The 72089-nt window shown below is 39.8% G+C and overlaps 2 protein-coding genes across 3 annotated transcripts in view; one reads left to right on the top strand and one right to left on the bottom strand.

Moving 5' to 3' along the window:
* Window positions 1–12320: 12320 nt before the first annotated feature.
* Window positions 12321–55159, bottom strand: NET1 (neuroepithelial cell transforming 1). Of its 2 annotated transcripts, XM_005564552.3 has the most exons (12): window positions 54896–55159; window positions 44398–44464; window positions 41924–41983; window positions 18396–18503; window positions 17823–17990; window positions 17379–17441; window positions 16954–17050; window positions 16740–16816; window positions 15776–16033; window positions 15180–15350; window positions 14011–14197; window positions 12321–13705 (listed from the first exon to the last, which is right to left on the bottom strand). In XM_005564552.3, the coding sequence occupies exons 1-12, from the start codon at window positions 55021–55023 to the stop codon at window positions 13299–13301; spliced, it is 1791 nt and encodes a 596-aa protein (XP_005564609.3). In that variant the 5' UTR covers window positions 55024–55159; the 3' UTR covers window positions 12321–13298. The 2 variants fall into 2 exon arrangements, with proteins under 2 accessions (XP_005564609.3, XP_005564610.3); XM_005564553.4 differs by lacking the exons at window positions 41924–41983; window positions 44398–44464; window positions 54896–55159 and adding an exon at window positions 23511–23761.
* A 7892-nt stretch (window positions 55160–63051) lies between these two features.
* The window catches only part of TUBAL3 (tubulin alpha like 3), an 11666-nt gene continuing 2628 nt past the window's right edge, over window positions 63052–72089 (top strand). Inside the window, exons 1-2 of the mRNA XM_045399494.3 lie at window positions 63052–63090; window positions 66786–67029. Of these exons, the coding sequence (XP_045255429.2) occupies window positions 63088–63090; window positions 66786–67029 (247 nt within the window). The 5' untranslated portion in view covers window positions 63052–63087. The remainder of the gene's footprint in view (window positions 63091–66785; window positions 67030–72089) is intronic.

Genomic DNA, 72089 nt, shown 5'->3' with positions numbered 1-72089 from the left:
AGAGCCCAAGAGGGCCTCCGTGAGGGGGACCCTGACTGTCTGCGCGCGGCCCCATGGCTGCTCACACACGCTGGGACCTGAAGCAGAATGGATCAGCAGCAGGATGGGCCAGGGGTGCCAGGCCTGGGCTATCCCCGCAGTCCTGTGGCTGCCTGCGTTCCTGGCTGAGAGCCCTGTCTCTGGCCCCTCTGTCCTGATCCGTCCCAGGACTCTGGGCTTGAGTGGCATGGTAGGGCCCGGCAGTGACTCCACCTTAAGCCTCTTTCTTCTCCTCCTCTCCTCCCCTGTGGGCATGGGCTGGGCCGCCTGCCCCACTCCATTGGCCTCAGCACCTGGAAGGCTCAGCACCCGGACTGCCTGTGGGACCAGGTGGAGCTGCGTGTGGCCCCTGGCTCTGCCGCCCACTGGGCAACCTTAAGCACATCCCTGAAGCCTCAAACCTTCAATCATCATGAGGATTAAATAAAATAGTGGGTCGTGTTTAAAGTACCTGGAAAAGTCCTCTCCTGAGACCTGGACATCAGACCTCTGCTCCCAGTGGCCCTCACTGTGGAGGCTGTAGGGGCCTTTCCAGCCCTTCCACATCCCCTGAGGCCAGGGCCTGCTGGGGCACGAGGTCATGCCAGTCAGAGCATCCACCCCACTTTTAGAATGTGTTTCTGGCGGGGGTTAAGGGGAGCTGGAATTTCCTTCCTGTGTTTGCTTCTGACTGTGGGACTGGCTGTGTGGGGTGTAGGGCACGTGGACAGACATGGGGTTGAGGGCAGGGCACACGCAAGGCCTCTCTGTGCAGGACAGAGCTGGGCTGGGAGGAAGGGACAGGCTGTGGTCTGCTGGCCTCCACTTACGGTTCTTTTCCTGCACCTTGCGGAGAGCAGAAGGGCTGTGTGAGACAGTGGGTGTGAATCGGCGGTGGCTCTCACTGTGTTTCTATTGAACCATGACCCTCATGCATCTGGCAAAGCCTACACTGTTGTTATGCATGGGGATTAGGATGATCAGAAGCATTCTAGTGTAAGAGAGATGAGGGGGAAGGAAGAAGAGACAGAGGAAGGAGGAGGGAGGGAGTGGGAGGGAGAAAGGAGGAAAAGTGACCGAGTTCCACACTGCCCGTTGTGTGGCCAGGGCAGCAGTGTGGCCCACACTGAGCTGGAGGCGGGAACTGTGCTTGTCCCTACGTCCGCGGCCGCCCAGGAGCTGTTGCTAGACATGCACTGATTCCCTCCCGGATCTGTTTCCCCTGCTGTGAAATGAACCGAGGTTGAGTAAGATGGGGACATTCAAGGTCAGCTTATTTGCTGGTGTCCCCTGGGACATGGGATCCAAGAACAGAGGGCAGTCGGCCTCAGGCCTCAGACTGCAAGCCACGACTGATGAGTGTTTATGTGGCCTGCTTGGCCTGCTCCTTTGTTTTGGGCCTCAGGGAATGAGGTCTTGGTGCCTCTTCTTGAGATTTGCTTCTTCTTTATTCTCTCTGGTTTGGGCCAAATTCGAGAGGTCTAATGAGCTCCTTCTGGCCTGGTTTTCCCAGTGGCGCACACCAGAGTGACAACCCAGCCAACTTTCAGGACTTAGAGCCCTTACCCATTGCTGCACAACAGACTACATGAAAATTGAGGCTTCAAAGCACAATAAACAGGCATTCCTCCCCATTTCTCTGGGGGTGCTCAGCTGGATGGCTGTCTCAGCATCTCCTATGAGGTTGCAGCCAGAGAGCAGCAGGTGGGGCTGCATCATCTGAAGGCTCGACCGGGGCTCCCTCCTGTAGCAGTACTGACTGTCTGTGGGAGGCCTCAGTTTCTCTTGTCTTGGACCTCTCTGCAGGGCAGCTCAAGGATCCTTGTGAACACTGGCTTTCTCCAGAGCAGGAGGTCCTGGACAGGGTAAGCAGAGGCAGAAATGTCTCTTATGGTATAACCTCCGAAGTCACATTCTGTCACTTTTTTCTTACTCTGTTGGCCTTGCTCTAAGGTACCAGCCCTGACACCTTGTGGGAAGTGTGTGAATCCTGGGAAGTGAGGTCCTCTGAGGCCTCCTAGAAGGCTGGCTCCCAGAATGCTGGGTCTGAGAGGCTCTGAGTCCCTGAGCAGCTTGTTCACTGAGCCATGGACTCTGGCTCATGCAGAGCTGAAATCAGTCAGTCTTTACAGCTCACTCAGCAAACAAGTTTGAACACATTCTGTGTCACACAAAGTGGTAGTTTAGGGGGACACACAGACCAATAGACTTGGAGACTTGTAGAGAGGGTGACAACCAACCTGGGAAGTGTTCAATGTTGGGGGGCAGGAACCAAGACCAGAGCATGGGGTGGGGCCCAGCCAGCAAAGAATGGGCTTCCCAGGGACTCAGGGAAGGTTGCCTGGGAAAGGGAAGGCTGCCTGGGAAAGGGAAGGCTGCCTGGGGAAGGGAAGGCTCAGTTGCATGTGGAAGGGTACAGGGGATCCTGGCAGAGGGTGTTGGGGTGGGGAGGCACAGCCCTCCAGGCAGGGGGACCACAGTGAGCAAAGGCATAGCTTGGCCTGGCTGGTCAGAAAACTCAAGATGCTGGGCACTGCTGGAGTTAGGGTGTCATTTCTCCAGTATGCCCGCATTCCAGAACCTTCCAAAACAACAAAAAATTTCTCCTGCTTTGTAAAATTCCTGTTAAGTCAATGGTTAACTTGTTTGTTACTGCAACCAAGAAGTTCATTACAAAGTTCTGGAGAAACTCAGCCCTGGAGGACCCGGGTGTAATGTTGGGCCAGCCAGAATGAAAGAAATAGTTTCCATCATGGAAAAGATTGTCTCATGCTCCTTCGCTGCAGGCGAACATAGCTTCGTGGCTTTCGGGTCCCCTCCCCACTTGCTCTCAGCTAGGGTGTGCACGCATGTGTATTTATATGCCCATGTGTCATTTTCCTTTGTTTTGGAAGAGTGTACTACCCGCCGGGATCGGCGGAGGCTGCAAAGGACCCGAGGGACTCACGGGCCTGCCGGAGCTGGAAAGTTTAAAGACTGCTTTGAGCTTTCGGCTCCATCTGCCACCACATTTATGTGCATTTGATGGGATGGAAAATAACACGCCATCTATTCATTTGTACGCATGGTGTGTGAGCTGCTGAGGCCACTCTCTGTGGTCTGTCTGTTTCAGAGCTGCCTGTCTTGGATTATATAGTCCTGGGGGGCAGAGACATTCTGCTAATCCTACCCCTCCTGCCCGGTGTACAGAGAGGCACGTGTGAGGTTTTGCAATGTGATAGAGAACAGGAGAGGCATGCAGCCTACGTCAGCCCCATTGATGTCTTGTTCCCCTTTATCAGAGTTGCCCTGGGGGTCCTTGGCCCTCCTGACCTCCCTCTCCCCTCCTTGACAGTCCCTCCTGGCTTCTTTCCTTCCCTTCCCTTCCCCCACCTTGGGTAGGGAGCAGAGGGCTGAGCTCACACCTGGAAATCGCCCAAGACAAAGAGAACCTGCCTAAGAGTCTGCCTAAGGGGTGGGGACAGCGAGGCCCCGTGATGGTAGTTGGCAAAGGTAAGTGATGTCAGACAGTAGACGTTTCTCCAGCCCTGCAGCAGTTTCCAGGCGTGGAGGGAGGCCTGGCGCCAACTTCTCAAGTCACGTTCAATGATCAGTTGTGGTTTGAACTGTGGAGAGTGGGGCCTGCAGGGGAGAGAGAAATGCACCAGCCAAAGGCTGCAGCCCGACCCTCCTGATCTCATCGCTCAGCCGTGCTGGGGAGGAGTCTGGGGCTGCAGCTCTGGGCAACTTCATAGTGGCTGGAGAGAGGAGATGGCTGTGTTTCTGACTGCAGCAGGCGACCTGCTTCCTCTCTGCCATGAGGCCGGGAAGAGGAGATACAAAGACAACCTGGGAATCTGTCCCCAGGTTGGTCAACTCCAGGTTACCTGGAGCAGATCCCAGGGATACCCCCAGACTTGCCTGGGGGAGGATGGAGAGGCTGTAAGTTCCCTCATCGCCTAGATCAGGGTGCTGCTGCTGAGTCTGTGATTTAAGAAAATACCAGTCCTTGCCTTTTACCTGGTTCTTTTGCAACTCCGCTCCCCGCCCACCCCAGTGAAAGGTTCACCTGCACAGGTTAGGGTGGCTTGGGGTTGGGCCCTGAGGCTCCTGGGCCTTTGGATGTAGAATTTTCCTAAGTAGTTGTTATCTGAGAGTGAGAGGTTGCAGCCCAGACCTCCAGATGAAACAGCCTGGGCCGCTTTGCTAAGCATTTACATTCAGCATTTGTAGAATTTGTATGGTATCATTCCAGTTTTGATCTCCATAGATAGGACTTGAAGGAAGTGTACTAATGCCATCTATTTTTCTGGGTCTGGATATTTTTTTTTTTTATCGACTTTACGTTTTAAAGAAGTTTTATGTTCATAGTTAAATTGAGTGCTAAGTACAGAGTTCTCAAGCCTCCGCCACCATCAACATCCCCACCAGATGGTGCATTTGTTGTAATTGATGAACCCACATGGACGCATCACTGTCACCCAGAGTCCACAGTTTACCTGAAGGCTTGTTCTTGGTATTGTACATCGTGTGGGTTTGGACACGTGTGTAATGATGTTGATCCACCATGAGAGCATCATACTGATCATACTGAATTGTTTCACTGCCCTAAAAATCCTCTGTGCTCTGCCTACTCATCCCTTTCTTTCCCCAACCCCTGGCGACCACTGATCTTTGCGCTGTCCCCATAGTTTTACCTTTATCAGAATGTCCCATAGTTGGAGTCTTATAGGAAGTGGGCTTTTCAGGTGGGCTTCTTTCGCTTAGCAATGTGCATTCAGTGTTCTGTGTCTTTGCACAGCTTGATAGCTCATTTCTTTTCAGTGCTGAATTGTATTCCATTGTCTGCATGTTCCACAGTTCTTTCATCCATTCACTACTGTCTTAGTCTGTTCGTGCTGCTATAACAAAATATTGGAGACTGGGTAATTTATAGAGAAAAAAAATTCATGCATCATAGTTTCTGGGTCAGGAAAGTCCAAAATGAAGTCGTTGGCAGATTTGGTGTCTGGGAGGGCTGCTCTCTTTCCTTCCAAGATGGTGCCTTGTTGCTGTATCCTTTGGAGGAGGTGGACACTTTGTCCTCACATGGCAGAAGAAATGAAAGGGAAAGAATCTTCTCTCTCTCTCCAGCCCTTTTCTAAGGGCTCTAATCCCATCCGTGAGGGCTCTGCCCTCATCACTTAATCACCTCTTAAAGGCCCCACTTCTTACTACTATCACATTGACCATTAAGTTTCAATACATAAATTTTCATGGACCCATTCAGACCATACATAGCACCTATTGAAGAACATTTTGGTTCCTTCCAAGTTTTGGCAATTATGAATACAGCTGCTATAAATGTCTGTGTGCAGGGTTTTGTGTGGATATAAGTTTTCAACTAATTTGGGCAAATACTGAGGAGCAAGATTGCTGGATTGTAGGGTAAGAGCATGTTTAGTTTTTTAAAGAAGCTGCCAAACTGGCTTCCATTTTGCATTCCTACCAGCAGTGAATGAGCATTCCTGTTGCTCCACATCCTTGCCAGCATTTGATGTTGTCAGTGTTTTGGAACTTGACATTCTAATTGGTGTGTAGTGCTATCTCATTGTTGTTTTAATTTGCAATTCCCTAATGACATATCATGTAGAACATCTTTTCATTTGCCTATTTGCCATCCGTATTTCTTCTTCTTCTTCTTTCTTTCTTTCTTTTTTTTTTGTTTTGAGACAGAGTTTCACTTTGTCACCCAGGCAAAGTGCAATAGTGCAGTAGTGCAAGAGTGCAGTAGTGTAATCTCAGCTCACTGCAACTTCCACCTCCTGGGCTGGAGCAATTCTTGTGCCTCAGCCTTCCAAGTAGCTGGGATTAGAGGCCTGTGCCACCACACCTGGCTAATTTTTGTATTTTTAGTAAGGACGGGGTTTCACCATGTTGGCCAGGCTGGTTTCAAACTCCTGGCCTCAAGTGATCCACTGCCTTGGCCTCCTAAAGTATTGGGATTACAGGCGTGAGCCACTGTGCCAAGCCTGTATATCTTCTTTAGTGAGATGTCTGTTCAGGTCTTTTGTTCATATTTTAATTAGGTCATTTTCTTATTGTTGAGTTTTAAGAGTTCTTTGTATATTGTGGATAACAGCCCTTTGTCAGGCTGTCTTTTGCAAATATTTTCTCATAATCCGTGGCTTGTGTTCTCATTCTATTGAGGTAACTTCTTTTTTATACTTTCCTGATTTTCCTAATTTTCCATGATAAAAATGCGTACCTTTTAGCATCAGAAAAAATATTTTGAAAGCTCTAATATTTTACTAAATTGATATTTTATCATTATCTAATTTTTGCTTTAGAAAGATCATTTGGCTGCTATATGGAGGATGGATTAAAGAATGGTGAGAGTTTGGGGACCAGTTAAAGGCTGTCGCTATTCTTCAGGCAGAGCTTTCTGCAGCTAATACTGTTTGGAACAATGAAGGCGTTGGGAAGTGGTAGCATTCAGAATGCATCACGGAGGTGACACAGCCTATTGATGGAGTGGTCAGGAAGCATGAGTAAAGTAGTGGAATCAAGAGTGGGTGGAGAGTGGCACCGTTTACTAAGATGTGGAAGACCAGGGGTGGAGAGGATTCAGGATGGAAAAGCTAGAGTCCTCTCAGGTCCTGTTAAGCATGAAGCACATTAGACTTGCAAGACGACGTGTCAAGTGGGATCTGGGTAGCAAGTCAGGAGCTCAGAGGAGCGGTCAGAACCGGGGAGATGTAAATTTGGAAGTTGTCAGGTGTTGGTAGTGTTAAAACCATGGGATGGATCAAACTCCCCAGTAGATAAAGCAAGATGTCTGGGAACTGAGCCATGGCTTTCCAACATTTAGAGGTCTGGAAGAGCAAGGTCCAAAGGGAGAAGAGGCGAGGGCGGTAGGAGATGAGAGTGTGCTGGCGCCCGAGAGTGGAGGAGAAGGTGTTCTAGGTGCTGCCGAGGTTGCATCTGATGACTTATCCTTGGTAATAAATTACCCCTGGCAATTCATCAAGCTGCAGTCTGCTGAAAATGGGAGCTGGGGTTGGGGGTGACTTAGAGGAAGGTGGGGGTGGGGGTGGCCTAGAGGAAGCTGGGGAGTCAGCGTGCAAAGGCAGCAGGGTCATCTGGGCAGGAGTGCAGTCATGTGAGCTGATGATGGAGGGGGAAGGGGGTGCAGGTTTAGGAGGCCGACCCTGGATAGCGGTACTTGGGGGAGAATCGGGGGTGGGGAGCATGCATGCTGAAGAGCTGATTTGCCCTGGGAGGGGGTCACTGAGCCAAGCATTTAGAGCATGGCCTGGGAGTTTGGGGTAGGGTAGAGTGGGGCAGGGGGGACACATCTCAGGCTGGAGGGAGGGCAGGTTGGACGGGAGCGGAAAAGCCAGTGCCTGGTGGCACAAGGTGGAAGAGGGAAGGAAGAACAAATACAGGGGCACTCAGATACATTTAATCTCAACTTTGCCACAAGCCAGCTGCCTGATCTTGAGCAATTCACTTGATGTCTGTAGATTTCAGGTTCCTCAGCTGGCAAAGGGGATCAGACTAAGTGATCCATGTGGGTTTCCAGGTCTAACTTGATAGATCTGTCCCTGTTTGTCCTGCCCAGTGAAAGAGGAAAACAAAAGCCCATCCACCAGCAGCAGCTGTTGAGGAATCTTGATTCTATGGGAGATTATCAGATTTCTCTGAATCTAGCTAATTTTGCCTTACTTTCTGGTCTACTTAACAGCAAACATTTCCAGGTATTGCAAAGCTATCTCCTTTCTTAGAAGACAGTAATGCAGCTAGCGCACTGACCCTTGGTGAAATTCTCAGGGCCGGGCTGGGTGGATTGCTTCCTTGGGGGACTGAGGAGCTTCCTCGGTGTCTTCTCATTGCCTCAGCTCACATGGAGTGTGGCAGCCACGTTTGTGTGGCAGAGAAAAAGGAGTTGGCAAAGGAAACAAATCATGGTAGAGAGAGATACAGGGCGAAGGAGAGGAGAGGGAGGAAGGGGGCTGTATTAATTAAGCCAGAATCCAGATTAGCCTAATACAACTGCCAAGTTGTAATGGAGAGGGCAGCAAGTGTGAAATTCAGGCAGAAGGTCTGAGTTTCTGTGAGATGGTAGATAGCAAATGCAGTATTTTGAAAAGCAAAGGCTGAGGGTTTTGCGGGGAGTCTGAGGAACTGGAAGCATTTTAGATACCTGGAATTCCACAAGTTCTTTCTTTCCTTTTCATTTTTTAAAGTGGTGGTTTCTCGGTGTGTTGCCCAGGCTTTGTGTAGTGCTATTCACAGGCAGGGTCATGGCTCCAACTCCGGGGCTCAAGCGATCCTCCCACCTCAGTCTCCTGAGTAGCTGGGGCTACAGGTGTGTGCCACCACACTGTTTTTACTTCCGTTTTTTAGTAAAGAATTTCCAATATACACACAAATGTGTGTAAAGAGTATAATGAATTCTGTGTGTGTCTGATCCAGCTTCAGTGATTCCCAACTTACGGCCAATCTTATTTCATTTCTGTCCCAACCATTCTCCTCCCTCGTAATTTCAAAGAGAATCCCAATTGTCATTCAATTTTACCTGTAAACATTTCAGTAAATGCCTCTATGACTCTAATCACAGTGCCGTTGTTAAACACAAAAATCTAACAGTAACTACTTGACTTTAAACATACACTCAGTGCTGGATATTTTCTTATTTAAAAAGTTTGATTTAGCTCTAAATGAGGGCCATGCATTGCAATGGTCTCTTAGAGAGATAGAGGGGAATCTATGACTTTTTTTCCAGTTTCTATTTCATTGAAGAAATTCTGCTTGTTTTAGTTTCCTGGAGATCAGATTCAGGTGTGACCTTGGCAGGACTTAGCTGAGATGCAGGTCGCTTGGGAGGTAGTGGTCTGTGTGTTCTGTGCCCTTACTGATGACCCTTCAATGTGTCAGGGTTATGAGATGGTGATACTCTGCCATTCCTTCGTTTATTAGCGGGGATATTGCTATGCAGAGGATCTCCCCTATGTTAGCTATTTGGTTGCTTGCTCTGAGGGATAACGCATAGATGAAACGGTAGGATAAATGCCTGATTTTCCTTTATTAACCAGTTTTCAAAGCCCTACATTGGTTCCCTGAGATACTCCAAAGGAAATCAAAATTTTTATTTTGTAAAGAAACATTATGTAGCTATAGGCTTAAATGTGTCTGATGTTTCAATCCATGGTAGTCATTATCCTAATGAGCTCTAATTGTCTCAAGCACTTTTAAATTAACGCCCCACTTGTCGCGAGACAGCTGTGCGTCTCCGTGCAGGACGGTGTCATTCCAGGCTTCGGAAAGGCACCCGGTTTCACTCAGGTCTGCATTCATCCGTCTCACGAGCAGCCCAGCTTCTAAGAAAACAGGCACGTTTCTTGCGTGAACAGGTCTTAGAAGAGGGAAGTATTCTGAAGCTAAGGCTATGTGGTATCAAATTGAAACTACTTTACAAAAGCATACTTGATATTTTTATATTATCCCAAAGAAACATATTCAGCACAGCCGAACGTGTCACAAGTGTGACTTAGCAGACCAGTGAGAAATGTGAAAGATTAATGTTTTTGACTCTTTATGTAACAAATGTGATGTCAGTGCATGGAGAACCCATAGGAACAAAGTGAATCCGTGCTCCCCAGCAGGTTCCCTGGAGTCCTGGTCAGGACAGACAACAGGATCTCAACTTTGCATTCACAGGGAGGTCTGGGGAATACCCCCGAAGCTCCGAAGTCATGTGGTAGATGTACACACATTTTCCTGGGGAGAGGGTCCAGAGCTTTTATTAGAATCTCAAATACGCATGCTCTAAGTGTAAGTACAAGTGGACTCGAGTAACCGTCCATCTGGGAGAAGTTTTCAGTCTTGCTGTTGGTCCTGGGGTTTGCCGAGTGCAGAAAAAATGAAAACTTCTCTGGGTCTAGGGAGATTTATTTTTGAGGACATTCCTCCCACCCGAGTTAGACTGCGTGGACAAAGGGCTATTACTCTTTCATCAGTGTTGTCTCATGCCAATTTTAAAAAGCCCATTTGGGCCAGGCACAATAACTCACGCCTGTAATCCCAGCACTTTGGGAGGCCAAGGTGGGCTTATCACCTAAGGTCAGGAGTTCAAGACCAGACTGGTCAACATGGTGAAACCCTGTCTCTATTGAAAATACAAAATGAGCCAGGTGTGGTGGCACGCACCAGTAATTTCAGCTGCTTGGGAGGCTGAGGCAGGAGCATCACTTGAACCCAGGAGGTGGGGCTGCAGTGAGCTGAGTTTGCGCCATTGCACTCCAGCTTGGGAAACAAGAGCAAAACTCTGTCTCCAAAAAAAAAAAAAAATTAAAGTCCGTTTGAAGGCTGAGATATCATCTACTTTGAACCCCCACGACTCCTAAGTGTATACTTCTACTTCTTAGCCAGTTTCAGCTCTAGGGATAGGCAGGAATTTAAAGTGGGGAGTATGATGAAGACAAACTGTAACATTGCCACTTTAGGTCTTTCTGCCTCCGTCATCAACATTTACAGATGGGGGCCTTAACTAGGCATTTTCTGATGCTTGTACAATTAATTACTAGCATTATAGCCATATATATTTGAAACAAATATCGTGCTGTCTCCATACTGAGAGAAGCATTAAATACAAAGTAGACCCAGCTACCACAAGTCGCTGAACACATCTGATGGGTCAGTTGTGTCCTGACAGATCCCAGGGTGATTTACCCGTGATCCACGGACAGCTAACAGGATGACCCGTTTCCCTTACCACTGTGCGTGCACACATCCTGAGAAGGACCATGAAGTTTAAGAAGATTTGCAGGGCAGAGACTATTCTTTGCTGAAAATATATAAGCACACCCACTGGAGAAAGGTAAAAAGGCAGGGAAATTAGACTCTCTTCAGCTCTGACTCGGAACAGGTTAAGGCAAAAACTAGGAATATGGTGGCTGTATGTTGACTATCTATCAGTTACCCAAAGCGGGCTGGCTAGATGAGTGAATACTCAGTGCTGATACGAGGAATTCACAGCACCGGAATTGCTAGGAGGGATGCTTGCACACAGCCAGTCAGCCCTCTACCCGACGCCCCACAATCTGGACTCAGTAACATGGTGTGTCTGGGGCTGCAGGGGGGATGTCAGGGGTGAGGCCCAGTTACTTTTTTTTTTTTCTTTAAGCACCTCTGGGGATTGTGATGCCCGAAGAGGTTTGAGAACTAATGGGCTAAATCACTGACTGCTCTCAAACACAGGCGCTATTTCTGAAGAATATTCATTTAAATATATTGACTTAGATACTGGATCTTATTTTGACCCTTGAGGGAACCAAAGGAAGATACAGTTTTAAATAAAACATCATTCCATTAACAACAATTGAACTACTACTTGCTTCTTAAATGCCAGGAGCTGATCAAGGTTAACTCTGGAGTAACTATTCTACACAACACCTCTAGAAATGATTAGAAATCTTGCTTTCTGGTGTTGCAGATCACAATCATTGGTGTAATATACACTTTTTAATGTGAATTTCCAAAGACAAGAACCTGAGGTACTTAAATTAAAATCTGAAATTAATCAGGATGCTTTGCCACTACCCTTACTATCCTATCCAGAAAGTAACAGGTGTTCAGTTATCTTCAATACAATTGCTGTGTCTGATTACACCATGTTCTTAAAAGATTTCCTAACACAAGACTTACCTACCTTTCACTGATTCATCAATGAATTTCAAAGGTTTAACTACAATTTCTACTAACTTTTGTGAGGCTTACCATTACCTCCTTTGCCACACCAGCATATTTTGCCAAATGCCCCCAATATAGCCACCAGGCAAGAAACCTTCAGGGTGATTATGTGTGTGCTTTTTTTTTTTTTTAATAGTATCATTCATTTGTACAGAGAAATCATTTGGATGGCTCTATTTACAGTCTTTTCTGATTATCATTTCCACTGGCCAAATATATTTCACAGAATAGTCAACACTGACTTGAATTGATCACCATTATAATCGGGTTTTTACTCCTCCTCCCCCCTTTCAAAGATGATATCCCATTTTAACAGAAACATTTTGTAATAAAAGATTCACCAGTCTTTTTCCATCTTATGAATAAATCCATCAAAATTTATCTAATATGGTCAAATTTTTAACACATTTCACTGTTTCTTTTCAAACTCATTATTTGCAGGTATTGCAAACCAAGGCAAATAAGTCCACGTCCCCTCGAGCCTTCTACAACTTACTACATGCCCTCAAGTTGAGCTTCTCCTATCTCCTTTCACACTTGTGAAACGTCTGGCACAACCAGACATTTTACCTGAAGACAAAACTACTCTCTTTTTCTCTCTTTTTCTTTTAGCTCACTACCAATCACCTTCCCTCTTGCTTTTCAGACAACACTAAAACTTTCAACAAAATCTTTGAAGTGGTTTTCTTTCAGTAGTCTAGAATACATCAAGTCATTTTATGGATCTTTACCCTGAAATGCTACACTTTAAAAATGGCAATTTTCTTAATTGGCTCAAACACAGTATGGCTTGGTTTCACTTGGTAAAGTTAATGTGATTAAAAAAATATATACATATACACACACACATACACACACATTTTTAATCAGGAAGAAAAATACTTTAGAGACATGCCAATCTGAAAAGGCATCAAAGTAAAAAAATAAAAGCAAATGCTAAAAACTACTTTACAATAAAAAAAATTAAATAATCGGCAGGTTAAATGAATGTAAAATGAGGAATGTACAGTGAAAAACAAACTAATATAAAGCATTCCAGTTGATAAAATTAAAAACCTCCTCAGGCTTATGGTTTGTTTTCCAAGGAAATTATGTTTCAACGTAAAGTTTGAAATACTCCAGACATACATTCCATGTAGGTTCTGGGTGCCAATGTTAAAATTTCAAATTTTGCATGCAAGGCTTATCAAAGAAACACTGGCAGAATTCCAGTATTTGCAAAATTCTAAGTTCTGGTGAATATTGTAAATATTACAATTGGTATCAGAAAGCCATGATGAATCCAGAATTAAGAGAAAACCCATTTCATAAATATTTTGTTTGATTAAAAATACCAGACTTACATGTTCTAAATAATTCAAGAAAATATCTTTTTTTAAAAAAAGGCAATTTAACAGTAATCTGTATATCTTTAGCTGCCATTAAAAAAAGAAAAAGGAACAACCAAAAACAATGAAAATGTTACAACTGGTATAAGGTAATCCTATAATGCTCCCCTTACAAGAAAACAAAACTGTACACATTTATAAACAAACAGTCTCTCCACCAGTTAACACACAGAGCCTTCTCTACACCAAAGTCTCTTTCCGTTTGCCACCAGACCGGGCTTTGTCCCTCGCTCTTCGGATGCCGGGCTGTGTCTGGTGTGTCTTTAAGCTCTTGCTGTCCTCTGCCATCTCCATGCCAGAGCCACATTTGTAAGTGTTTTCGTCAACTTCTACCTGAGTAACACTGGAAACTGTAGATGCCCTCCTCTGGGCTGGGAGCTTCCTCGCAGAGGGGTGGTTCCCCTCACACTCTTCGTGCAGCTCTGGCAGGCCCTGCAGCTCAGGCGGACTGCCTGCCGACCGGAAGGGGGCAATGGCCGCCCGAATACAGTTGAACCACTGCTGCTTGTGGAATACGTCATTGGCTTGCAGAGTGTGAGACTGGCCTGGAGATGGGTCGTGGAAGCGAATTCTAAAGATATTTTTAGCTGAAAACAAAAAAAAAGAAATCAGGCTAAAAAAAGGTTTATTCCAGACAAAGTGGTCATACAATCTTAACATGACTGTGAATTTATGGCAATTTATTTATGTCAATGTGAATACATAAGCCTATGCATTATTTCTTAGATACACCTGTAAGTGTTTGAGCTGGGAAGGCCTGGACAACTCAATGGGTGTGACAAGTATAGGACAATGGAGCCATTTCATCTCTAGAATTCTTAAAGGCAAAAACTAAATTCACTTCAGTTCTGAGTTTCTATTTCTTTACATTATTTTAAGGCCTGCATTTTACCTTTCTCTGAGTTGCTGAAAGCCCCTCGAAAAGAGCCTCCCATTCTCACATCTCCATCCTGCAGGTCTTCTAGGACCAGCTCCTGGACTGGGATTGGCTGCCGGTAAACCTGGTAAGAGTGCCGTTCGTTCCGTGTGACGGGCCGAGTCAGAACCAAGATGTCTTGAAACAGGAAAATGTAAAGTTTCTGGAGAAATGGGAAACAAACTCTTTCTAAATATGAAACTTGTGTTTTTAAGTGACTGAAATATATTGCTAAAATAACTTGATATTATTAATTTCATCAGATTTATTTTTTGAAGATCTCTCTTACTAAGTGACAAATCTAGTAATCATAAAGATGGTGATTTCAAGGCTATGCATGTTCTATTTGGAAAGTTTTTCCAATCTCAGAATAAAAAAAACATTTCTTACTGGTATGGAATATCAGATTAAGCAGCAGCTAAGTGAATGCTCTGCATCACAAAGACCTATTAGTAGTAGCATTGACTTGAAACACTAGTGTTGTATACCACAGTTTTCTAACACAAAGTAGGGATTACAAATGCAAGCTGGTAAAATATTAATGGTTCTATTTTGTCCCACACAAATTTATAACTATAAATTTTTCCCTCATGAGGGAAAAATCAGAGATGTCAGATTTCAAATTTTTTAAACAAAACTCCAACTTACAAATTGGGTTTTTGAAAATGCATGATGAAACAAAAATACCATTCCATGACTGTACTTAGTTCTAGCAGGTACTTTTATAATTAGCATTTTAAAAATAAATTTGCATTCATTCAATCTGCTTCAGAAATTTGTTATGTAATGCTAAAAACCACTTCCATAAGCATAAGATAAACTCTTAAAAGTTTTTCGAAGGATTTTTTTTATTAAACATTTTGGAACTAATATCGTATTTAGAAAGAAACCCCTGGCCAAACAAGTTGATTTATGCTTCAAAACTAAAAAATAAAGTATTACTGATTCTCCACGGAGACATTTAAGGCATCTTATTTATTCTGTAGTCAAAGAAACCAAATGTTGGCTTTATCAAGCTGGTAATATAAAATTAAAATCGGCAACCTTCTTTTACCATGTCATGACTTTACCCTTACCAGCTTGCTTCATAATGAACGTGTGAAAGTTAAAGGGGCAGAGGGAAGGCCGCTCATGAAGTCACCTACATGTCCACTCTTGCTCCGCAGCTCCCCGTGGCACAGCAGCACTTTGCTCGCTTCGATTCTGGGGTCCCTCTGCTTTTCATCCAGGTACTCCAGCTTGTCAATGTAATATTGGCACTCGGATTCACCTTTCTTCAAGTTGATATCAGAGAGGACTCCCTGTATTATCGATATCTGAAAATGATAAATAAAATTGACAGAGCAGCTTCAGTTTATTAACTCATCCTGCTTCCCGCAGGGCAAAAATGTCATATGGAATGGAAGAACTTTAAAGCTTGAAGGGACTCCGGAAATCAGTTAATTCTGTCAGTCTGTTCATTTTATAGATCAAGAAACAGTCCTAGCCAAATTGAGTGATTTGTTCAAAGGTGAAAAGGTGAGATCAGATGAGAATCCTGTCCCTTAAGATATAAAATGTGCGAAGTCCAGCACTCACATCTCCTTATTGCTTAGTGCACAGTGTACTAATGCACTGGGTACTTAAAACAACAAAACAATTCACTGTGCTGATGTGAAGCAGCATCTTCAGAAGACAACGTTCTACAGCAGCCTAATGCATAAACTTAGAAAGGAAAACAATCACTTAAGGGACTACTTACAGCATCCTCCAGGAGCTGAACATCAGGGTGCTCTTTTGGAGTGTGTTTAAGAATTTCTTTCAACAGTAAAGGGTATTTGACTAGGCGACTTCGAGGGATATCTAGGAAACTCCAAAGATCTAGTTTTCGACTGAAGGGAGACTCAAGACATCGCTGGAGGAAGTCTTGGACTCTTGGATCCTGTTTCTTTTGATCAAGAAGAGCTTTGGCTGCCAGCTGGTTACTACAGTAGCCTCTGTAGGCATTCAAGCGCGGCAACTGAAGAGTAACAAAAGAAAAGGTATGATGTGTTCCTGTTACAACTGAGCGCATTAACAAGCCTGCAAACATGAAACACAAAATGTACAGCTATTCTTGAGAGTTTTAACAAGCTGTGGACATTTTCTGGCAGATAATAATGGAAGTTGAATACTATTTTAGCAATCATCAAAATGCTCTTCAAAGTTTTGTAATTTGGCTAAATCCAAGTGAAGACTCATGACTTCTACTCCCCTCCAACCTCAGACGCCGGCAGTCTGTGCTCTCAGGACACTTGAGTGTCCTCCATTTGCCACCAGCCCTGAGACTGTTTATGTGCTTGGCTATCCCTTCACTAGGCTATAAAGGCAGAGACTGCCTTTCATCATTGACTCCCAGCGACTCCTCCTCGAACAGTGCCCAGCATCTGGCACGCACTGAAACATACATGAAAGAATGCAACGGATAATCACACATAATGTGGCAATTCTATCCAAGCAGGAACATATTTGCAACACAAATCAACCTATAGCATTAATGAAGTTTTTTGTTTTTTTTTTTTTAGACAGACTGTAATTTCTTATGTCACTGTAAACTTGTTTAGTTTTAATGCCTTATGTGTTTGTAGAACAGAGTTATGGGATCAAATCAATCTCATATTTATCAGAAACTGCAACATGGCACATCTGTAAGAAACTGTATCTGGGGTCAATAACTCACTACATACCCAGTTCACGAGAATGTGACCAATCTGCTCCACTGTTCCATCGGGCTTGGTTGCTTCTCCTATTCTTGTCAACAAATCTGAAGTGATAAAAAAGCATAAACACCATTAACAGGTTTATTTAAAAAATACGTCAGCATTACATTAGAAGTTTAGACCGAAAATTACGTGCGTTATTGCTCTTTAGATTTAATGACAATTAAGTTGCACATCTAACCTTCATGCAGAGGTATGTAAGAGTCCAGATCACCAAATATATGCGTGAGTTCCTCTTCTGACATGATGGACAACTTTAACATGGGGTCATGATAGGCCTGTCAGAGGGGAGAAATGTGTCACAGAGAGATCATGTGAGGAAAACATGAGGGATCTATACTTGGAAACAAAGAGACTTAATTATATAAAAGCTAGCGTGGATTCTGTTTGCTATACATAAAACAAATTAGTATGTATTAATCCCCAAATAAACTCTCTTACTAATACTTGTATTTGAGGCTATGTCTAGACCCCATCTAAAAAAATGTATTCACCAGTAGATATTTTCTATTTTTCTACTTCTAAAGGTTAAGAAAACTATCCTTTAGATTTTGTGAAATTTAATTTTTAAAAACTAGGGCATCTGATAAAAAGTTATTTACTGACCTTTCTTGCAAGTTTGAGATCCTCAATTAAATCCTGTTCACCTCGGGACATTTCATATATTGCCTAAAAACATCCAGCAAACATCAGAGGTCATTCCTTCGAGAAAGGAAAATTATATACAACTGATAATCACATTATTTGATGTTTTGAACGGCACTTAAAAACCAAACTCAGTCTGAAAATTGTAATTCAGAATGGAATCTCAAATAAAAGGTTGCCATATGTTTGGTAATTTTACCCTATTAGAGTTGTTTAATTTGACCATCATCCATCATTAGGTTTTGTTCACCATGTATTAGGAATTGTTGCTCAAACACAAAAATCCAAGTTAATTTTGCCATCGGTATCAATTTGCTGTTCTTTTGGGAAAACACGTATTTAAAAAACAGGTCTTTTTAAAGTGCAGGCCAATAAATACAGTCTTGGTGCTGAGTGCCAGCATACCTCCTGCCGTTTGATTTCTCTGGTGGTGAGCGACTCCTTCGTGGTGATGTCTAGCATCTCTGACCACAATGCACTGCTCCTTCTCTTGGCGGGGGTTGGGACTGTTGACCTGCTAGAAAACTTCTGGGCAGAGGCTGGGGATCTGTGGTCACCACGAAGGGTAAATGACTTAAAAAAGAAAAGGTGAACAAAAGAGAAAATAAGATTAGGAAGAACAGAATTATTCCCATTTTCTTTTTTTTTAAAGTGAAGAAAGACAAAGTTCTGAGAATTTCTCAATGCAGAAAACAGTAATTTATCCAAGTTTCCACCTACCAATCTTAAATATTTATCAGCTAAAATTACGTTTTTGGGAATAAAAACTAGCCAAGACTATGCATTGATATAAGATGCAAATTAATATAACGAGGTTACACATTGTTCTGCAACAATATTCCTTAGTAGTATATTCCAAAAAGAAAACTATGTTTAAGTATAATAATGCAAACCTGTTTGTACAGCTCAAGGAAAACTACAAATTCCAGGCTTCTATAAAGTCCCCTGACTACATGACTCTTCCTTCTCTCTTTTTACCTGTATTGTTTGACCGAAACGTCTGACAGCTCCATTTCTTACAGGAGAGATTAAACTTGCCAGGGAGGTGACACGAGCCAGAGGTCGAACTCTTTTATTGCTTGGCTCCTATAAAAACAAACCAGATGACACTAAATGTATGTTTAGGGGCAATGATTTCATAGAAACTTGGACAAAGTAAAGCCCTCTCACAAAACAATTTTTATACATTATAAAATACAGAAACATGAAAATAAGAGTTGTTCTTCATTGTCAAAACAATAAGAACGCTATTGAGTAGCAGTAACTTTTCAAAAAATAATAAGTGCATAAGAAAGGCCAAATATTTCCATTGGGGAAAAATTAAAATTCAAACAAGGAAATTACATCCTAAAATCCAATAGAACTTTTTAATGTGGAGAATAACTTTTTTTTTTTTAAAAAGTCTTATTGTTATGAAAATTTTCGAACATACATGAAAGTGGAGAATGGCATAATGGATCCCATGTGTCTATCAAGCGCCCTCCACAGTGTCTGGTATAACAATTTGTTTCATTTTTGTCCCTACTTAAATATTTTAAAGCAAATCTCAGACATTATACCATTTCATTCTTAACCACTTAACCACTTTCGTTAGAAAATATGACCTTTCAATAAACATGTCTGACACTGGAATGGGCTGAAAAAGAGTGAAGCCAAGGCAGGGAGGAGTTAAAAGAGCACCCAGGCTCTGAAATCTGACTGGGCACAAATCCCGGCTCTACCACTTGCTAGGGCATACTCGGCATCAGTTTTCTCATCTGTAAAATGGGGCTAATACCAGCACTTCTCTTATGAAGTTGTTGTGAAGATTAAATGAATAATAGGGCTTGAAACAGTGCGGCACATATTAAGTTTGAGCCATTACTAACATATTTTAGGAATATTTCCATTTACTACATAAACACTGAGATTCGTAAATAATTAGATCCACTTACTACATAAACACTGGGATTCATAAATAATTAGATCCTCTCTCAGTAATTTATTAACTTAAAGGAAAGGTATACACAAATTGAGAAGAAATAGTTATGATTCTACATGTTATTGCTTTTAAATAATAATATAGCAAACACATCACTTATTCAAAGATTTTGAAACTTAATAAAAATTGCATTATTCTGATTTTATCGCTAGAAAAATGGAGGCATACCAGTAGGTAACTCACACGGTTACTGAAATGAAGAATGCCAGATCATAAAACTAGCAGGTCTATTCTTTATAATGTCTATGGAGCACAACTATTTGTATTTTGTGCCTCTGACAATTGTGGCATACTTGACAAAATAATTTTGATGAGAATCCAGGAGGATATATAATTTTAAATTATATTAAAATTATCACTGAAAAGTAAGACATCATTTAAAAATAACAGAAGAAGCAACTTTTTCTAAAAATTCTTTGACATGACTAAAGTAATATAAAAAGGAAGGGGTATAGAAAATGAGTAAAAATAATGCCTTTAAATAACTGAAGACTATATTGACCATTTTTGGTTTGGGTAAAAAAAATTTTTTTTTTAAATTAATAATTTAAGAATAAACTGACAGGAAAAGTTAACATTATTTGGAAAGAAATGTAAAAAATTTGAATATCCAAAGAAAGAATTAGACTCATTAAAGCTCCTAAATGTATCAGAAAGGAATGTGAACTACCAAGGAAACTTGGTAATCAAAGAGAATTTAGAAATTTGAAGGCTTTAAGAGGCAGAGTTGTAGATCAACCCCTCATATCAAATAATCAACTCCAAAGTAAAACTTTGAATATAAATGAACTGCAAAAGAAACCTTCGCGATATGTAGTAAGATGGCACACGCCGTGCTTCTGAGGACATGTGTGGATGCCTCCCCCACGTACATCTGTGCTGACTGACTGACACACGCGTGTGCAGGGGCCAGCACAGGCATTCCTTTCCATTTAGTAAAGACAGCACAAAGAGTCTCCTGTTGGACTGAAGATAGAATTACCTCACAGAGTCAGAAATGCCGACATTTCACTGGAACAAAGCAGTTGTCAGAAAGTTCTGTTCTGCTTTTTGGGAACAGAGGTTAACTCTTCTTCCTTGTTTCATGCATAACAAATTTGACTTCCCAGAAAATACAATATTTAATTTCAACTTAAAAGTCTTTGCAAAGGTGCTTTTCCCAATGAATATGAATGGAAAATTTAGTTAGCAGGAAATACATTTTTGATATCTATTTTATCACATAAAATCAAATTAACGATAAAAATTTCTTATCTTTATAGGATCAGTTACTGTACAACTACTAACTTCCTGGTAACTCAAAATTATGTGATATTTTAAAACTACAGAATTTAGATTTAGATAAGTGAATGTAAATATATCTAAAGCATACTTCTGAAACGAACATGGGTTTTGTTGATGTGGTCTCTTTAGGGTGGCAGCATACACCAAATACCAAGTGGTACTTGGTGGTTACATATGTTCCACAGTCCTTTAAAAATCCAACTATAATCTCAGTTCTCCACAAAGGAAATGCTACTCTTCAGAGTTTATCAAATCTAAGATGTCTTGGGAAGTATGATGCTTACTCAGGAAATACAGGATGGGAGAGGGAGAGAAAGGAGGAGGGCACTTTGCAAATACTTTTGGGGACTGAATGGTGGTAACTTTCCTGCCTCACTCAAAGGACATATGTGAAGAATGTTTGGCAAATACAAAACAAACTTTTAGTATACATACTTTAAAAGTATGAGCAATTTTAATGACTAAAATAACAAAAAGTGTGACTATGAAATGTAAAGGTGTAATGCTGCTACTAATTTCAGGATACATATACAATTTGAAAACAGACTCATACATGCAACTTCCGTAGAAAAGTGACATGGATTAGGCATTCACAGGCCACCTACAAGATTGGGACAAAAATCTGTGTCTCTCAGAATACAGGTTAGGAATTGGCCCATGTGAGCCGAAACCAAAAGTAGTTTTCTTTAGAGGTCCACATGAACTATCTTAATAATCTTGGTATGACTATTAAAATCTAAATATTTGCAGTCACAAAACAGATTCCTAATACAGTATTTAGATAGGTCAGATGCAGCATCTGGAGGCGATGAAGGGTGAGTGGAATAGGCGCATACTGTCTCACCACCACCAAATGGAAGGTACCCATAGTTCCGCTGCTAGTATTGTTTATTTTTACCTTGGAGTCCTGGAAACATGTTACGGCAAATTCAAGAAGCTTAAAGAACAGATATGGATACTGGAACCACACTTTCCTCAAAAATAAATAAATAAATAAATACATAAAATTTAAAAAAAATCCAAAAATTCATAGGAATAAACAAAGAGTGCCAACAAGCTTTACATGCTCAATGATTTTTCTGTTGCAGGGAACCTTTCACCAGGGCTAAAGTTCACTTGGAGGGAAAAAAAAGTCCAACACCCTCTAACATAAGTTTATGTTGTTAATTTAGGTTAATTTTTAATTAGACTATCTAGGTTAGCTAGGCAGTCACATGCATTATTATAAGCAATCTGCCCACAGATCAGGGTATTAACTAATGTTAGTAATCCACTCGTAGTTAGATTTTATGCCTTAAAAATTTCTGGACATCTATAAACAAAATTGTTGAGAATAATTTAAAGTATTTTTCAGGTTATCCCGCAATAACATGGAAAAATCCTGTTGAGAATTCAGTGTTTTGTAGAAAGGCTTTTTCGTCTAATGATGCCAGTTACAGAACATATTTTAGGAGGGTCTCTTCTATAACCAATCACATCAAGACACTGAATAAAAAAACCAGTATGCGCCTGGGTCTATTCCTCTGAGTTATAATAGATAAATAATCTTCTCTCCTACTTAGCAAAAACTTTAAAATCAAAAGAAAATAAAAGTTATTTTTAAAAAGATAAAAATAAGTTATGATCACATGGGATGTATTCCTTTTCTAGAAATACTCAAATTATTTAGAGCTGTGTCACTAGATCTAAAACCCTGACAACATTCCTAGTTTTCTTAACTTAGAAATAAAGGTAAGGCAGAAACACAGCTCATGCTTGATACTAAACAAAGGCCAGTTTCTATGGGCCCAACAGATGATAAGCTGCAGGATTCACACTAGTGACTGTGGATTACTGCTCTACTCAAAGCAAATGCTTATACATTTTGAGAAAACCGAGACACACAGGCAAAGACCAAAACCAAGAAACAAAAACGAAAGCCAAACCACACCAAATAAAAGTGTACCTCCTGAAGACAGCAGCTATTTTAACTACCAAAAGGTGTGTTTATGTGTACACATGACAAGCAACTTTGCTGGGGTATACAATAAGCTTTACATATTTAAAATGCACAGTTAGGTAAGTTTTGACATGTGTACAGAGACGGAAACCACTACCACAATCAAGAGATACACAGTTAACTGAATGCAGGAACACTATTCCTAGCATATAAGTGACAATGTAGTATATATTAAAATATATAGTATAAACAGAATATCACACAACACTACATCAAGATTACATAAAATGGCATAAAGTAATTTGATTTATATTGGTAAACGTTCATAAAGACTAAAAAAAAAACCAATGACTTCAGACAAAGCAAGGAGGATAAAAATAATGAGTCATTGGTTTAAATATTCTAACATGTCTTGAAGAAAAAAGTGGCATACAGTGAACTCATCAGATGGAAGAAAAACGCACACCAGGTCAGACTGCACTTTAGGTGCAATTTGTTCACTAGCATTGATTTACAAGAACAGGATTCTTTTCCTCTTGCTCCATTAAGGTAGTTTCTAAGACTCGATGATATAAATTCAAGTTAAAAAAAAAAACAACTATATTAAGCATCGGAAACGTGACAAATGTAACCAGAGTAACACACATTTAAAATCTTTTTCTTTTTGTATAAAAGCTGTGTACAGTCAAGCTGTGCTATGTATAAACTATTTAAACTTAGACCACAGTCCCTAAACACATTTCAAGCTTGCACATAAATCAAGAACACACATTTTAAAAACAAGATCAAAAGTTTAAAATTATACTGTTAAGACCTTGTTAAAAATCTTAAAAGCTCTGTGGAGTTAGAAAACATTCCTTTTGCCTAATGTTTCTCTTAAAAGTCTTACCTCTTGTTCTCTGAAGGACTGGTTATTGACATCTAGGACTCGGATGGTCCTTTTAATAGGTAGGAGACCTCCACTCTCATCATGTGCCACCATGCTTCCCAAGTACTCCCTCAAACCTTTCCAATCAATCCACACCGAGTCAGCGCCCTAGCGACGCTAGGCAGAGGCACAAGGGGCTTTTCTTCCCAGAGCTCGGCCACCCTCCGCAGCCACGTGCCCATGCCTCTCGCCGCGGCGTAGCAGACGCTTCTGAGAGCCGCAGGCAGCAGGCACGGACCCCAGGGCTCGGGGGCGGGGCCACAGCCAAGCGGGCCCGGGGGGGGCGGGGCCCACCACCACGTGACTAGTTAACTGCGAGCAGGGCACACCTAGGCCTCTCAGCTTTCGCCCGGGAGGCGAGTGAAGCTGGCTTCAAGTAGGACAGAAACTTCTCTTCCTGGTTTAAAATGCATTCCAGAAGGAAAACAAATTGTTACATTATCTACTCTAGTGCTTAGTCACAGGGAGACTTTTCCTATAAAACCCTATTGCCTGGGATTTAGTATAGACAACTTGACAACTCAAATAAGGAAATAGAAATTCTTGTTCAATAGGGCTAAATCAATGTATATAAATGAAGACAACCCTAATTTTCCAGGAAACCTGCTTTTATCTTACAGAAGTGCAAGCACATTCACAATTATAAAATTATCTAAGTCTTTAAATAGTTGCCACCACTTTTTCTTAAGACTAGCAGGGTAAATACAGCAGGTGCACTTCTGTTACGTCTCTTCCAGAAGAAAATCTCCCATGAGGTTACAGGTAAACAGGGCTACTTCAGATTTCAAAATTCAGTATTTCTTAGACTTAGAGGTATATATTTTTTCTGTATTTTTAAAAAACTTGATCTGTGTACTATTTTATAACAAAAGTGATTTGTTCTATATGTATATAGTATACATAGCATATTATGTATATATTATATATGTGTATAATATAACAGGGTCCTTCTCTAAACTGAATTAACTGATCTTGATATAGTCCTAACAGGGTCAAAAGACTGCTTAAAACATCTTGCATTTTACAGGTGAAGAAATGAGGCTTACAGAGGTGAAGTGACAATAATGACAGTGACCAGCGACAGTCTCCAAATTTCTAGCCTAAATCTTTTCCTCTATGGAGCAACACTACTTTTGTTGGCTTGGCAGGCCTGCTGTGAAGCAGATTTCCTTTTAAACACAAAATTTGTTATTCTATTTGGAATGGTAAAATTTTATACTATAAACTATAATATGATGCTAGTATGTTGGAAAAATATTTCTATTCTTAGGATTTATTAGAATCAGAGAAATCTATTATATAAAAGTCAGTATTCTAAATACTTGGGGAATAAAAAAATAGGCTTCATATCTGCCAAAGAGACCATTGTATAAAGGCGGGCCACTTGAAGAGATAACAGAAGATAGCTTTTGCAAATTCAAAGCTAAGGTGTGTAGCTAATAAGTGCTACAGGAATTCCGGAGGAGAAACCACTTCAGGTAGTTTTCTAAGCTAAGACATGGCTGGGAACAATGCCAGGAAGAGGTTTAAGATGTTATATGTCTGTGGGGCCTTGAATGTAATCCTTTTCATAGATTTGAACAAGAGAAAATTTCGAGGAGGATGAGGGAGTGAGCCCACTGTGAGGTCACGGGCTGTGGGTAAAGATGGAACAGATGGCTGTACTCAACAGGTGAGAGAGATAATGAGAGCCATGTTGTAATAAGATATACATGACTGGTGTTTAAGATGGTTGAAAGATGACTGAACACATAATGCAAAAATCACAATTGGGCAATAAGAACTTTGCCTAAAGTAGGAGTAGTGGGGAAAAAGGAAAATGATATATGCAAGAAGTCACAGATGCCCAAAATTTTTTAAATAGGAGGGGTAACTGTTAGTGCAAATCAAGAAATAAGAAGGAACAAGCTTTGAAAGAAAATTCTAAGTTACATTTTAGATATACTGAGTCTGAGGCAGTGGAAGAACATGCAAATGAAAATATTCTGCTGGTAGGTGGAAATGTTGGACAAAAACCTGAAAAAGAGGCTGGAGGCTAGATTTAGACTGGAGAGTCAGATACAGAGATCAAAATCGAAGCTATGGGAGTGAATGAGATGCCTAGGAGAGAAAACTTGGACAAAAAGAACATGGTCCAAGGATCTAACTTTGGAGGAAAGCCAAGGGAAAAAGAATTTTGCAAAAGGAGTAGTTAGAAGGAAAGAAACAAAGCAAAAGCCAAGGGAAGAAAAAAATGTTAATTACAGCAAAGAGGTTAAGGAGGGTAAGAAAAAAGCCACAGATTTAGTGATTACAAGTTTAATGAGAATCTCAAGTGTGCTATTTCAGTGGAGTAAAGATAGAGGCAAATTACAGGGGTTGAAGAGTGAATACAGAAGAATAGTGGGCGCAGACTATTTATAAAGACGAATAATCTATAAAAAGTCATTGCCTAAGGTTTGCAGGAGAGTTGCTACTTCTTGCAGGAAGGACCACCACTGCCCTTCTGTAGCTACGTGTGTTTTATACATGAGATGATGGTAATAATTCATCTTTCTGTCTTATTTTTTAAAGTAATGGAGATTGGCTCTGTTTCATCATCTACTCTCTCTTGTCCAGTCTGCCCTGGGCAGTATGTGTGATGTGGTTGGCCTTAAGAGTGGATGACTGTAGAAGATATTTCCACATAGCATGAAAGCAGAAGCACCTGAGCAATTGTGGACTCCTAATTTTACGAACAGTGATCTGCATACTTTCTCAGAGCTAATATGAACAGCCTAGGCTAGACCCCAGCAGTCCAGTTCAGTTAGCTTCATCAGTTAAAATACGGCGTAAGTAAGGCCACACTTTACGGCCACATAGTTTCTAAGGGAATAAAGGATTACGTGCAGTGGGAGTTAGGAAAGAAGCAGCTGGGAGTTCTCCTGGGATTCTTACCCAATGTCTTTCTTGAAACTGTTTTCCCACTTAGTTCCGACAGAAATGAGCCAAGATAATGAGGAGAAGGGGTATCTTTCATTTTCTCCTTCAGCTGGGGACCCAAGAGGCAAAGGTAGAAGTCTTATATGTAGAAACAGAAATAGAAAACAGAAAGGGTATACTGATGACAGCCATGCTCACAAAAGCCCCAGCTCACCAACACTAAAATCTTAGTTTCATTTTGAATGTGCAGGTTTGGGATCTAAATGTAGACAGCATCTAAAAAAGGAATGATGAACATCTGGAAGTTCAACTAGACTCAAGAATCTTGAGCCTTGTCACAATGCTACATAAAATCGGAGGGCTAAACAGGTCCTCTGAGATCATTCACCCATCCTCTTTAGTTTTCTCACAAGGAAACTTAACGGGTGGTGGTGAAAAATAGAAGAAAAATTTAAGGTCTACTTTGTGCTAGAGTTCTATACACGTTATCTTATTTAATCAACTCTATGAAGTACTTACTATCTCAGTTTTAGAGATGGAGGAAACTAGGACTGACCAAGTTTAAGAAACTTGTCCAAAGGTACCTCGTTAATCAGTGGCTTAACAGACCTGACTCTGGTCTGCTCAGCTGTTGTGACACTGTCTGGATTAAGATAACCCATGTAAAACCTTCAGCACATGTTCTGAGACACACTGAGTGCTCAGTATATGTTAGCTGACTTAACAGTAGACTAAGTTTAAAACCAAAGTCTCCTGAGTCCCAGGCTAGTGGCGTTCACTAAATTGCCAATACTTTTATAGAGGAGGAAACCATAAAACCGTTTGAGAGATTAGCTGCCTTATAGCCTTTTTATAACAAGACATGAGGTAGGTAAAAAGATAATAAAATAGTTCCAGTTGTTTAAGTTTAGAAGAGTTTTGTTTTTTTTTTTGAGATGGAGTTTTGCTCTTGTTGCCCCGGCTGGAGTGCAATGGCATGATCTCAGCTTACCACAACCTCTGCCTCCCGGTTTCAAGCGATTCTCCTGCCTCAGCCTTCGAGTAGCTGGGATTACAGGCATGCGCCACCATGCCTGGCTAATTTCTGTATTTTTAGTAGAGATGGGGTTTCACCATGTTGGTCAGGCTGGTCTTGAACTCCTGACCTCAGGTGATCCATCTGCCTTGGCCTCCCAAAGTGCTGGGATTACAGGCGTGAGCCACCATGTCTGGCCCAGAAGAGTTTTTTTTCTTTCCTTTTTTTTTTTTAAAGACAGAGTCTTGCTCTGTTGTCCAGGCTGGAGTGCTGTGACACAATCCCAGCTCACTGTAACCTCTGCCTCCTGGGTTCAAGTGATTCTCATGCCTCAGCCTCCCGAGTGTGTCACCATGCCTGGCTAATTTTTGTAATGTTACTAGAGACAGGGTTTCAACATGTTGGCCAGGCTGGTCTCGAACTCCTGGTCACAAGTGATCCAACCTGCCTCAGCCTCCCAAAGTGCTGAAATTACAGGCATGAGCCACCCTGCCTGGCCAACAGCAACTATTTGTATAACTTTCTACAAACGGTATAACTTTCTACAAACGGCATAACTGAGGCACAGATTGGTTAGCATCTTTTGTGCAGAACATCTAGAATTTATAAACTTAACTGAGTTATGTAAAGAGAAAGATAATGTTTCTCTTATGTATAGAAAAGGAGTATTAGATTACTTACCTGTTCTCCCCCTTTCAAGTGAAAAACTGTTTGGAATTTAGAAATAAATTAGAGCTTAGGAATAATCATTAAATTTTTTGGTCTAGGCATTATTATTTACTTTTACCTGGAACAATAACAAGCAATTGGAAATTAGACTAGGGAAGCCATATTACAGGCAAAGAGAAAACAAAATCTAAGCTCTCTGCTGCCCTCTGCATGAGATACGGTGAAATGCAATTGTCAACCTGTTTTTAACTTTGTATTTTTAAGGACATTATATAAATGACTACATAAACAAGTTCTTAATTTGTGGAAAAATATGACCAGTAAAATCTGTATTGTCAGTCTTTGTACAACCTTCATGCCTTATATTACAAAATTAAACATATATTTTAAAATGATACAAGTATATGAAAAAGATTCCACAATTCACAAGAAATGTTGTAAGAACTTTTTCTAAATATGAGAAAACTACATTCCATTTTAAAACTCTAGAGTTCAAGATTACAAGCATATACTCTGTATCTCACTAAAAATAGGTTAGTTAAAAAAAATTTTAAATCTTACTGAAAAGGAAGTATTAATTGAAAAGTGGAACTTTTAAGAAACCAGAGTTCCAAAATATGTAGTAATAACTTAAAAACAAAAAGAGTTACATTTGAACTGGATGAGTATGAAAGAAATTAGTAATGAAGTTATATGTGGATTTGAGTCTCCAAGCTTAGTCCTAAGAATTTGATTTTGGGGGAAAAAAAATCAGTTCAGACCAATTAAGTATTATTAGACACACTTTAAACAAAATAGTCTCATACGCTAGTAAGTTTGGTATTGTCAAAACAATGGTTCTTTTGTGCGATGACAACACAAATAGCCAATCCAATGGGATATCAGCACTGTTAGTGGTGACTTTTTATCTCAGGTAACGAATAACTTCCGGTAAAACGTAAGACCACTTTATTCTTCTGTAACAGGAATGGGATTCCTCCCATTTTTCCCTGAACTTCAGTTAAGGCCCCAAACTAAAGACAAAACGATATTGTGTCTTGTGCCCAGCCTCCTGTTTTCTCAGCCCAATTTGACATTGCCATAGCAACTGGCTCCCCACAGGAGTGACCCCACAGTCCCCTGCCTCAGCTGCACTGTGTATCTCTTGCCTTCCACCCTGGGCTTCTTGGATGCTGCTGTGTGGCATATGCACACGTGTAGCCATGAGTGTGTAAGATGGACACCCGAAAGGCCACTTGTTGACTAATGGAGCACAGGAGCTGCAGGATAAAAGCTCCCCTCTTCAGTCCCTTGAGAGGAGAAGTCTGTGGTGTGTTTTACACAGCTCTTCAGAGGGTTCCAGTGAGATCTACCCCACTGCCCACGGTAGTGACAACTTAATTAGACAGTGCATGGGCCTCCTCTCTTTCACTTCCCCAGCTTGTTTCCTGGGATCATACCTCAAGAAAGACCACCTGTCAATGAGTCCTTGTTTTAGGCTCTGATTTCTGGAGGGAGAACCTAGGCTAAAATATGGACACTGAGATTGGTCCTAGAGATCAGAAACACAGGATGGGACTCTGAAACAGACTCACTCACTAGTAAAATGCTGACAAGGCCTACAGGTATGAATAGGGATGAGACACCGAGTAGTGAGGCAATGCCTTACATAGTAGTGGTGGCAAATGAACAAGAGAGGGGCAGTGGTAATTGTAATGACTGTAGTGTTGGCTGGCTTTGGTTAATTGCTTTAAAAGATTTGAAAAAGCAGCTGAGAGAACTTTCATAATCTTCTCAGCACCATGGTGGGAATAGCTAAGCTGGAGTCCCTGAAATTTCACCCCTTACACCTGGGCCAGGATGGTAAGTCAGAAGCAGTACTGCACACCAGGAGAAAATGCAGAGATTAGCCATCAAAGTTACAGACTGCACAAGTGATGGTCTCACTAGATTCTCATTCCATTTATCTGAGTGCCTCTTACAATAATGAGATGGACTGTGGTAAATGACAGTGAACCACTGTAAACTTAAGTGGTAGTTCTAACCTCAGCTGCTTTGTGCAACATGTCGAGTCTACTGGAGCAGACCAACGAATCATCTAGCATTTGTTACATGGTTATCGTTACTGATCAGGCCTATGTGCTCTTTTCAATCCCCATTAGTAAGAAGGGTCAAAAGTAATTAGCTTTTAGGTGTGCAGGACAGTAGCCTGTGTTTGCTCATGTCCTGAAGCTGTTCACTTTCTGTTTTCTGTCACGAAGTCAGCAAGGACCTGGATATTCCACAGAACATCATACAGGTCCATTATATTAATAACATTATACGAAAAAGACCTGGTGAATAGGAAGTGGAAAGTATTTTGGATATCCCAGTAAATCAAACGCATGCCACAAAAATTCAGGGGTTGCCATGTTGGAAAAGTTTTAATAGATCCAACGACCTGGGGCTTTCTGGGATCTCCCCTGTACAGGAAAGGACAGGTGTTGCACCTTGCATCTCCTAGGCACAGTACTAGCAGGACTCTTCATCTTCTGCAGGGAGTATCTGCTATATTTGGGAATGTCGCTGTGATAGTTTTGAGGAGGTCCCAGAGCAACAGAAGTCTCTGTAGCAGGGCCTCCAGGCTCTGGTGCAAACTGCCCTGCTGTTCAGGCCATATGACCTGGCACATCACATCAAGGTTGGGGTATTTACGGTAGACAAAGATGCTGTGTGATGCTCTGGCAAGGCCAGGAAGAGAACTGCAATGCAGAGCCTTAGGGTTCCAGAGCAAAGCTATGCCTTCCACGGCAGAAAATGACTCCGATTTGAAAAGAAGCCCCAGGTGTGGGGCGGACCTAGTTAGAGTGAGGCCCTGGCTACGGACATCATTTAACTGTGCTAGCAGAGGTGCCCAAAACAAACAGGGTCAAATCAACTGAGTCAGAAGGTTGGGAAGTACAGCAGCAATCTGTTATACAAAGGAAATGGTCCATTTGTGATTGGCTTAAGGAAGACCAAAGGGCACCAGTAAATAACATGAATAGATGGCCCAGACTGCCATGTAACCTAGTACATTACACTGGTACTTCTCCTTCAACTCCTCATTTAGGGGTGGAGTAGGTCTCTAAAACCACTGAGAGAAAAATCGGGCCCTCATTCACACATGAATTAGCTTCATATGTTGCTATGAGCAGACAATGGACCACTACTACACTGCATCCCATTCAGGGGTAATCCTAAAGAGAGTGGCAAAGGAGAACACTTCCAGTGTCAGCAGTGCACTTGGTTGTTCACTGTGTGAAGGGAGAAATGGCGTGACATACAGACAGACAAAGGCTCCTGGGCAGTGGCAAATGGGGTGGCTGATTGATTGGTCAGGAGCTTGGAAGGAACCAAGAATGAAAAGGTAGAAATCAGTTTTGGAGAAGAGGCATATGGATGGGCCTATGAGAACAGCCACAAAGTGGAAGGACCCTTGTCTCTCATGTTAATGCTTATTGAAGACTCTAAGGTGCCAGTGATTTACGTTGTGGATTCCAGTGCTGGTGCAATAGACCCGTGAGCACAGGAGCCACGAAGGCAGGCATGAAGGTTCAGTGTACTCCATCAGCAGGGGCGCTACCAAGGCTGCTTTAGTCACTGCCACTGGTGAATGCCTAACCTGCCAGCAGCTGAGAAATGACGTTGGTCTATAGTTTTCTTTTCTTGTTGTGTTGGCTTTGGTTATCAGGATAATACTGATCTGTTAGAATGGCTTAGAAAGTATTCCATTTTCTTTGATTTTCTGAAAGAGTATGAGAAGGATTAATGTTAATTCTTTTCTAAATGTTTGGTAGAATTTACCAGTAAAGCCATCTCATTCAGAGTTTTTCTTTGTGGAGAGGTTTTTGATTACAGAGTCAATCTTTTTACTAGTTATAGGTTTAGTCAGATTTTCTCTCCATCATTCAGTCTTGGTAGATTGTGTGTTTCTAGGAATTTGTCCATTTCATCTAGATTATCCACTTTTTGGCATACAATTATTCACAGTACTTTTATTAATATTGTGCTTTTTATTTCCATACAATATGGTAGTAATATCCCCACTCTCATTTTACTAATTTGAGTCTTCTTTTTTTCTTAGTCAGTCTACCTAAAGGTTTATTTTGTTAATCTTTCCAGAGAACCATATTGTGGTTTTACTCTATTGTTTTTTTGATTCTATATTTATTCCACCGTTTTTAATTAATTTCCTTCCATCTGCCAGCTTTGGGTTAAGACTGCTTTTCTTTTTATTACCTCCTTAAGGAATAAAGTTAGGGTACTGATTTGAGATATTTCTTACTTTTTAATGTAAAGTGTTTACACCTGTAAGTGTCTCTCTCAGCAATGCTTCTGTTGCATTCCGTAAGTTTTAGCATGTTGTGTTTTCATTTCCATTTGAAGGTATTTTCTAATTTCCCTTGTGATTTGTTTTGACTCATTGGTTGTTTATAATAATGAGTTGTTTAATTTCCACATACTTATAAATTTTTAAATTTCCTTTTGTTACTGCTTTTTAGTTTCACTCTGTGTGTTTAAAAAAAATGGTCTGTATGATTTCAATCTTTATAAATGTATTAAGACTTGTTTTGCAGCCTGACATATGGTCTATCCTGGAATGTTCTATATGCACTTGAGAAGAATGTATAATCTACTGTTGTTGGGTGAAGTGCTCTGTATGTCTGTTAGGTCCATTTGGTCTGAGTGTTAAGTCTTCTACTTCCTTATTGATTTCCTGTCAGGTTGTCTATCCCAATAGTTGGTAAAAATTAAAATACTAGGGAAAATATAGAGTTGAAATGGGTACTCGGGTATGAATATTATCATAAACTGATAGAAAAGTATCCATTTGCCAAACATTTTGGAAGGCAAATAGACAATATTAACAAAACTAAAACTTGCAACCCACTTCTAAACATCTATAATAGAGACACAAACATGGTCCCTCCTTGTGCACAAGAAGGTAAACTGCAGCACTGTTTTTAATATGAAAAAAATAAGAAATATACAAAAAATAGCCAGTCTTAAAAGACTGGTTAAATAGATTATGGTACCTTAACACACTATGGAATACAATATAGCAACCAAGAAGAATTAGGGAGCCTGCTTTATATGTGCCAATAAAACATAAATTTAAAAAAGCAAGCTGTAGCATATATACACGATAATCACATATCTGTAGTCATTACACATACTGTGTGAAAATAGATAAATAAAAACAAAATGACCTGGACAAACATCAAACAATAACTGGATACTTCAGAGGTTGAAGGCAGTAAAAGAGGTCTTTAAAAAAACAGTTTCAATTTTTTGCCAGAACAATGTATTCATATACTAAAAAGGAGACATAAGTATTTAAATGCATTGCAGTCTAGGAATGATTAAGCTTAAAGATAAATAGCTCTGTGTTGTTCAATGGCTTCTCAGAGCACTAATTGGGAATAATTGTTTTGTATTTAACTTTTATATTTTTGGCCAAGAGCACCATTTTCTTATATCAACACCTGAACCAGCAGTTGGCTTTCTTTTTTGGACCTCTGTCACAGCAAAACAATGTTTTGTTATCTTATAAGGCAACCAGTAGAAATCATAGCTAAGTCAAAGTGCAGGTGGAGGGCAACAGTAAGCTAGATAAGTCACTAGGTTTCACATGCCAGCTAGCTTCACACTATTCAAATCTGTGCCTTGCAACATTATCAAATTACCTGTCATGGTTCTAAAGAGGTTGTTTCTCCAAAGTGGTGTTTGGAATGTTAAGTCAGAAACTGCCAAGACATTATTATAATTATAAGCAATCACAATGCTTTTAAAATTATTTATCATTTATATGTTATTTTATTAGGACTAAAACACTTATTATTATGTTTAATCTAAAAATGGCAGAGTATACCAATACTCAAAATATAACCCCCAGGCTGGGCGCAGTGGCTCACGCCTGTAATCTCAGCATTTTGGGAGGCCGAGGCAGGTGGATCACGTGAGGTCAGGAGTTCGATACCAGTCTGACCAACATGGTGAAATCCTGCCTCTACTAAAAACACAAAATTAGCCCGGCTACTTGGGAGGCTGAGGCAGGAGAATCATTCGAACCTGGGAGGCGGAGGTTGCAGTGGGCCGAGATGGAGCCATTGCACTCCAGCCTGGGCAACAAGAGCAAAACTCTGTGTCAAAAAAAAAAAAAAATATATATATATATATATATGTGTGTGTATATGTCTATATATATGTGTATGTGTGTATATATATACACATAGCCTTTTAACTTCTAGGGAAACTGAGATCCTAAATTTGAAGCTTCAGAAAAAGAACATACTTTAAAATCTTTTTTTAGAAGTGTTCTGGTTTGTGTTATGATCATTAACTATCAGAGTTAAAGAACTTAAAAGTCACAAAAATATGCTCAGTATTACTCGTGCCAGTGTTATTTCACATTAACAAAGTCAACAATCACTTTTGACTCTTTCCTATCAAAATAAAAAGGAAAGGTTGTAGTTGCTAACATACATAGCTGAGAAACACATTTGGAAAACTAATACTACGTTCTTTTAAAAATGAATAATTGTATATATAATACAGAGGCAAGTCAGCCCAATAAGACAAGGCTGAAATTTTACCTAGAGAAAAATCTGATAAACAATCACAGCTTCAAGACAAAATAGCTAATGATCCATAACATGAAACTTCAATTGGCATCAGAGTTAAATTCTTCATATAAGATATCCAAAGTCCAAATACATAATACAATGATCATGTTACATGCTTATGTAAGTCCAAGGTCTTATGTCATTCATTTGACCTGTATTATTAATACTTCATTCATTCATTCAATATTTACTGAGTATCTATTTTTTATATATATATATATATATCTCAGGCACGGAAGCAAATAAAGTAGAATGGCTCCTAGCAACAGGCATCAAATAATCGTACTAACAGATTATGTTTAGCTTATTACATAAAAACTGTTGTATTTAGATGTAAGTCCAGGCAAAAATCAGGGGGAGGGAGTAATAACTTTAAGAATGTCTCATTCTAGTTTTTTTTTTTTTTTTGAGACGGAGTCTCGCTGTGTCGCCCAGACTGGAGTGCAGTGGCGCGATCTCGGCTCACTGCAAGCTCCGCCTCCCGGGTTCACGCCATTCTCCTGCCTCAGCCTCCGGAGTAGCTGGGACTACAGGCGCCCGCCACCACGCCCGGCTAATTTCTTTTTGTATTTTTAGTAGAGACGGGGTTTCACCGTGTTAGCCAGGATGGTCTCGATCTCCTGACCTCGTGATCCGCCCACCTCGGCCTCCCAAAGTGCTGGGATTACAGGCTTGAGCCACCGCGCCCGGCTCATTCTAGTTTTTAACTCTGGCTATACAGGAGAATCACCTGGTATCTTTAAAAAATAAAAAGAAAAATCAAATGTTCCTAGGTCCCAATGTCACCTATCCTCATTTCCTCCCCTATTCCTGCATTCATATATGGAATTGGTCTGGAATAGGGTCCCATAGCACATTTCTCCTGCTACACAAGCCGCCCTCAGGTGACTCTGACCTGCAGCCAGGGTTGAGTATCTCTGTTTTAGCCAATCATTATTTTCAAAGTATAAATACAGTTTAATGCTACTGGGATCATCAGAACTTCAAGCCTTTTGTTTGATTCACTATTTGTTACTGAGCAGGGTTTTCTATAGCTCTGAAAAGGTAAAAGTTAACTCTGTAGAAAACTCATGGCAATGCAAATAAATTTTGTAGGTAGAGATGCAGATGAGGATATTAATATTTTATATATAATCTGGTAATCTCAGTCCACCATTCTTTCCTTCAGTGATTAGTGTATGTCAGTATGTGCTAGTCCTTTGATCAGCTTTTCTATAATATTGGGTAACTCATTAATAAGTTAATTCTTTGACAGGTCTTTACTTTTAAAGAAAAAAAACAAAACAGAGCAACTAGCATAACCAAAAAGAAAAAAAAAAAAAAAGGAAAACCCACAAATAAAATCCACGACACAGAGAAAGATTACTCTTAAACCTCAAAATATGAGCAGAGTGACAAATCAGACAGTTATGAGGCCCACAAAGTATTAGCATTTGTGCATGATGAGGCAGAGGGATGGCACGGGGCTTTTCTGATGGCCCCGAGAACAGGAGAATCCCTTCAACCTCCCCTGAAGCCTCAATGGCATATTAGTCCCAGAATAGCAGCCTAATCTGGGAAAGGCTCTGAAGGATCCTGTTCTCAGGCTGAGAGCAAGAACAATGCTATGCAAATAGGTGCTGGAGCAGTCTGGCCCATGTAAACTCTCGAAACTGATACTTCTCTGCGAAAAAACTCCTAGGAGTAGACTCCAGACTGAGAAGAACAGGGCAACAGAAGCAAAGACAAGAAAAGTTCTAGATAAAAGAGAAAGGGAGCAGAAAAGATCCCAGAAAGGATGAAACCATACTTTGAAAAATTCACCTTGTGAACATAACACAAGAGGGAGCTCTAGAGTTATGAAGCTGAAAAGGCTATTCTGGCCTATTCTTCTCACCATACAGGAAACTTACTGCACTGAAAAATGAGCAACAGAAATATTAAGAATTCCACTTAACACTATTATAAAGAAAGAGAGACTGGAGTAGAATTATGTCTCTACAGCGTGAAGTAAATTAAGAAAATTACAGAAGCTATGAAAAAACGTAAGACTCAGAAATTAGGTGACTGGAGAAGGAATTGAAATGAGAGGTAATAGAACTAAGAATTAAAAATAAAAAAATTATTTCAGACTGAAAAGTACAATGCTTAATGCATTAGGGAAAAAAGGAGGATGGCTTTAAAAATAAAAAGATAAAAAGTTTTGAGAAAAAGTAATAAATAGAAAAGATTTTAAAAGATGAAGATCCGCTGGGTGCGGTGGCTCACGCTTGTAATCCCAGCACTTTGGGAGGCCAAGGCAGGTGGATCACCTGAGGTCGGGAGTTCAAGACCAGCCTGACCAACATGGAGAAACCCCGTCTCTACTAAAAATACAAAATTAGCCGGGGTGGTGGCACATGCCTGTAATCCCAGCTACTTGGGAGGCTGAGGCAGGAGAATCGCTTGAACCCGGGAGGCGGAGGTTGCGGTGAGCCGAGATCGCGCCATTGCACTCCAGCCTGGGCAAAAAGAGCGAAACTCTGTCTCAAAAAAAAAAAAAAAGATGAAGATCCAACATAATATAAAGGGTACAGAGGGGAAACAGAATATATACCAAAAAGTATAATTCGAGAAAAAAAAAGTTCCTAAAACAAAAGATGACCTGAAACTACATATTTATTATGACTTTGAACAGACATATTTTATGCCAGAACACGATGGAGTAAAATGTTAAATATACTCAATGAAAGAAAAGGTGAGCCAGGAGTTTCATATGCATCCAAATGAATCTTCAAGTATAAAGGTTGCAAACAAACTGAAAAGAACATGCAACGTGCAAGTACTTGGGGAACACCACGAACACTGCCTGAGAATCTACTCAACTCCAGGGCAGGGGTCAGCAAACTTCTGCGAAGGGCCAGAAAGTCAATACTTTTGGCTTTATAGGTCCTATGGTTCCTGTCACAACTGCTCAGCCCAGATGCTGCAGTGTTTACGAAGGCAGCTATAAACAAAACATTGACAGACCAGTCACATATGGCTTGTGGTCATGGTTGCTGACCCCTGTACTAGAGAATGAGCTTCAGAAACAAAAACAAACAAACAAACAAAAAACAAAAAACAAACAACAACAAAAAAACTAGAAAGGACTCAACATGAGGACTGGTGCTGAGAATTAAATATATATTTACCCACAGAACTAACACTACCTGATGGTTAGCAGGGTCTACAGTATAGCTTGTAATGGCTAAAAGCTCTGACAAACTATTTTTAAAAATGGGAGGAAAGTGGTGAATGTACATGAAAAGTAAAATAAGCTCACTTCCTGCCTTAAATGCATAGTTATAACTACAAGTCAAGCAATAGTACTTCAAATCAGAAGAGAAAGAAGGCAGGGAGAAGTACTAGTTAACTAAAATACTGCTCATAGGGATTAACCCATTTATAGTAGCCCAAAAGGCATTACATAAGGTATCAGTATAAAGATAACCATTAGAACAAAAACACAAACCTACCTAAATATCAAAAGATATACCAAAGCAAAGAGCAAACATACAAACAAAACATAATGAAAGACAGTATGCTACATACAGTTCATCCAATAAAGTGGAATACTATATATATATGCATATATATACATAGTTGCTTATGTATTTTTTTTTTTTTTTTTTGTTTTTGTTTTTTTGAGACGGAGTCTCACGCTGTTGCCCAGGCTGGAGTGCAGTGGCGCGATCTCGGCTCACTGCAAGCTCCGCCTCCTGGGTTCCCGCCATTCTCCTGCCTCAGCCTCCTGAGTAGCTGGGACTACAGGCGCCCGCCACCGCGCCCGGCTAATTTTTTGTATTTTTAGTAGAGACGGGGTTTCACTGTGGTCTCGATCTCCTGACCTTGTGATCCACCCGCCTCGGCCTCCCAAAGTGCTGGGATTACAGGCTTGAGCCACCGCGCCCGGCCAGTTGCTTATGTATTTTAAAAGTGGAAGAATAAACCATAAAATTAAAAAAAAAGATTTCATCTGAAAGAGGGAGTAGGGTAGAAGAGTCAGGAATAGGAACAAGAATCCTCTAGAATGACTTCAAAATTCTACATAATTTTGTCACACAATTATAAGATAAATTTAAAAAGCAGTAATTCTTAAACGACAAAAATTTTTTAAAAACCAAATGAGCTGTTGGTGTAATTACACACAGAAGTTAGTGTAATAATTTAAAAGTACAGTAATTTGACTGTTCATCCCTACTATGTTACAACCTAAAGGTTTAAAAAAAGCTGAAAAATGCAAGAAAACAGAAAACGTTTTCAGTAATCATTAATAGTTATGCAAGCTGTTGTCTTTGAACTGTGGTATAAATCAAATGTATAATTAAATCAGTGTCTCTGGACTTTTGGTGAAGTTGAAGGAACTCTACATAGTAAGACTGATAAGATTAAGTTAAATCCCTTTATCTTGGAATTTGAAATTTCAATATAAATTCCTATTTTGTTTTTTTAAATTAGATTTATCTCCTAGCCCTATTCATTAAAAAGGCCTACCAACAATGACTAACCCAGTAGAAGGGAGTACTACTAATGCCCAGATTTTAGCCTCTACCATTTCCCAAAGCAGCCAGACTCCTTTTAGAAATGGCTGATTCCAGGCATAGAGCATAAAAATAGGATCTGCAATAATTTGTCATCCTAAAAGGCAAGGAGGCTATTAAGCCTCCTTGATGTGAGGCTTATCTCACTAGATGTGAGATAAAGGTCATGTCAAAAGACACAGGAACCATCCTGAAATAGCAACCAACAGCCAAAGACTGATATGTGAGGCATCAGTAAGAATAACTGAAATGAGGCCAGGTGCGGTGGCTCATGCCTGTAATCCCAGCACTTTGGGAGGCTGAGGTAGGAGCACTGCTTGAGGCTAGGAATTTGAGGCCATCCTGGCCAACATAGTGAGACCCTGTCTTTTCTACAAAACAAAATAAAAAAAACCCTGAATCCATGTAAAACAAGTATTTATATGCATTAGTTCATAATACTAAGAAAAAAAAATCATTACTTTCAGAGAAAGATAATGAATAGAACTTATTATTTTTGAAAACTGATAAAGGAAAAGAATCAAGCACTTGTTCTGCTCTGACTATAAATCAGAACTTCAGAGTAATCAAATGACTAATAAGGGGAATTTTCTCTTTACAGAAGTATTCCAGTTAATAAACAGAGGTCTGATAAAGACATGTCATCACCTTGCAACCTCCAAGAAAAAAATGCATGTAGGCAACGAGAATCCATTTTGAGAGCATCACAGAAAGGCATTATATACTTTTTGAGGCAAGTACACGGCCCAAAAAAACCACACTGGATCAGGTCTCTAGATCTAATTACCAACTTATCAGAAATACAGGGAAAAGAGGAACACAGTCAATGATATCATGGGGATGCAATCATAAATATTCAGGCTATAAAAAGATATATAGGAAAATCCTGCGTGACATGTTTCTTCAACAACAAAAAATTCCAAGAAAATAGTTACAGGGGAAACCAATGAACTAAAAGAAACTTAAGAGATATAGTTAATCACAATGTATGTGTCTTATTTGGACTACAAACAGACAAAATGAATCCAAAACCAAAAAAAAAAAAACAAAAAAACAACAAAAAAAACCAAAAACCAAAAAACTAAACAAAAAACCCCACAAAAACACACAAACAGGTTCAAGAAAATGCATGAATTCTGAACTGAATCTGATATTAAGGAATTATTGTTATTTGTACTGTTTTGTAGAAAGTGTATTTTATTGTTTTTAAAAAGTTCTTATCTGAGGCCCAGCATGGTGACTCACACCTGTGAGTTTGAGACCAGCCTGGCCAACATGGCAAAACCCCATCTCTACTAAAAATACAAAAATTATCCGGGCATGGTGGCACACACCTGTAGTCTCAGCTACTCAGGAGGCTGAGGCAAGAGAATCGCTTGAACTCAGGAGGCTGAGGTTGCAGGGGGCTGAGACTGCACCACTGTACTCCAGCCTGGGAGACAGAGCGAGTCTCCATCTCAAAAAAAAAAAAAAAAAAAAAAAGTTCTTATCTCAGACAATAAAGATAATAAATAGAATGGAATATTTACAGATGAAAGGACATGACATCTATGATTTGCTTCAAAATAATCCATATATTGATAATTGCTAAAGCTTAGCATGTATTTTACTGTGGCAAACTATAAATACTATTTATGTATTTGATTTGATTTGAAACATACCTAAAAATAATCAAGGTTGTCATTTCATACTTTTTTCTTTTTTTGAATACAAGATATTTTAAATGCAACTAAAACTGTTTTGCAAAATGCCTAAAACGTAAAACACATAATTCTTCTATGAAGACACTGTGTACTAAAAATAAGAAAAAAACTGACTTGCTGGATTTGCTAAAATGTTGATGAGCAGATTATAAAAATTTAACTTTTAGAAAATATCTCGTCTTTAAAAAGAAACAGCAGCTGCTGCTGTTAAACATAATATGAAACATTTTTAAAAATCGCATTTAAAAATGTACAACTCTTTTATAACCTTAGAAAAAGACTCTCCAAAACCAAGATGCTACAATAAAATTTGCCAACCGGCAAAAATGATGTTAGTAATTCCAAAGATACTAGGTTTTTGGACTTAAGTACAATTTCATATAAGAAAACTTCAAGTATTTTAAAGTGTGTGCTGAGTGTTAGTTTATCCTATGTCACATACTTGAGGCCCATGGACCACATATGACTTACAGATAAGCTATTTTGCTTGCATGTATTTTTTAAGAAAAATGGACGCAACATTTAAAATTCAGGAGATTTCACTTAAAAATCCAGGTTTTGACAGTCCTACATGTGACAATGGGCTAGAACCTGGGGCTTTTTCACCACTGGCCCTCTCGTCCCTCCTTCCTTCGCACAGATTACAGCCTGTCTCCTTAGGCATTTGTGTTTGCGATCAGTAGTTATAGCCTAATATTTTGAGAGTAGTTTCTCCCTCATTCTTAACAAAGAAGTAGAATAGCAAAAAAGACGGTGTCTGTGAGCTAATATTATTCACTTTTGCACTTACGAAATAAAAAAAAAAAAAAACCCCAAACCAAAAAAACCCAAACCAGCATTCATTATTCTTGTAGCACAGAAATAAAATGCTATCTGCATATTTTCAAACGCTTTTCTTTAACAGGGCAGCAGGGCTTACCTTCAGATCAAGGCTGCTAAGGCTTACAACATCATCATCTTTCTCTCTGCGTTTTCTTTTCTAAAAGAAAAAAAGAGATTTCATTCTCATATAAAAGGAATGCATATTACATCACAAAACAAAGACTCTAGAAAACTAGAAAAATCAATTTTAAAAAGTTAAGCCTTTGGCGATAGTCACAAGAAAATTACTTTGAGGCCGGGTGCGGTGGCTCACGTCTGCAATTTCAGCACTTTAGGAGGCTGAGGCGGGGGGATAGTCTGAGGTCAGGAGTTCAAGACCAGCCTGGCCAAAGTGGTAAAACCCCGACTGTACTAAAAATACAAAAAAAAAAAAAAAAAAAAATTAGCTGCACGTGGTGACAGATGCCTGTAGTCCGAGCTACTTGAGAGGCTGAGGCAGGAGAATCGTTTGAACCTGGGAGGCAGAGGTTGCAGTAGATGAGATTGCGCCACTGCCCTAAGAAGAAAATTATTTTGAGGAGGGACGTTCATGAATTGTCTTTGGAATAGATACTGTCTAAACAGTCTCCCCTGTCTAAACAGTCTCCCCTGACAGAGTCATCACTGCTGTGAAGTGGCTACCCTATTAAAACACTACTTAAGTTTTTCAGAACAGAATCTTATGTAAATCAAGGGCTGTCGGTACTTGTTAGAGAAAAAGTAAAAATTTTTAAAATATAAAATCAGCCAGTTTTTTTTTTTTTTTTTTAAAGGAACACATTATTTATCTTGGGGGCAAGGTCTTCACTAGAAAAAGAAAATCCTTTTCTCATGGCCCAAAGTAATTAAGATTTGTTGCCTGAGGCAGGATTGATTAACTGGAAGGTGAACAGCCATGTCCCTGCAGTACTTTCCACTTATCATTTATCACTTTCATTCAGCCCTGCTGGTGCCAGCAGTGGCAAAACTGTGTATATATCTACCATTTCTGGTACTTAATCCATACTGAATAAGCACCCATGAGTAACACTTTATTCTCCCATATCTCAAAATAACTTTTCAGGTTATCTACACTGCTTAGCTCTTGGGAACTCTTAAGTGACTAGTTAGGGTTCCCTTCAATTTCCTGGCCCCACAGTAAGGAGAAACTGCTGGGAATTGAATCAAAATTGAGCAAGATAGGGCCAATAGAGAAGAAGAAGAAAAAAAAAAGGAAAGGCAAAGTCCAGATAGAAGTGGAGAAAGTAATAGAGCCAGGCGGTCTCAGAAAGCAAGCTACCATAAAAACAACACGAAGGAGGGCTGTGAAGTCAGAAAAGCTATCTGAGCCAAGATTTTGTGTACAAGTTGAAAACTAAATTCACACTAAAATGGAACAGAAAATTCTCAAAGTCAAATTCTACACAATATCACTCTATGAAAAAAGAAAACAAGGAACAGAATCTATCCCCTAGGAAATGATTGCACACCAGGAAGAAATGCTCAAAGAAGCAGAGCAAAATTATAACACACAGTTTTGAATTGAGCTAAAAGACGTTAGGAAAATGATCTAAGACATGAAAGAACAATATATATCAGAATTGAGGTGATGGAACTCAAAAAATATTTTATTGATCCCTAGGTCATACCCAGAAGATACAGAAATTATGAATAATATGATCCCAGGTTTGAAAAGCCAACTAACCAAAAATCCTGCTTGTATATTTATCTGTGAACCTGTTTGTGTATATTAATGATATGAGCAAAATACAGAAGGATACGTATGGTACTGTTGACACGGTTACAGCAGAGCCTGGGAATGGACTAATATGGAGAAGAAGAAGAGAGGGGGAGGAAACTGCCTAGCAAAATAAGACTGTACTGAGGGGAAGAAAGCACATATATGATCATACTTATGCATTTATGTGAAATTGTATTTTGAATCATTTTTGCTATTTTTCCCAAATAAGCATAAGAATCATGATCTATTTGTACATACTTTATTTATATATGTATTATGAGCTAACAAGTTTTAAGCACAAAAAGAACCAATTTTCTGTTGTCACTTCACACAAAATTAAATGCCTTTGTAAAGTCCTGCTATAAAAATAAGAGTCCCTCTATGCTGAGATGATTAATAGCAGAAAACCATTCATTATATATATTAAATATATATACATAATATGCAATAAAGCATTTTTATATTTTTCAGCCAAGAAAAAAGGGCAATAGAGGATGTATACAAATAATTTCATGTTTCATAATATATTATCAGATTTAACATTGAAAGGAATAAGAGAAAGGATGGCATAGAGTTAAAGATGAATACATGTGAGTACTTTGCAAAATGTTTTATATTTACTTGAAACAAAAAGTTATTACAGCTTGTTAGCAGAAAAGGACTAAATTAGGCTGCCAAAGATGGTTATAGGAATTCTGTTCCTCAAGACACTCAGAGAAGTACAGACCACTGCGCTGTATAACAGACTGAAAGACAACTGGGGAATTAATTCTATCTAATGTCTTGAAATAAAAACCCAGGTATCTACTCACCAAAGTGAAGTCCCAGTTGGGGCCAGGTGTTAAGAATGTGAAGGAGCTGCCTCTCCGAAGGGAGTATCTGTTAACAGAAAATTCAAACAATAAATAAAGGAGTGACTTTAGCATAATAGAGCATCAAACAGATAAAAAGCTATACTTTCCATACTTTCAAAACTGTTTAAAGTAGCCTGATTTGTCATTCAATCTTAGTAATATGAGAGATGGTATATATATATATAAAAACAAACAAACAGGGTATAGGTTTTGTCATTCTCGTAATCTTTACAGTGAAAGGGCCTACATAAAATTAGTGAACAGATTATTTTAAAAAATAATTCACCAAACCCAGCAGAGTTTACCTTAGGAACATACACATAGTTAAAAAACATGAAATATATTAATAGGTTAAATAAAAAACAGCAAACAAACTTCCTAAGTGCAAAAAATTAAGAAACACATTCATGTATAGTATTTTAAAAAACAAAAATTAAAGGATACTCTTAACAAAACCTAACTTCACATTATATGCATTTCATGTAAATCCCTAACTTTTTAAAACTGCAATTTAACAAACAAAATACAAAGCTATGAATAACTACATTTGAGACAAAGATCTCAAGATTAAAATGTGATTAGATTTTTATTCTTTACTATTAAGTGAAAGATTTTTGGTTTTTTTTTTCCATTCAATGTAAAGACATAAAGCAAGAAAGTCCTGTGACAAAACCTGTCTTCACCTTTCTAAAATATGTCGCTATATGTTTATAAAGTATAAACCTGTGTTTATAAAATATGTAGAAACCACAAAAACACAGCACAAGAGATAAAGGCAGTTTATAAAGTATATTTATTATTAATCACTTCAGATGTAAACAAATGTAGAACGAACACAGATTTTTTTTTTTCCCTTGTGGAAATAAATGAAGATCAATCAAAAGAGAAAAGCAAAGGCTATTTATTCAGTGCTTGCTACAACAGGGGAGTCGTCTATTGTCATTTGCATCTTGACAGAGACTAAAAGACAAGTAGACGAGTGTGAAGTTTCATAATGGAAAATCAGGTATGCTCTGATTGGAGGCTGTTGGCCTGGGGAGCTGTAGGCAGGCTAACTAGAAGTGGGGGCAGCGTACTGTGATTGGTTAGAGCGTATATCTGGCTTTCACAGGTTGGTTACGAATTGGAAGCGGGACAAAAATTAGGAAGCTGGCAGTTATTAATGAAGTCCTGGACATTTTAGGTCAATTATTATAGTAGTTATTATTTGGCTTCTCGGATTGTCAAGTCATTGTCTGTTTATACATGTGATCCTTAAGCCTCATAGTCTTTGTTCATTGAAAGTTATAAAAACACCACTCATCAGTGTCTTTCCTGCAAAAATATACAAGCTTAAATCAAATACAAGGGCTTCTGGAATTTTCTAAGCTAAATATAAAGGAGAAATTTTGCTGCTGTTGTTGTTGTTGTTTGACAAGGAACACAAAGGAAACTGGCTATAAGATAAAGAGGAGGTCTGCAAAACTTCACAGCTGAATTAATACTTAATACAAAGTATTACTGAATCTGAAAGAAAAATAGCAATTAACAAAGCATTAAGTTGGAGTGAAATGAGTTACACTCTGGAAACTGCAACTAGTTCCTCACATTTGAGTAAAGAAATAAGGAAGGGCTAAAGTATCATGAAAGGCCTCACTTACTGCACTCAAGAGAGAATGGACTTGATCTTGAGTATGTGTGGCAGCCATTGAATCTTAAGTAACATGAACAATGGATTGTAAGAAGGCAAGATTGCTCAGTTAGGAGGCAGCTCCAATATTGCTTACAAAAGATGACTGGGGCTCTGGCAGCAGTAACAAGATTAGAGAGAAGCTGATTTGAGAGAGGGTTCGATGTCAAAATTGCCAGGACAGACTTCTCCCTTTTCCTCCCTAAATCTGTTCAGTTATTACCAAGGTTCTTGACCTGGGGAAAATATGATGCCACTAACAGAAATTAGATGCAAAGATCTTAAGATATTTAAAACAAACATTTCCTAAATAATTATTTGGAGAAAATCAAAACACAGTAAGACTACTTATGGAGCTCAAACTTTTTTTGAGGGCTTCTTTACTAGTGCAAAACGACCTAAGAAGTTGATTATTCCATCTTTTCTTGCTACTGCAGAAAAGTCAGGCAACAACAAATAAAATGGTAATTTTTTCTTGAGAAAAACCCTGGAACAAGGTATTTAAACAAAAAAAGTCATCTAAAATAAATTATAATTCATATCAAGAAATACATAGGATGATTACTATAAACAAATGGTAAATTATGAGAAAGACAGGACCTCTCTATCATGAGTCTACAGATCACACTTAAAAACACTACCCTAGGAATTAATACTCTTAGTGTATTAAATGCTACTGTATGCTACATGGTTAGCAGGAGCCATCAGTGGGCACTGGCTTAAGAAAAAGCAATTATGATTTCTCAGGTTGTTTTAAATCCAATACAAATCTACATTACAAAGTGGCATTAACCGTGGCACTTAAAATATTCAGTAAATACTTCCTTTCAGGTATAAGCATTAGGGAGTATTACAAAACCAAAGCTACTAATTTCTTTATTCCCTAGAAATGACCACACTAACCTCAGACTGCATTTGCCATCTGAAAGCTGGAAAGAAAAATGGCTCTTAAGAATTTTTTAAAGTTTAACTGGAAAAATATATCCAATCATATGATAAAATTCTTTCCAGCAGTATCTGTAACCAGCTTTACAGTAATGCTATTTTTTCCCACTTCAATAACAAGTTCCTATTTATTCTGAATACCCATGGAAAAAGGAACCCAAAAAACAAACTGTGCCCAGAAAGTATGTGAGACAGTGCCAACTTTCACAAATCTTGGAAAGACATATACTCATTTTTCACAAGGGTCAGACTCAAAATGTAATAGCTATTTTAAATCCTTGTGGGGAAAAAAATGATTTCATAAAACATTAAGATTACAAGTTGTTTTTCCAGAAGACACACAGAACAACCTCCTAAAAAGGAGGGTTTAAAGGATGAAATGTAGAGCAAAAAGTGGCAGTGCACCTTTTCAAGAATTTTTGTCCATATATCCAATGTATTTTTCCATATATCCAAATAATTATAATATTTAAGGAATAAAATAAACTAATACATTAAGGAATTAGCTTAGTGTATTAAATTAAGTTCCTGATTTGACTCCTATAGATTTTCCTTGGCCTTTAATGTATTTCCTTTCATACCATTTGGTATATTTTTGAACAATGTACATTATTTTTACACTAAATTAGGTTTAGTCAAAGAAATCATAATTAAATTGAAAAAGCTGTTGTTCACAAGAAAAGTATCTTGTCAATTCATTCTTAAGCCAAATTATGTTTTCAGAGATTCTGATTTGTGTCACCACCTCCTCCATCATGACAGATAAGACCTGACCTGAAATTATAAATATTTTCAAAAAATGTATTGAACATTACTATTACCAACAGAAAAAAAGCATTCTTAGATGCATAATTTACCCTCAAGATGCATTCATCATAAAAAAATGGATGTAGAATGAAAACGAGTTTCAGAAAAAGATTTTAAAAAGGACAATAGTTAACATTTATTGGGTGCCTACTATATGACAAGCACTGTACATATACTCATCCTAAAAATAACATTTTTTCCAATTAAATAAAGAATATCTGTAAATGTTAAACATATAAAAAGAATTATACCATACGTGTAAAAAGAATGGTATAATTTATCCTCTGCAGTTAACATTTTTAGAATGGTATGATTTATCCTCTGCAGTTAACATTTTTTACATTTGGGGTGTGCTAAGCAACTGAGGTTCTCAATTTCTTTGCAAATAAGGCAAAAACAAACTAAATTATTATAAAAACAATTCATTTATTTGGGTCAAATATCTGATGTAGTAGACATCCACTACTGTTTTGACTCTTCAGCATCTTTGCTATCAAGGAGTTGTCTCTTCCACTTCTGACAATCATGTAGACTATGTCTCCCATCATACTTGGGTTTTCTCATCTGCATGAGAGTCTCAACTAATATATACATCTTGGAATATCTTGTCTAGAACACAGTTTAGCATCTAGAAACCAGCAAACACTGGCCCCAAAGCACCCCAGACATCCTAATGTCCTGCATTAATTCTCAGGCCTTGCCCAGGGCAGCAAATTCAGGGAAGAGGGAACAGGGGATAATGACAACAGCAAGTAACAGTAAGGAAAGAGAAATTCTGAAGGCTTCCATCATTAAAAATCCAGTACTCTTTGGAAACAGTGTGGCAATTCCTTAAGATGTTAGTGATAAGTTTACTGTCGGACCTGATAATTCCACCCCCAAGAATTTACCCAAGAGGAGTGAAAATGTATGTCTACACAAATACTTTTTTTTTTGAGATGGAGTTTTGCTCTGTCACCCAGGCTGGAGTCCAGTGGTATGATCTCAGCTCACTGCAACCTCCACCTCCCGGGTTCAAGTAATTCTCCTGCCTCAATCTCCCAAGTAGCTGGGATTATACATGCATGCCACCACACCCAGCTAAATTTTATATTTTTAGTAGAGACAGGCCATGTTGACCAGGCTGGTCTCGAACTCCTGATCTCAGGTGATCCACCCGCCTCGGCCTCCCAAAGTGCTGGGATTACAGGGGTGAGCCACTGCGCCCAGCCTACACAAAGACTTACATGCAAATGTTCATAGCAGCATTATCCATAAAAGCACCAAACTATAAACAAATCAAATGTACAACAGCTGGTAAATGGAGTTGACAAAATGTAGTATATTCATATAATGGAATATGGTTTGGCAATAAAATGAAATACTGATGTAAGTGAAAGAAGGCAGATGCAGAAAGACTACACATTATATGATTCCACTTGTATGTCCTGAAAATAGAAATTTGTAGAGCTAGAAAGCAGATCAGTGGCTGCCTAGGGCTGGGGTAGGAGCAGGGATATTTGGGATGATGAAATGTTCCAACAGTGGATTGTGGTGATGACTGCACAACTCTTTAAATTTACTGATAATCACTGAATTGTATACCTACAAAGGGTGAATGTTATGATATACAAATCATACCTCAATAAACTATTTAAAAACGTAGTCAACTTATGTGGGAGCACATGGCCTTATAAGCTTCTGTGAGTATGCTTTTCATTTTTGGCAACTACCACTACTACTATTACTACTAATAAAGATCCTGGGTTGTCAAGAATTGGTTTAAGACTATACCTTTAACTCTGGATATCCACTGTACAAATCCATCAATCAATTTTACTGGCAAAACAAAATTCAAAGAGTAAGCCTTATCACTATTGGTAGATCATAGGTCATACTATTATTTTTCTACCAATGGAAAACATTATTTCAAATCTGCAAAAAAGGAAAATATAAAATCCTTAAAAGGATCAGTCTGTATTTATATTTCTGCCATATGGGTGATATGTAAAGTTCTATGGCTTTCCCTAAGGCCCTGAAAGACAGAAATAAAATTATTTAAACGTTATTTGTGTCCAATTTTCAGGACCTTAGACATAGGTACTACGAAGTCAGATTTAGAGACTAAGTAACTTGCTCAAGGTCCTCAAGAGCCAGAATTTGAACCTAGGAAGTGTGACTGCTTTTAAAGCCTAAACTCTTTAAACATTACTCTTTGTCTACGGGTTCTAGTCTAAAAGAATGTTAAAAGAATATACATTCTCAAAGGAGAAGACAGAAAATAATTAGGTAAATCAAAGCTGAGGCCAGAACAGACTTGGTATCAAAAAAACTAGGCCAGAAAAGCAGGCCTCATTCTGAGCGCTCAACCATGTAGTATAACCTAGGGTTCTTTAGAAAGACCCTTGGCAGCTGGGCACAGTGACTCATACCTGTAATCCCAGCACTTTGGGAGGTCAAGGTGGGCGGATCACGAAGTCAGGAGAACAAAACCATCCTGGCCAACATGGTGAAACTCCATCTCTACTAAAAATACAAAAATTAGCTGGGCGTGGTGGTGCGTTCCTGTAATCCCAGCTACTTGGGATACAAGGCAGGGCAGGGAAGTGCTGAGTAGAGGACAGCGTTCTCCTACCCAAATGTTGCATTTCCCAAGACCACTCTGGCCCACCACGTCCCCATCCTGTGCCTATAAAAACCCCCAAGACCCTAGCAGGCAGACACACAGGCGGCTGGATGTCAAGAGGAACACACCGACATGGGAGTACACTGGCACGCTGGCAGGCCATCGATTGGTAGAACGACGCAGAGGTTGGCCAGGGAGGTTGGAGGAGAATCGGGGAACCTGATTCCAGGGGAAAACCATTTCCCTTCTGGCTCCCCCATCTGCTGAGAGCTGCTTCCACTCAATACAATCTTGCAATCATTCTCCAAGCCAACGTGTGATCTGACTGTTCCACTACATCAAGGCAAGAACCCTGGGATACAGAAAGCCCCCTGTCCTTACAATAAGGCAGGGGTCTAATTAAGCTGACGAACACAAGCCACCTACGGATGGCTAAACTAAAAGAGTACCCTGTAACACATGTCCACTGAGGCTTCAGCTGTAAACATTCACCCGTAGACATAGCCGTGGGGTTGGAGCCCCACAGCCTGCCTGTCTGTATGTTCCCCTAGAGGTTTGAACAGCAGGGCACTGAAGAAGCCAGCATACCCCCAGTGCATGCCCTGCGTGGGGGACAAGGGAACTTTTCCCATTTCAAAAGAAATGAATCCCATTTACAACTGCATCACAAAGAACAAAATACTTAAGAATAAATTTAGCAAAACATGCAGAACTATACTCTGAAAACTACAAAACACTGTTGAAAATAATTAAAGATCTAAATAATTGGAAAAACATCCCTTGTCCATGGATCAGACTACTTAACTCTGTGTAGAGGGCAATATTCCTGAAAATGATCTACAAGATTTAATGCAATTCCTATCAGAATCCCAGTGGACTCCTTTGTAAAAATCAATAAACTGATTCTAAAATTCACGCAGAATTGCAGGAGACCCAGGATAGCCACAGCAATCTTGGGGAAAAAAAGAACAAAGTAGGAGGACTCACATTTCCCAATTTCAAAACTTACCACACAAAGCAACGGTAATCAATACACTATGGTAATGGCATAGGGCTATTACATATAGATCAAGGGAATAAAAGTCAAAGTCTAAAAATAAACTCTCATGTTTATGGTCAACTGATTTTTGACAAGGGTGCTAAGACTACTCAATGGGAGAAGGAACAGTCTTCAAAAAATGGTGCTGGGGTACCTGGATAGACACATGAAAAAGAATTAGGTTGGACCCTCATCTCACATTATATACAAAAACTAACTCAAAATGTATTAAAGACCTAAATGTGAAAGCTAAAACGATACAATTCTCAGAAGAAAGCACTGGGGAAAGGATTCGTAACAATGGATTTAGCAGTGATTTCTTGGATATGACATCAAAACACAGGCAACAAAAGCAAAAATAGACAAGTAAGACTACAAACTAAAACATTTTTGTGCTTCGAAGAACATCATGACAGTGAAAAGACAACCCACAGAATAAGAGAAAATATTTGCAAATAATCTATCTGATAAGGGACTTGTATCCAGAATAAAGAACTCTTAACTCAATAAAAAAGAAATTTGCAAATGAGCAGGGCCAGATGCGGTGGCTCTCGCCGAGGCAGGCGAATCACAAGGTCAGGAGTTCAAGACAAGCCTGGCCAACATGGTGAAACCCCGTCTTACTAAAAATACAAAAAATTAGCCACGTGTGGTGACACATGCCTGTAGTCCCAGCTACTCAGTAGGCTGAGGCAGGAGAATCGCTTGAACCTGGGAGGCAGAGGTTGCAGCGAACCAAGATCGCACCACTGCACTCCAGCCCCGGTGAGAAGAGTGAGATTCTGTCTCAAAAAAAAAAAAAAAAAAACCCCAAAGGATGGCCCACCAAAAATGGCCACACACATTACATGAATTCATTCATATGCGATGTCCAGAACACAGAAATTCCTACAGACCAACAGATTAGGTTTTGGGGCAGAAGGGGAACAACAGCTAAAGGTTATAAATGCTCTTTTTGAGGTGATGAAAATGTTCTAAGTAGTACGATTTAAGTGGGTAAATTGTACTGTACGTATTTGTCTTTCAAATTAGTTTATAGTGAGTTTTGCAGAACATTTTTTAATAGTCACACAATCATATACACAAATTTTCCTTATGATTTCTGAATCTGATACAGCCCTTAGTTGTTTCTTGCCTCACAATTAATACTATCTTGTAATATTTTACATATTCTTGTAGATGATCTTACCTCTTTTCTGGAAAAGGAATGTTAGTTATTTAATTCTCCATTTTCCCTCCATGGTTCTTCTGTGTCTCACTCTCCTCATGTTGCCTGTGTTACTACGCTTTTCTCAGAATAGATCATTTCCTACCTCACACAAAAAATAGAGGCCTGGTGGGAAAGTCCTCAAATTCCTGCTCACGACACACCCCATTCTTCAAAATTATGTACCATCCATAGCTTCTTGTTAGGCTAAATCCTCCACCTTGAATTTGGATTCTATCCTTTTCTGCCTTCTTGGATCCTTGTTCAACCATTTTTCTCCTCTACTGTCTGTTCGACCTCTCCCTCTATTTGTTAACTAAGCTCAGCACATCAAGTTTATTCTTTTTTAAGAGTCTATCCCACAAACTTGTGTTATTTCCCTCTATTCTTCTTCCTTGTCTTCCTGTTGCAGTGAGACTTCTCTTCACCAATCCCATTGCCAGCTATCAGATTTGAACAATCATCATTTTTCATTTAGACTACTGCAGACTGATTTCCTACCAATCCATCATCTAAACTTGGAAATTTTAATTTGGTATACACGGCTGAGTCCACAAATCTCCTGAAATGTTTATGTATATGAGCACGTTTTTGGGGAATAGTTTTCATAAAATATTAAGAGTGAGATGAGTCCAAAATGTTGCTTATTTTTCTCATGGAAGACAAACTGATCTTCTAAAATGCAAATATGTCATGCTATTGGCTCATTTAAAGTCTTTCAGTATTTCCCCACTACCATGAAGATAAAACCCAAACTCTGTCAAGGCATACAAGGTCTCTTCATGATGTGGCTCTTACCTCTTTAGCATAAATCTCTCATGACTACCTCCTCCTTCTCCCTATACTGGTCTCCTCTCCTCTATACAAATAGTATTGTTAATATAGTAATAAAATAGAATATACACCCAGAACTCATCAGACCCATTTGCTTCAGGGTCTTTCTACATGCCTCTCTGCCTGAAATCACCCATCTACATCTGCTCTCTAAACTGGTCCTCAAAGACTCAGGATTACAATAGGAAATCATTTCCTGTTCTCTCCAGTCAGGATTAAGTGTTCCTTTAAATCTATGGCATTCTATATTCTATAATATATAGAATTCTAATTCTATATTCTGTAATAACTTTTATCACACATTATAATTATTAACCTACTTATCTTTCTTCCCTATTAGATTATAAACCTTAAATAGTAAGAACAGTATTTTTCCATTTCCATATTCCTAGTGTTGGCACTCACATTATTTCCTGAACAAATCGCACATTCTCTTCTCAACCTGTTACAAAACACTCTAAGTTCGATATTGTAACCATTCTTGGAAACCATCTAAGATCAATACTCTCTTCTCATTACCAAATTTAATTTTCATTCCTCATCTAGCTTAATCCTCATATTTTACTTAATCCTCATTTTTATTTGACCTGTCAATAACATCTGACACAGCTCATCACGTCCTCTTGAAATCCTTTCTTCATTTGGCCTCCTGGATACTGTTCTCACTTGGTTCCCTTCCTCCTAATTCACCAGCTATCCCCTGAGCTTCGCTCTGTGAAATTTCACTGAGCCAAACACGAGTCATACACTCTCATTTCAATGTATACTTCCACAAAAAGTAAAAAGAAAAAACACGAAAATGGTTGTGATGGAAATAGGCATCTCACAACTTATCCCCTAGTCTTTTCATTCTCAGGACATGGAACCCCATTCTCGTGGTGCTCACCATGTCAGTTTCGGTCTGAGTAAAGTCATTTGGGAACTCCAGTCTACAGCCAGTTGGGTGTGGAGAACAAAACCATTGTGGCTTTTCCTAAGTCTCCCCCTGAGAAACAGTCAGGAGTAGAGGAGACTCAACAAGCCCGCCCCTTTGCCACAGGCAGGGAAAATCGCAGTTGGGAGTCTCAGGACCGACCTCAGGCCAAGGCCAGGCACACTGTCACTCCGGCCTGTGTCACCCTCATCTCCAGCGGCCCCGGTCCTCCCCCGAACCCCGCAGTCACCTTCCCCACCCCCCACTTACCTCCCAGCGGCCCTCGCCTCCCCCTGGCCCTCACCAACCCCCCCATCCCCCCCATCCCCCGCTCTCGCTGCCCCCCACACCCAACTCACGGCCAGCCCTCCCCTCCCCCCGGCCCCTGCCTCCCCAACACTCACCTCCCGTTCGGCCCTCCCCTCCCCCACACTCACCTCCCGTCCAGCTCCGGCCCAGAGGTGTCTGCCGAAGGCCCCGCCACTCCCTCCGTGCTGAGCCCAGAGGCCCGGCGGCTTCGCCTCCGCGGCCGGGGCTGTTTCTGAGCCGCCAGCTCGGGCTCCATGGCACGGAGGAGGGGGTGGGGCGGTGGCCGGGTGCCCAGAAGACCGGCAGGGACGGGCACGATGCCCGCCAGCCTCTGCCAGGCAGAAAGCGCCTGTCAGCGGACTGCAGCCGCCACCGCCGTCATCCGGGGATTTGAAAATGGCGGCTGCGCAGCGATCAGCCAATCAGTGAGCGCGCAGCGGTTCCTAGGAGACGTGGAGTCCCGCCCCTTCGCCGCTCCCGGGATCCACTTGCCTAGGAAAGAGCCTAGGAAAACTTGACATTAACTGTTGAGCGCATCCCTGAGTCCCCAAGGCCCGATACCTCCTTCATTGTTCATTAGGACTTTCACTGCAGGCCAAGGCAAATGGACTGGAAGCATTTTAAGTCATCAGATCTTTCTTAGCATTTGGGGAGAAGAGAGGTCCAAAGTAATGACCTGTAAACAAGGCTTGTTTATTGGCCATATACACACTAAATTACTGTGCACGTGGCCAATATGAGATATATTTCCAATTACCAAAGATTATACAAGTGTGTTCCCAGGGCTGTCTCTAGGAAACAGCAAAATCTAATTTTGAGCCCTGGTGTCTTCCAATAAGGATACACAGTCTCTCCTTACCAAAACGGAATGAAGTAACTTCATCCTTTGCTTGTAAAAAGTCAGCAAAAGACATAATACAAAATAAAGGACGGCCTCAAGTAAAAAAAAAAAAAAAATTGTTAAATTACACGTTCTTTGAATTTAAATATTGCTTTATATGTGTCAAAGTCTTTAAAATAGCTTCTCCTGACCGGCAGTGGTGGCTCACGCCTGTAATCCCAGCACTTTGGGAGGCCGAGGCAGGCGGATCATGAGGTCAGGAGATCAAGACCATCCTGGCCAACATGGTGAAACCCCATCGCTACTAAAATACAAAAATTAACTGGGCATGGTGGCACATGCCTGTAATCCCAGCTACTCGGGAGGCTGAGGCAGGAGAATCCCTTGAACCAAGGAGTCGGAGGTTGTAGTGAACCAAGATCATGGCACTGCACTCCAGCTCAGCGACAGAGTGAGACTCCGTCTCCAAAAAAACAAAACAAACTTCTCTTTTGGCACTATATTTCAACTTCTGGAAATTTATCCTAAAAAATAAAATTATATAAACATGAAGCTATTAATGATATTGTTTATAATAGAAACATTTAAGACAACCTAAATAAACAATGATTTACAGCTCATCCACTGAGAAGAATATTTTCAGCCAACAAAAATGAAGTGTGAAGTGTGTAATAGTATACTGGTAATTTGAAATAAAAACATGAAGTATAGAGATATATTCAGTATATTCAGTTATGAATTACAAGACATTATACAAAGGAAAAAGATAATGTCAATGTGTTAAAATGTATTAAATGTATTAAAAAATCAATGTATTAAAATGTCTCTAGGTAGTTAGACTTCAGGTATTCAAAATTTTTATTTTTTGCACTTAATTTTTTTTAAAATAAGGACATATTGAACTTGTAGAACCTTTATAACATGAGGGAAAAATGTTTTAGTTTTAAAAAGAGCAAGAAATTAGGGAGTAAGATTGAGAGGCGAAGCCAGCTGGACGTCCTGGGTTGAGTGGGGACTTGGAGAACTTTTCTGTCTAGGAAGAGGACTTCAAAATGCACCAATCAGCACTCTGTAGCTAGGATTGTAAAACGCACCAATCAGCACTCTTTAGCTAGGATTGTAAAACGCACCAATCAGTGCTCTGTAGCTAGCAAGGGGATTGTAAAATGCACCAATCAGCACTCTGCAAAAATGCACCAGATCAGCTCTCTGTAGCTGGCAAGAGAATTGTAAAATGCACCAATCAGCGCTCTGTAAAATACCAATCAGCAGGACCCTCAAAGTAGCCAATTGCAGGGAGGATTGAAAAAAGGGCACTCTGATAGGACAAAAAAGGAACATGGAAGGGACAAATAAGGGAATAAAAGCTGTCCACCCCAGCCTGCAGTGGCAACCCGCTGGGGTCCCCTTCCACGCTGTGTAAGCCTTGTTCTTTTGCTCTTTACAATAAATCTTGCTGCTGCTCACTCTGTGGATCCATGCCACCTTTAAGAGCTGTAACACTCACCACGAAGGTCTATGGCTTCATTCTTGAAGTCAGCAAGACCATGAATCCACTGGAAGGAACCAACTCTGGACACAAGTTGACCTTGGATAAGTACCACTTCTGTTCTACCTTCCCTATCTCTCCCCAAAAATCAAAGAAGAAAGCATTGCTTTATAGCCGTTAGAGTGTAAGAATAAAGAAATGTTCTTAATATTTGGGGAATTGGTCTCTATCAAGACAGAGCTTCAGTGGATGCAGATATTTAGATTGTGAACAAAAATAAACCTGTAAGAGCAATTCTTCAAGTCAAATCCCAAGTGGCTAACTGGGCTCAAATTTTGAACAGAGATAAGGGCTATCTGCTTGACTAGACGTCACACCTACTCTGTGTGCAGAAAACCCACATCCCTTTGGGATTTCCACAATTTACCTGAATTGACGAATCAGGGCTCACCTGATCTAACTAATCAGAACTCATCTGCTTTAACCAATCAGGGCTCAGCTGTAGTACCCCATCCGAACTGAGCAAGTCTGAATCTGTGATTTGCATAAACACATCTGATTGGAAACTTGGACAAGAACTTTTTCTATAAAAGCCAAACACTCCCTTTTATTCTCCGGGATCGCCTTTCTTTTACCCCAAAGGCTGTGTCTCCCTGGTTTGCAAACTGTTCACTAGAAAAAAGTCTCTTTTCTCCAAAATTTCTTTTCAGAGAACTTTTGTTTGCAAGATAGGACCATGTGAATCACTGACATTTGGTCTTTTTTCCCACAGAAACATTTGTTTCATATTGATAGTTTCAACATACTTCAGTGAGATCCTCAGAATTCAGGGCCTGTCCTCAGCTTTGCAGGTTCTGAAACTGGTTTTGATTGTGTAATCAGAGGTGGTCGGTCCTTTGGTAACTTGTAATAACTGCTCACAAAGTGATAGATACCGCAGGATGTCAATGTGGGGATTCTAGTGGTGGGGGTGGGTACTTCTTTCCAGTGATCTGAATACTATTGTTTTATGCAGAGCAAATGTTTCCAATTTTCATTCACTTGAGAATGTATGATTTTGCTCAATTATTCAAAAGGATATATTAAATTCCTGCTATAACATGCCAGAATCTGTGCTAGACATTAGGGAAATAAGGAATAGAAGACAAATTTTGATGAGAAAATTGCTGGGTACCATAGAAGAACGACAAAGAAAAGTGACTGCTCTGAGGGTTGGTCATTCACGACCTGGGAAAGACTGGTGACATCTCTTGATCTTACAAGAGATCAACTTTCTGGTGTCCGAATGCCAGTGTCCCAGTATTCTATGTCTTACACTGTATAGAACAGTCCCAAAACCATGACAAATGTTCTCTGAATCCTCTCTCTTTCAGTTCCCCACAAATCATCCTTCTCCCTTAAAATATTCACCAGGACAGGGTTTGAGGAAATTGTTTTGATTTCAGCTTTCATATATATAAAATCAGACTCTAGAATTCCCTCTCTGAGAAGATATTCCTACTAACTTGACTGGAGCAAAGTGTTACCCAAACTTCTTCAACCACAGATTTGCAAAACAAATATTCCTTTGGGGAACTTCCTCAAAGATTATTTCCAAAACCTTCGGCCCTGTGTAATGACACCAATCATTTTGCAGATTGATATTAAATATATTCAACAATCAATAAATGAAAGTAAATTATTATGTAAATCAATAATTTAAAAATCTATTTTCTTTCATTATCTAAGTATATCAAACTATTTTTGCAAAACTGCTTACCAAGTTTTATATAGATATATATACATGTATATATTGGAGTACAAAGTGTTCATCAAAACACTCTATTAATTTCCAAATTATTTGCTGATTTTTATGTGATCTTTTGTTTGCCGTTGCTATCCCGAGCTAAATGATTCCCCTTTGGTCTGTAGGCTCCCACAGAAAAATGTAGCAAATTTGCAAACAGTGACTTCCCGTTAGAAAACTAGTAGTCTTAATAACTAGAGAATTTCCCTTTGCATCAACGTTTTTCTTTTAGTTCTGAATCTTCTCATAGCTTCTCATGAACTAACAGCAATTACTTTCAGGAGAGTGAATGTATGTGTGTGTGTGTATACTTATAATTTATATATAGAATGTTATAATACTGTCTGAAATTTTTAAAAATATATTTACTATATCTACTATTGATTAATTTATAAAACTGTTTATTAGACTGTAATTTTTAATTGGGTCAAACTTAATTGTTCCTGCCAAATGAAAGGGAGTGTAGTCCACTGTTAAGTATGTGGACTGTGTTGTCATTCTGACAAGCAGAAGAGTACTTACAGGCATAATAGGGTAGAATATTTGAAATCAGATTTGTCATCCCTTAAAATCTATCACTGTGTGTGTATGTGTGATGTAGGGGGAGGTTGTTTCATTTTTTTGCCTCAGTCAATCAATCAATGAATCATCTATGAATCATGTTTACCATATTGATTTACCTTAGGTATTCCAATGAGGAAAATGGAAAATTCCAAAATCTAGCTGTTGAACTTAGAGAACGAGAATAAAACTTGAGATGAAATATGTATGGCCAGAGAAGGTGCTATTAATCCAAAGTAGACTGTAATTCATTTTTCTTAATGCTTAGACTATCTTCCTAAGGACATTGCAAGTCTAAAAGATTAATTTATATCAGTAGTTGGGGAGGAGAATAGAGGAGGAAGGAGAGAGGCGTTTCAGTGCAATGGTAGGGGGCAGAGAGAATGGCAGAGGACAGTGATCTGGCTGTGGTCATGAGGCTGCCAACAGAGAATTACCAAAGAGAACTTCAGAAATGTCAGAATGTCAGCCAGAATTATTGCTCAGAGTTGAATAATTTGCTTTTTTTAAACAAATTTTTATGCTTAGAAGGTTTTCTTTGTCTTATTATTTGGCCAGTGAATTGACTGGCTCACAATGAAAAATACGTAAGAAAGGAAGGTTTTGTTGTTGTTGTTGTTGTTTTTGAGATGGAGTTTTGCTCTTGTTGTCCAGGCTGGAGTGCAATCACGTGACCTTGGTTCACTGCAACCTCCGCCTCCAGGGTTCAAGTGATTCTCCTGCCTCAGCCTCCAGAGTAGCTGGGATTACAGGCGCCCACCACCACGCCTGGCTAATTTTTTGTATTTTTAGTAGAGATGGGGTTTCACCACATTGGCCAGGCTGGTCTTGAACTCCTGACCTCAGGTGATCTGCCCACCTGAGCCTCCCAAAGTACTGGGATTACAGGCGTGAGCCACTGTGCCTTGCCAAGAAAGGAACTTTGAACAAGGAAATTGTGACTATAAATACCACACTTTTATCACTCTGACATTTTTTCACTCTCAGAACCTAAGGGTGACCACGAAGTATGTCAGAGGCAGTAGTGTGTGTGTGATTTATTTTAAGGAATAAGTTAGTGTGATTGTGGGGCTATAAAGTCTGGAATCAGCAGGGCAGGCTGGCAGGCTGGCAGGCTGGAAACTCCTGAGTAACAGCTAAAGCTGAAACTAAAGGTGCTATCCTTAGGAGAAATTTCTTCCTCAGAGAAATCTCCATTTTGCTCTAATGGTCTTTCAACTGATTGGATGAGACCCACTCACATTATTGAGGATGATGTCCTTTACTTAAAGTCAAAGTTTACTGGAGATGTTCACCACACCACCACAATGCCTGCACAGCAATACCCAGACTAGTGTTAGATTGGATAACTGGGTGCCACAGCCTAGCCAAGTTGACACAAAAACTGTCACCCCAGAAGGCCTCTTCAGACTTGAAATTCCAATTATTATCACTTGAGGAAACTTTTTTCTTTAAGACTTAGTCTTTCAAAGAAATAAGGAATTACTAAAAGATAAGATGCATTTCTTAAATTACACTACAAAAGAGATTTTTCTAGTTTCTTTCTAATTCCTACGTAAATCTAAGTTAATCATAGCTCCAAGTCAGACTGACAATTTTTAAAAGTTAATGAAAGATACTGAGTACATTAGTGGACTAGAAATGAGACACTCACATTATTGATGTTTCCTTCGTCTTGTTTCAAACTGAAAATATCTGGGACCAATGGGAGAAAATTTGATACAGCAACAAAATAAATATCATTCTGATTTTATAAAATGGAACTGGCTTATTTTTTCTGTTTATTATATGAAATTACCAGGATGCTAAACATTCAGGGAGTTACTGACAGAGATAGATAGGATTGACTTTATGAGGATCAAAATGAGAGAAAGTGTAATTTATAATAAGTTCAGGAGAAAACTGCTAAAGAACACTATGGTTTCTTCATTTTCTCAAAGTTGTAAGGAAGAATTGGTAGAAACCAAGATTCTTGAGTAACAGAAATTTTGTTTTGATTACTGAATAATAAAATTGTTACTATGCTAACAAAACATGCCATTAATTCAAAAGAAGATCAGGATGAAAAGAGAACTTAGAAAATGGAGACAAACAGAAAGCACAAAATAAAATAGTACTCTATATCTAAACCCAACTATATTAGTTATTATATTAAATGTAATGAGCTGAATTCTCCAATTCAAATACAAAAATAGAAAAAAACTCAGTCATATCATGCAAACAAAGAACACACCCCACATACGAGAATATGGAAAGGTTTTACGTTTCTAAGAATGTAAAAAGATGGGAAAATACATAATTCAAATGTGAACCATAAAACTGTATTAAAGTAGTAATGTTAATATTTGGTCATAAAACTTTAACGTCGGCCAAGGTGGGCAGATCATGAGGTCAGGAGTTCAAGACCAATCTGGCCAACATGGTGAAACCCTGTCTCTACCAAAAATACAAAAAAATTAGCTGGGAATAGTGGCACGCACCTGTAATCCAAGCTACTTGGGAGGCTAAGGCAGAAGAATTGCTTGAACCTGGGAGGTGGAGGTTGCAGTGAGCTGAAATCGCGCCACTGCGCTCCAACCTGGATGACGGAGCAAGACTCTGTCTCAAAAACAAAAACAAAAAAAACACTTTAAGGTAAAAATCATTAATGTATATAAGGAAGGTAATTTAAAAATAAAAAATTGTTAAAGTTTTTGAACATATAAAGTTTAAAATGTATATGCTCTTCATAACATAGCCTCAAAATATATCAAAAATTGACAGAAAAAGAAATAATGGGCAAATTCACAATTATAATGAAAATTTTTAACACATCTTTTGAAATAATTGATACTGAAAATTTGGACTACACAATAAATCCATTTGACTTAATAGATTGATTGACTGAATGATATGTCTATCTAGAATATTGCATCCAACAAACGCAGAATGCACATTCTTTTCAACACTCACGGAACATTTTCAAAAATTGACCATATAGTAGAATATAAAGGAAGTTTTAGCAAATATATAAGGAGAGAAATCAGTTAAGATGTGTTACCTGCTCTTAGTGCAATTAATAAAAAATAATAACATAGGTATATATTATGTATAATAATATAAAAGTTCAAAAGACAATAATAATAAAAACAGAAAATTCCCATATGTTTGGATGTGGTAGTGGTTGAGAGACAAGCATAGAACACAGAAGTAAAAAGGACACTATCTTGGTTTGCTCTATGTATTCAGGGATTGTTTAAATTTATTTAAGAAGATATTCATATAGTACTCATGCAATAGAAAAAGGTAGCAAATTTTACTCATACTCTTTCCTTTTCTCTGCCAATGCTAAATAAATTCTTAACCCCAAAGGGTGATTTTTAAAAGACACATGTTCTTTTCAACATAGGTATAAGTTGGACGCAGATTTGAATAAGCTCTCTGTAGTTCATCTGTGGTTGTGTACAAACTTTATCCCAGGTTGTTCAGGCCCAACACAGCTGCTCTGAGACCAGATAACTAGAAAACTAAAAAGAAGCTGTACCGCTTTAAGTGAAGAACGCTCCAGTCCTCAGGTGGAGTCATTTCTGGGCCCTGTGATAAAGCTCAGCTGGGAGGCTCCTCAATCATTACTACAGGGCAGGAGGGGCACGTTCTCATCAGCATGGTAAGTGACTACACGCCTATGCATTGCTGTAGAAAATTTTACTAATCTTATTTAGCCCTTTTCCCACAGCAAACAATTCTTAATAAAATTGTAATGCAAGAGAAGACATTTGTAAAGAAACATTTGTTTCTTTCAATATCCCTGTAGATGAGTTGGGAGCAGGTGTGGACAGGCTGTAATCTATTCCTCTGTAACGTTGCTTCTTTCAAGTTAAAGCTCAGTTGATTTGTAGTATCTTACTGCCATTAACTGAAGCACTGAAGCAAAAACCTCTCCTTCCTTTAGTTTTCACCTTTGTTTTAGGCTCAGAGTGCTGATTTTTCTGTAGATATTAATTGCTTCACTTTTCGTTATGCTGTTAAGAGTTTCTGAGGACTTCAGACTATGGCTGACCTCATAAATGCCTGGTAGGGTAAAGTGCGCAGACATCTTCTTTGCCCTCACTTGAGGTTAGTTCTTTGGGCACCACAATGAATAGAATAACTTACAATAATTCTGTTTTGGAATGACCTTTTCAGATCCATTTCCCCTTTATTCTGTGTCAGTTTTTCAGTATCTTTGAATTTTTAATTCTTCAATGGAAGCAACATTTCGAACTGCTTCTTCATCTTTGATTTCTCACCCCATTGGTCTATCTGTCCAACATTTTAAAAACTTTAAATTGTTTTGCTTTTAAAAATTATGCCTTTCAACATGAGAGAGACTTGTGATAATAGCATGTTCTGTATCCTGACTATCACTGTCAACATTCTGGGTGTGATTTTGTATTACGGTTTTGCAAGATATTTCCACTGGGGAAGTGGGTAAGGGATACAAGGGATCTTCCTATGTTATTTCTTATGACTGCATATCAATCTACAAAGATCTCAAAGTTAAAAGTTTAATTGAGAGTTATGCTTTTCTAGTAATTCAAATAATCCTTATAGCAGCGTTTAATAATGTGCTATGACTTATCAGTGCTGACGTTCAGTGGGCATTTTATAGTCTTCTCTTTTATAGTGTGACTAATATTTTCATAGAGAATTTGGAAAAAAGGGAGAGGCTAAGAGAAGAATAAGGTGAAGATAGTCTTCTACACCCTTGGACAGAGTTATGTTATAAGCTAAGCTTCTTCAAAGACCAAGGATGCTTGGTAGGCCAGGCTATTCATGCTGAGCTCAAAAAGAAAAGCATCACTCTGCTTTCGGAGTCCCTTGAACAGACCACGTGAAGAGGAACAATTTTTTTTTATATTAGTGATTATTTGTATTGTGAATATTATGAACAAATACTACATGTACACCTGAATTTTACTTGTCACTATAACAAAAGGACTGGGTGGTAGCCAGTGGAGAAGACAGAGAAATCTACATGTGAACTTTATGAAGTAAGAGGTTTTAATGATGTAGAAACAATGAACATTCATCCTCTCCTTTAAAAATTTTAACTTTAAGGAGCCAAGTTTTGATCCGATTACAGCAGCTAATATATTTACAGCACTTTAAGTCCTACAGAAGGGGAGAAGAATAAGATTAAGGTTATCTGAAGCCTGATAAGGGGTATCCAAAGCCTGTTTATAACAGAATGTGCTGTTTTGAGAGGTGGAATGTTAGTATGTCCTAAGTGAAGTGCTTTCTAAATTAGAGAGACTGATAGTTGCACAGAAAAGAAACGAGAAGGAAGCCCTACTAAGATAGTGAACTTGAATTGGTCATGAAGCAAAGAGGGCTGTGTTATGCCTTGTGAATCACAGAGACAAAGTACAAAGGTTTGATGCCACTAAACATGAGCAGAGTCCAAGTCAGACTGCAGGGGTGTGGCCGACCAGAGCCCTCTTCCTACTTCCCTCTCACTAGTGGTCTGTGTAGACCAGTGATCCTCAACCTTTTTGGCACCAGGAACCAGTTTTGTGGAACACAATTTTTCCATGGAGTCGGTGGTGGGGGATGGTTTCTGGATGGAACTGTTCCACCTCAGATTGTCAGGCATTAGTTAGATTCTCATAAGGAGCCTGCAGCCTAGATTCCTTGCGTGCACAGTTCACAATAGGGTTAGTGCCCCTAGGAGAGTCTAATGCTGCCACTGATCTGACAGGAGGCAGAGCTCAGCCAGTAATGCTCACTCACCTGCCGCTCACCTCCTGCTGTGAAGTCCAGTTCCTAACAGGCCACAGGCTGGTACTGGCCTGTGGCCCGGGGGTTGGGGACCCCTGTGTAGACCACAGATGAGGGATTGACAGGAGGTCTGAGGTCTTTCAGTAGCTGAATCTCAGGCTTTGGGGCAGTGTAGCCATGAACAAGGGCAGGGTTTCTCCTCAGCTTATGTAGTTGAACAGCTCAAAGGGTCCTGATGATGCGGAAGACATGGGGGTCTCACTCTCCAAGACGCCCCAAATAGATTTGTTTCAGCACCACTGTCAATCAAACCACGTCAATATTAAGATCAGCAACTGCTATTACCTTAGATTTCTTAGGATTTAGCTTTTTCTTTCCTTCTCTTAAAAAAAGTAGGTCATTGTCTGTTTGACAGAATAGTTGTTTGCCTTAAAAAAAAAAAAAGGATGATTTGAAGTGGGATGGGGGAATATGAAGGCTGATGAAGGTGGAAGAAATAGTAAAGTTTAGACAAGAAAACAAAATCACTACCCAGGTATTACTAGACTTAATATCTTGATGCATTTTCTTTTAGATTTTTGTGCCTATTTTTGAACAGATTTGACATCATACTCTATATACAATTATGCATCTTATGTGCTTTTTACTTAATATGTTATAAGCATTTCCCATGTCATTCATCTTTTTTTTTGGGTAAACATTTAAGGGTTGCATAACATGCCATTGTGTTGATGTATCATCCTTTAAATGCCCAACAATATATAAATGGTTAGATTAAATAGATTGGTTTTTGGTTTTCCTGCTTATGAATTATGATGCTGTGAATGCCATCAGCCTACATCTTTGCATTTTAGAGTCTTTCCTTTGTAATTTGTTTGTTTATATCATTTGCCTATCTAGTGGATGTCTTAAGTGTTTTTTTTTTTTTTTTTAGAAAGTTGATGTATATAAAATCCATTTTTATCTCTATATGTTTGTTATAAAACTTTTACATTTTGGAATTGTTAAATCGATTGCATTTTGCCTTGTAAAATTTCCCACTAGTTTTAAGTTTAGTGTATCCATCCTTATTCAGAGTGCATATGAATGGTAAAGATAATATTTTAAATTTATCTGCAATGAGTTTTAGTACCTGACAAGACTGTATATTGATTTTGGTTTTATTTCTTTTCAATAACTAGCTAATTTTCTTTCTAGACAAGTCCACCTGATATATATATATAATTACACACACACACACACATCTCACCCATATTAAAAGAATAAAGTGAAATGAGTTGTATTTTGATTTGCTTTTTTTTTGTGTGTGTGTGTGTGTATTTGTCTTAATTCAATTCTTAGCCCAGTACAGAGTAGGTGCTTAATTTATGTTGTTAAAATAAACTTTTTAATGGAATTTAAATCCCTGGTTTAATTGTCCCTGAAGCTTAGCTGGACCCTGGGTCTTGGTTTCCATGAAACACTTTTGATTATCCTTATAACACATTCCTCCGTGGCCTTAAGCTAGCTAGGTTTCTGTCATTTGTAACCAGAAGTGCTGAGTAACAGATCTCCTGTTGTCTAAACACCTGCTCAGTTCCAACTCACCATGACTTATTTCAGAGGGAGTGCCTTTCCATCCACATCGGTCAAGCTGGCATCCAGATTGGGGACGCTTGCTGGGAACTCTATTGTCTGGAACATGGAATCCAGCCAAATGGCGTTGTTCTCGACAGTCAACCGGATCAGCTGGAAAATGCAAAAATGGAGCACACAAATGCATCTTTCGATACCTTCTTCTGTGAGACAAGAGCTGGGAAGCACGTGCCTAGAGCACTCTTCGTGGACTTGGAGCCAACTGTTATAGGTACAATACATGTTCCATTCTAGCGCACTTAACTGGAGCCACACTCAGATCAAGTGAGTGGGATTATCAGGTTATACTGGTCTATCTGAACGAAATCACAGGGGCCATTCCCAAACGTAGAGGCTTACTCAATGGCCATGGGTGATTAACATGACAAACACAGCCAAAGGGAAGACTAGATTAGCTTTTTAAAATTTTAATTTAATTTAATTAACTTATTTATTTTAAGATGGAGTCACTCAGGTGGGACTGCAGTGGTGCCATCTTGGCTCACTGCAACCTCCGCCTCCTGGGTTCAAGCAATTCTCCTGCCTCGGCCTCCCAGTAGCTGGGATTACAAGCACACACCACCATGCCTGGATAATTTTTGTATTTTTAGTAGAGATGGACTTTCACCATATTGGCCAGGCTGGTCTTGAACTCCTGACCTCAAGTGACCCACCTGCCTTAGCCTCCCAAAGTGCTGGGATTACAGGTGTAAGCCACTACACTTGGCCTAGATTAGCCTTCTTTACCTGTGTGATGAAATGAATTAAGACCTGCTAATTGATCCACATGTGTATCATAACAGAACACTAAGTCTTTTCCTGGGTTCGAGAGCCATTTGCCAGAAGGCACTGGCAAAGAATCAAAAAGTTTTTTGATAGCTGCTTAAAAAGAGTAGAACATTTGAAAAGAATCCCAAAGGAACAAGAGGCCAAAAATATACTCTAGTTATGGGAAAAACAGTGCAATTACTAACAATACACTTTGTAGTATGTCATGCAAAAACTCTTCAGATGGAGCTAGAAAAATACAGGAGAGAGAAGGGGCTCTTACTGACGTAAGAGAAAAGCTAGAGAGTGGGGTAGATTTGGGTTTGATGTTGTGCATCCCATTATTTGTTGGTGTGTAATAAACTTCCCCTACATTTAGTGGTTTAAGGCAATAATACTTGCTGGTTTGTTCATGAATCTACAATTTGGGTGGGGCTCAGAAGCGACAGCTCCCCTGTGCTCCATGTGGTACCAGCTTGGAAGGCTCAAGTGGGAACTGGGGCATCCACTTTGAAAGTCATTCATTTACTTTGCTGTCCCTTGGTGCCGGCTGTTGACTGAGAGAGTGGGAGGGGTGGAGAAAAGGAGAGGCTGATGAATTCACGGTCGTGATAAGAAGGAATTGAATACAACCCCATAAACACTTCAGCTGGGTGATGGGAGTACAAAGAGGAATAAATGCTGATTTTTGCCCTTGATGTGAAGATGCCTGTCTTAGTCAGCTCGGACTGCCGTATCAGAACACCACGGATTTGGTGGCTTACACAACAGTTGTTGATTTCTCACAATTCTGGAGGCTGGAAGTCTGAGACCAGGGTGCCCAGTGGTCAGCCTCGGGTGAAGGCTCTCTTCCCAGCTTGCAGATGGCTGGCTACCTTCTCACTGTATTCTCATATGGCAGAGAAATATATCTTTTCTTATATGGGCCCTAATCCCATAGTGAAGTCCTACCCTTACGGCCGACTTACTCACAAAGACTCACCTCCAGATACCATCACATTGGGGACTAGGGATTCAATGCATGAATTTTGGGGGGACACAGTCATTTAGTCCACAGCAGCTATTGTTTACTAGTAGGAGACCTGTACAGGTATTTTCCTCTAATTCTTTCAGCACTCTGTCAGGAGACACTACTATCATCCTCAATTTATAGACTAGGAACTTTATAAATCTTGGGGAAGTCAAGGAACTTGCCTAAGATCACTGAATTATTAGAGTAGAGCTGTGTTTGGTCCTAGGTTTGCCTTCTTATTAAATCTGTTGTCTTTCAACAGGACAGTAGCCTAATCTAGTGAAGAAGAAAATATAAATAGTTATAACAATACTGTTGAAATTGAGCCATATAAAATTGCCAGTGTATGACTATTTTTTGACCTAAAAAAGTTAATTTTATTGTGCATGATACAACTTAATAGACATTCTACAACAGGGGTGTCCAATAATTTGGCCTCCCTGAGACACACTGGAAGAAGAATAATCATCCTGGGCCACACATATAATCGCAAAACAATCTCATAATGTTTTAAGAACGTTTACCAATTTGTGTGGGAACGCATTCAAGGCCATCCTGGGCGGCATGCAGCCTGGGGGCTGCGGGATGGACAAGCTTGCTCTGCAAGGCGGAAGGAATGAATAACTAGGGAGTCATCAAATATGTTTGTTTGTTTTTTAGAGCGAGAGACTGGGTCTCGCTCTGTCACCCAGACTGGAGTGCAGTGGCATAATCATAGCTCAGTGAACTCCTGGGCTCAAGCAATCCTCCCACTTTGGGCTCCTGAGTAGCTTGGACTACAGGCACATGTCACTACATGTGGATAAGTTTTTTTTTAATTTATTTTTTTGAGACAGAGTTTTGCTCTTTTTGCCCAGGCTGGAGTGCAATGGCATTATTGCTGCTCACTGCAACCTCCGCCTCCCGGGTTCAAGTGATTCTCCTGCCTCAGCCTCCCGAGTAGCTGGGATTACAGGTGCACGCCCTGCTAATTTTGTATTTTTAGTAGAGACGGGGTTTCACCATGTTGGCCAGGTTGGTCTGGAACTCCTGACCTCCAGTAATCCACCTGCCTCGGCCTCCCAGACTGCTGGGATTAATAGGCGAGAGCCACTGTGCCAGGGCAATTTTTTGTTTTTTATAGAGATAGGGTCTCACTATATTGCCCAGGCTAGTTTCAAACTCCTGACCTCAAACAATGCTCTCACCTTGGCCTCCCAAAGTGCTGGGATTCCAGGCATGAGCCACCACACCCAGCCTCACACACCTTCTCATGAGGGGACAGCATCTGCAAATTCAGTCATGAAGGAATGCCCCGCAAGTGCAACCAGGAGTTCAGTGTGGCCAGGCATCAGTGTCAGCAGGAGCCCAAAGCAGGGGACGAGGCTGGGAAGATGGTCAGGGGCAGGCTCAAGGGTGAAGTTAGCGCAAAGTGAGGAGTTGTGGTCAGAGAAAGGAATTTGCACGTTTAGGATTTTGGCAGTGGGAGAGTTCTGAGTGAGGATGATTGAAGTGGAGTGCAGTAGAATGACACCGTAGTTAAGGAAGCTAAGGAGCCATCGAATAATTGTTCAAAAACCATTGAAGTCTCTGAGGATGTTGATTGAGGGCACCATGCTGGGTACTAAAGCCCCTCAGCAACCTGTGCCCGGGAAGTTAGAATGGATGGCATGGATTACTGATGAACGGCAGGTGCTGCAACCACTAAGCCCTGAGATAATGGATTTTATGGAAGTAATTTGTGAAGCTATTGACCCTCAAGATCCTGACCCAACATTGCCATGAAGAAGGAAGCTTCCGTAAATTACCTCCCTAGCCTGAATGCAGCCTTACAGCTTCAGATGAGAAGAAAAATAGTCCACCCAGAATGACACATTCACTTATATCTTGTTTATAAATACATCTTTTAAACATCCTAGCTCTGGGGGAGGTTTGTGTGTAAGCTAGTTAAAAGTTATTTAAACTCAATTTTAATAAATATTATTTGAGAGGTTGCCAAATTGGAGTTTAGAAATTCTTGGTCACCCACAGGAAGGCACGGTGAATTGAAAAACAATTGTGCTCTTATTAAACAGAAACACAATGCATCTCTCCTTAGGCTGTGAGCTCCTAGGACTGGCTCAGCTATCTGCTGCCAAGGCTGGTGGTGTATAATGAGGTAAATCTGCATAAATGCATGTCATGAAGCCAGTTCTATCATTGTTACTTATAATTGCTGTTGTTATATGGGCCGTGCGTTGTGCCCTATGTTCTCGTAACAGCTCAATGGGGTAGATCTTGTTATAATCCTTATTTATGAGCTAAAATCATTGACTAAGTAACTTCTCTCTAGCTTAGTGAGGGAGGCAAGATAGGAACCCAGGAAACTGATTCTTGAAACATGCATTTAACTACTAAGCAATGCAGTATCCCACAGTAACCAGGGCAGCAGTCCCAAAGCCTACTTAGGCCTGAAACACTGCTGCTTAATCATCAGGAATAATGCTATTTGAGGAATTCTAAGGTGGGGGAGTAGGGCATGCTGCCCAGGGTTTTAAAAGGCAATGAGACCTGGCATGGGTTGCCCTCAGTTGTATTGGATACTGCCAACATCTTAACGCCAATTGTCCTGCGTCATGCATTTATGCACTCGGCGTTTGGGTCGTGTGGGCATTTGAGTTTGCCGTGCCTTGCCTGTTAAATCCTCTTTTAAAGCAGATTTAAAAGATGGATATACCTTTAATTTTTACATTTATTTTATTTTATTTTACTTTTTTTGAGACAGAATTTCACTCTTGTTGTCTAGGTTGGAGTGCAGTGGCATGATCTCGGCTCGCTGCAACCTCCTGGGTTCAAGTGATTCTCCTGCCTCAGTCTCCCGAGTAGCTGGGATTACAGGTGACCACCACCACGCCTGTCTAATTTTCTGTATTTTTAGTAGAGATAGAGTTTCACCATGTTGGCCAGGCTGGTCTCGAGCTCCTGACCTCAGGTGATCCACCTGCCTCAGCCTTCCAAAGTGCTGGGATTATAGGTGTGAGCCACCGCACCCTGGATATGCCTTTCTGTGTGCTTTTGCAGCATACAGTTGGCTATTTGTAGATAAAAATAGTTGTCTCGAAATGCCAATGTGTCCTAGGGTGGGCAGTGGGTTGAAGCGTGTCCCCCTAAATTCATATCCATCTGCAACCCCAGAATGTGACTTTATTTGGAAACAATGTCTTTGTCAATGTAGTTAGTTAAAATGAGGTCCTCCTGGATTAGGGTGGGCCCTAATGCTAAAGAATTGTGTCCTTATCAGAGGAGAGAGCACAGATACCCACACAGGGGAAAAGGCTTGTATGCCAGAGGTAGAGATTGGAAGGGGATAGCTAGAAGCCAGGGAGAGCTAAGAATTGTGAGTCACCAGGTGCCAGGAGAGATGTTTGGATCAGATGCTCCCTGGGGCCTCCAGCAGGAACCAAGCCTACCAACGCCTTGGTGTTAGACTTCTGGCCTCTGGAGCTGTTAGGAAATAAATTCCTATTGTTTTAAGCCACGATATTTGTTGTCAT

This window comes from Macaca fascicularis, chromosome 9 (genome assembly GCF_037993035.2).
Source record: "Macaca fascicularis isolate 582-1 chromosome 9, T2T-MFA8v1.1".
In the NCBI taxonomy this organism is placed as follows: Eukaryota; Metazoa; Chordata; class Mammalia; order Primates; family Cercopithecidae; genus Macaca; species Macaca fascicularis.
This window is presented reverse-complemented; position numbering and strand designations above follow the sequence as displayed.

What these genes read in the sequence shown, in the direction of transcription:
- NET1 (XM_005564552.3), bottom strand. Translation starts at nt 55,023, where the DNA reads ATGGAGCCCGAGCTGGCGGCTCAGAAACAGCCCCGGCCGCGGAGGCGA. An exon ending in GGGCCGGAGCTGGACGGGAG is followed by an intron (nt 44,465 to 54,895) that starts GTGAGTGTGGGG and finishes TTCTGTTAACAG; the next exon opens with ATACTCCCTTCGGAGAGGCA. An exon ending in TTCAGCTCCTGGAGGATGCT is followed by an intron (nt 15,351 to 15,775) that starts GTAAGTAGTCCC and finishes TATCATTTTCAG; the next exon opens with ATATCGATAATACAGGGAGT.